Source organism: Papaver somniferum, unplaced genomic scaffold (assembly GCF_003573695.1).
Source record: "Papaver somniferum cultivar HN1 unplaced genomic scaffold, ASM357369v1 unplaced-scaffold_125, whole genome shotgun sequence".
In the NCBI taxonomy this organism is placed as follows: domain Eukaryota; kingdom Viridiplantae; phylum Streptophyta; class Magnoliopsida; order Ranunculales; family Papaveraceae; genus Papaver; species Papaver somniferum.
The window spans coordinates 3,540,872-3,612,960 of NW_020621603.1; the positions used below are offsets into that span (position 1 = coordinate 3,540,872).

The window sequence follows — 72,089 nt, forward strand, 5'->3', positions numbered from 1 at the left end:
TCAAGAGTGAAAATAAAACAAAACAAATTTACAACCAAAAATTACAGTTTAGCTAAATCTGTAATAAGGAATGTCAGGAGATTCCAATTTGATAAAATTTGGCTGACTATTATAACTTCTCTTCTCTCCCCTTGTCAGTCCATAGCCTCTCTTTGCCAGAGCATCAGCTGAAGAGTTTATTTCTCTAAAGTTATGAGTAAAATACCATTCAGTGATGTATTCAGTAATTTTGTTCCATCTTGTGATGATCCACCAAGGTACTTTTCTTGACTGAAAAGCTGATATCACTGCTTTTGAATCAGTTCTAAAGCATATCTTGTGAATGAAATGTTGAACTGCCCACTCACCTTCACAAATTACAGCCAAGACTTCTTCCATGAAATTTGTTGCCAGACCTATACCTCCTGACATAGCAAATTCAAATGCACCATCTCCCTTCCTGCAAATAAAACTATAACCATCTGCTCATGGATTGCCTCTTGAAGCACCATCACAACATATGAGGCAAAAAGATGGGTCAGGAAGAGTGAAGAATATTTCAGTTACTTTGTAGTTTTCACTCTTCTGCATTTTAGGCCAAAGAATTTTAATATCTGCAAGTCATATGTTGAGTTCCACATACTGCCTGACATTATCACTTCACTGTCTTTTATTAACTGAGTTATTCTTATTTTCAAAGCTTTCAGGTTCAAGCTACCCTCATCATAAACCAAGTGATTCCTCAAGAACCATAGTTCCTATAAAGTGACTAAAGCTGCAATCTTCCAAATTTCCTTAACTGAAGGACTTTTATGCTTTGCAAATGAAGTAATGTCTTCAAAAGATTTAGGATTAATGAAAGAGAAAATACCTCCAAGCCAGCTCCAAATGATTTCACCAAAGTTGCAGTACCAGAGAATGTGGTCTCGATTTTCCTCAGCTCTTTTACAGAAAGGACACCTTGAAGCTAGCTGAAATTTCCTCTTCTTTATTTTATCATCAGCTGGGACTACTCCTCTTACCAGTTTCCATACATACTGGAGATGCTAGGATGCAAGCTTTTGTGCCAAACTGTTTTAGTCCAATGTTGTACTGGAAATTTTTTTCTTACACAATTATAAGCTGAAACTACTGAGAATTCACCAGTAGTAGTACCTGTCCAAATTCTTTTGTCTTTCTTATTATCAAAAACTGACAAATCAGTTATATCAATGAATTCCAGGAAATTCTGAGGTATTATCTACTCTCTATTTCTTATCAGTTCAACCATTTTCATGTCTGGATTCTGTGCTATAATTGTATTATCAGGATGAGTTTCTCTCAAAGGATTGTCTTTAATCCAATAATTATTCCAAACTGAAATTTTAGTACCATCACCTATCAGCCACCTTGAATGTTCAAAAACTTCAGTATTTACCCATTTAATTCCCGGCCAAATTGAAGATTTTTTATAGTATTCAACCCATTTACCATTTTTGTCTTGAATTTTAGCATGGAAGAATCTTGACCATTCATCAGTACCATTTTGTATCCTCAAGCTAAGCTTCATTAACATGGACTCATTGATATATTCTAAATGCTTAATACCCAAACCACCTTCAGCTAGAGATGAACATACTTTCTCCCACCTTAGTGTAATTGTTTTCCTTACAGAAGGATCCCCAGACCAAAGGAAATTTCTAATGATCTTTTCACACTCTTTAAGGACTTTTCTTGGCCATTTATAAACTGACATATTATAGATGGGAATACTGCATAGAACAAATTTCACTAGGGTAAGCCTTTCCTAGAATAAAAACATCTTCGCTTTCCATCCTGCTAAGTAATCTTGTAACGTTTCTACACACACCCAAATATGATTAGATCTTATACTTCCTGGAGTTGGCATTACTCGTAGATACTTGTCAGGGAAATCTGATAAAGACATATTAAAATCCTCAGCCAACTGATTCTTTCTTGAAATGCTAGTGCCTCCAACAAATAGTTTACTTTTTGTTAAACTCACCATTTGACCTGATGCTTTTTGGTAATCTTCTAAAAGTAATAGTAATTTGTTAACATTTATTCTATCACCATTACAAAAAAGGAATATGTCATCAGCAAAAAAGATATGAGTTGGGTGAACACATTTTCTATTAACCATTGGAGTTAGCTGACCTTGAATTACCATAGATCTTAGCTTTCTGCTTAGGACATATTCTGCAATGACAAAAAGTAAAGGGGAGAGGGGATCACCCTGTCTCAATCCTCTACTAACTCTAAAATAGCCAGCTGGTCCACCATTAACAAGTATAGATATCATTGCTGATTTCAGAAGAATATGTATCCAGTTTATAAACTTTTCTGAGAATCCAAAGCATTTTAAAGTTTGAAACAAAAAATCCCAGCTGAGTGAATCATAGGCTTGAGATATATCCAACTTAAGACCTACATTTACCCCTATTCTCTTTGTTTCTAATTCATTAACCATTTTAGAGGATAAGACAATTTGTTCTTGAATGTTCCTTCCTTTAATAAATTCCCCTTGCTGAGGAGAAACAACTTTATCAACTACTATACTCAATCTTGAAGTTATAATCTTAGTAATAATTTTGAAACTGAAATTCATCAGACCAATGGGTCTAAACTGATTTGCTTTTCTTGCATTTTTCACTTTTGGGAGAAGCATAAGGAAATTTGAATTCATACCAGCTGGAATAAATTCTTTAGCCCAACAGAATTGAATTGCTCTAACAAAGTATGCACCAATGATGTCCCATTCCATTCTGTAAAACCAACCTCCAAAACCATCTGGCCCAGGTGAGCTGTCTGGATTGAGTTCAAAAACTAGTTTCTTGATTTCCTCAGCACTAAGAGTAGATTCCATACTATCATTATCTTCTTCAGTTATCACTCTTAGAACAACATCAAAAATATCTTCAGAAATTTGAAGTTCTTTAGCTCTGAACTCGTCTTCAAAGTAATGAACTAAAATGTCAGATATCCCCTGTTGAGAAGTTATTATTTCACCATTGACATTCTCCAGTTCAATTATAGCATTATGAATCTATCTTATTCTCATATTTACATGAAAATTTTTTAGTATTTGCTGCACCATCTTTTAACCACTTTACTCTTGCTTTTTGTTTTTCAATTTCATGATTCTGTTGAGTAATAACTTCTTGTCTACCTCTTGTAGTAATTAACTGATTTAACATGACATTGTCACAAGGATACCTGTCTGAAATTAGAGAAGCCTTCATTACTTCTTCATCTGCTTGTTGTAGTTTTTTCTTAACATCACCAAATACATTCCAGTTCCACTCTTTTATTATCTTTATCAGATTTTTTAGCTTACTGATGAAAATAAAACCAGGATTACCCCTCACTTCCAAGTTCCAAGCATCTTCCATAACTTTCCTGAATCCATCATGAGTCATCCAAACCTTCAAAGCCCTAAAAGGGATGTTAGAAGGTTTAGGAATATTAACATTTGCACCAAAGAGATGACTATGATCCGAGGTACCTCTTGTACCAATTTTATATACCCAACTAGGATAGGCTTCAATCCACTTAACATTATATAATGCTCTATCAAGAAGACACATAATTCTTTTAACACCAACTCTGTTGTTACACCAAGAAAAATCCAAACCAGTTTTTGGTGCTTGTAGCAGCTCACAATTCTGAAAATACAGTTATTAAAATCCAACATTGCAAAAGTTAAAGGATTTCTACCTCCATTTTTTTCCTCCATACTAAGAAATGAATTGAAATCCCCTATAATCATCCAGGGTTTGTTTAAACATGAAATGTTAACTAATTCCTCCCACAAATCTCTTCTATGAATAGTCAAAGAATCAGCATGAACACATGCTATTAAATGACCCCCAACATCCACTATAATTGATTGTTGAGTACTTGAAATTACCACATGATCATTAATTGAAGCACTCCACATAAGCCAGATATTACCCTTTTTTGAATCACTAGAGTTATGAATAATATTTTTGTTCATTCCTGGAGGCCTTAATCTTGTACAAGAATCAGAATTCACTCTTATTTTAGGTTCAGAAATCCAAACTAAAGTAGGACTAAAAGATTTAACTAAACTATAACGTTTGTCTTTGGCTTTAGATCTTCTTAAGCTTCTGACATTCCAATATAGGACTCTCATTTTGAAGAAAGTTGTGAAGAATTAGGACTTCTCACTTATGTTAAATTCTTACTTCCATTACCTCTCTCTTATGTTGAATTCGACTGAGCATCTTGCTTTCTTGTAATGACATTTCTAATTGGCTTCTGAGGTTTTGTTTTATTTTTTAAATCAACCTTCAAGACTTCCTCTAGCACTTTAGAAATTTCTTGTGGAACTTTTGAACCTTTTAATTCTTTAACAGCTGAATGAAGAATATTAACCATATTGTTAAATTGATGGTGCATTAGAACTTACACTGAGAATGTTTTGTACTGGAAGAGAAAGGAAATCTTTAAGCGATTCTATCACACAAGGGAACTCCTCAGCATTATCCTGTAACATGTGAAAACTGCCATAAGATGATTCTCCTGATGCAAGTAAATTAGGAGGAACTATAGCATCTAATACAGCTTCTTCCCTAAAAATTTCTTCAACCTGGCAGACAGATTAGGAGTTTCTACTAGCTTTTTCACCAAGAGTAAAACAAATGTCAAAACCAACAGGATTGGGAACTTGTAACGGTTTGACCTTGTGTCTCCATACTTTTCTCAGCTGCATTGTTGGATCTTGTGGCTGGTCTTTTCTTTTAAGTTTACATTCATACATGATGACCAATATTCTTGCAATAAATACAAAACTTGGGAAGCTTTAGAATTTGAATTGCTTGCTCAAACTTGCCATATTCTGATTTAACCAAAGTTTTGCTAGGAACGAAGTTTGCTAAGTCTATTTCAACTAAGACACTTGCATAGTATCCACTGACTCTGTTCAAAGTAGTAGAATCAACCTTGATTGCTCTTCCAACTTTATTACCCATTTGTAAAAGAATACCTTCCTTCCAATATTCAATACTCAAACCAGGAAATTAAACCTAAACAACAGTTGTAGAAGATTTTTGTTTCTCCGGATTAAAATTTGGTTCCCAGGCTCTAATTTTCAAATCATGTTTTTCAACTATCCAGTGACCCTTCCAAATATGATTTCTATCTTCTAGGTTTGTGTTTATGGGTGAAAAATATTTCTACTGGTTTTGGTAAATTTGGGTGTGTGTGGATGAGAAACGAATCTAAACCCTAAACAAATGCACTGCACGGGAGTGCTTTTGATTCGAGAGATCAATCTATACAATTCTGGCCTAAACCAAGAAATGTCCGTTCCAGACTTGCTTCGATCACAAAGTGAAGGAGATGGGGTTGATCTTAGGGAGGTAAGCGAAGAAGGTGTTGAGATTGTGGAGGTGTTGGCTGTTTATGACTTGTATCAGAATGATGAACTGGCTTGCACAATGAAAGCTATCAGTTCTGGATGTTTTCTGAATACTATGACAACACTTGGTCTTTTTTTTGTGTCTCTTTTGAAAATAGGTGAAGGACCTATTTATACAAGTCATTGAGCGCAAACCTTCATCTCGTAGGAAGTGGGGGAAGTTGAGTGATGGAGTAGTGGGGTCGTGTAGGTGGTTACACGATCACGTCTTGGCCCACTTTCCTCATCACCTTAACCGTCCATGCCTCCTGACACATTATTGTAAATGGGCGTGTTGCACGCCTCACGCTGTAAACAGCCAAACCAATACCCCAGTAAGTATCCCCCAGTTTGTGACATGCTTGATGTCTCGAATGAGTGGATCGTGGGACCCACAGGAAGTAGCTTACGGTGCTAGGTTAAATAACTGAGTTATTTAATAAATCGATATTCATGAAATATCGTGTATACTTTATGCATGTAATGCATCGAATACAATCAATATGTATGAAGCATCGCTGTTTTAAAGATTAACGGAGTAAGTCGCGGATCAAGTGTCTTAAAATAGCTGCATGCACAATCATCTTCGAGTGATTGTTTGAAGGCCGCATGGGCGGGCCATCCCTTGACCGATCACTCCTTGTGATAGAGTGACAGACGGTGATCACCAAGGTGCCTCATTGGTCGTTTAAATCTTAGCCTAGTCTGTCCGACCAAGCTGACAAAGTTGGACGGACGAGATGATCTGCGGCACATGTTTGCGACCGTTGATGGATTTTAGGGTTTTAAAGAGGTGCGTAAGCATCACTCTTTAGATTGACCGAAATCAAGCATGGACAAAGTTCTGGTGGGACCGACCGAGCATGTGTGTAGACGGATTTCCGGTGTACAAGTTCATGCCACTATGTCTCGCGGAGGTGCGATCTAGGCCACTCAATTTGTCTGGAAAAGGTTAGTGGTCGTGGTCGATTTGCAACAGAATTCCTTTGCCGCAAAGTGTTTTAGGGGCCACGACATGCCATTTTTGGGCGCGTGTTTCGAGGTGCCTGGCTATAGTCCACCTTGTCCGGCCGGTTACATGCGCAGGTGGGACCACGGTGATCATGTTGATGCTCTCTGGACCTCCTCAGTCTATATCTATACCCTCCATCCGAGCTGGCGAAGATGGATGGTCATGATCAAACTGCGACATATATGTAATGCCGCGAACCCTAATTAGGGTTTTGTATCAGTCACGCGTGCGCAACTTTGGCCAAACGGTTTGGCAGGCTATGCTCCTCCTTTGGGGAGACCGACCATGTGGGGCCCATGTTGGGCCGATGATGAACTTATGTGTTCCTTCCCGATGGTCCTAGGCGTGATCTAAGCCATACAAACATGCTGGCGAAGTTGGATGGTTGTGATCGATTTAAGATGCTAGTGGGATTTCTGCGACCCTTTAAGCATAACGTCAGCCACACTTCGAGAAAGCGTTCATTGCTCTAGGGCTAGCTCTTGAGAAAACCGATCATGTGGCTGAGGAGTGGGCCCGCTAATGTGTGCATTAGCGCTTCACTAATCAATTGTGGGATGATCTAATCCGTCCAACCAGGATGGTGAAGTTGGACGGTCATGATGATTTTAAGATTGCTTTGAGCGGTCTTGCTCGTTTGAGCCTTCTCCAAAGCAATGCAGCCATCCCTCTTTGGGACCGGCATTTGACATGCGCTAGGGGTATAACGTGGTGTTCGACCGGCTAGGGCCTAGGCGGGCCCACCGGTGAAAATCACGGTGATTGCCTGCTCCTGTTAGGGTTCATCTTGGCTAGTTAAATTATGCGGCCAACTTGCGTGGCCGTGATCATTTCTGATACTGACATGGACAGTCCAGATTTCCCTTAGGAAATTAAACATGCTCGATCGGGCTAATATAAGTGCACCGACACAGGGTTCTCTTGGTTAGAGAATGGTATGGCCTGCGGGTATTTCGTGCATACCTTACTATTGACACTTGGAGATTCGTGTTACTCTGCTGAGAGTAAACACTCAGTCGTCATGCCGCACCAATAATGAGAGTCCTGCTGAGAACAACACAGGAAATACAAGGCAACTCGTGCATTAATTAATAATGCTATAAATACACAGAATATTTGGGAGTGTTGCTACATGCACTATTCTGAGTGAATTTTGTATATCTATTGAATTGCTAGAAATAAATAGAACGAGAGGATTTCTGCGCTCATCGTTTGTCAAATTGCCTTACTCTTTGCAGGATGTCGGCTCACTAAATATGGTTTTACAATTTTAGCCCTGAACTAAAATCCACCATCAACATTAAGTCCCCTGCCTAACACATCATGGTTGCATTGTTGTGGGGTAGGCATGAGATGGTGACGTATACAACGTAAAAGACAAGATAAAGGAAGTTTACCTAGAGGGACTCTGGCCAGTCATGTTGCAATCATCCGCGCGAGTACATTGAGCGTAACCACGGGCCTTGGTGGGACCGGTTTCCTCCTTTGAGTGTTTGAACCAAGAAGGGAATCCTTCTCCTATTAGAATTCCCCACTAACTTGTGTATAAGAGGAGTGCTAACCCTTGTATTTTCCTTATCTCTTTTTTTTTTTTTTTGTGTGTGTTCGCCTAGTTTCTCCCGTCCGTGACCTTGCTTCCACTCCCACCGACGCCGCCAGATTTGCTGCTTCGCCGCCGCCCGTTGACGCCGCCAGATTTGCTGCCGCCGCCGCCGTCCGTCGACAAGGTAAGTGCTTCACGGTTTTCTCATTGCTTTGTCTTTTTTTCGGTACAAACCCTAATTCTTAGGTAAACCCTTCTGTTCTTTGAGAAAAGCCATCCCGTTGTACGTGAGGCTTTTTTGCAAAATATACCATGATTAATTCCACTAACAAAATTGATAGCAAAGCCGTCGATATTTCTAGGGTTGCTTAGTAAAACGAGTTACGAACCCTATGAATATACTGTTCTTTTTTTCATTGTTGCATGCAAAACCTAGTCCTAGGTTGTAGCTTGATAAAACCCCTAGCTTAGACTTCGTATACATGATCCCATGGATAGAACTCGTCTGCTCCTTCGCCCATATAAACTCGTGCCACGACGCGGGCAAACCTGAATGAATGTGGGCCCCACCGTGTATGCTTCGATCGAACGTCGGCCCTGTTGTGCCTGCTTCAATCAAATGTCGGCCTTGCTGTGCCTTCTTCGCTCGAACGTGGGCCTGTCGTGTGCCTGGTTCGTTCGAAAGACCCCACTGTGATCATGCTATTCCACGGCCGGGGGATTATGCTTCACGATTTTTTTTATATCGGCTTTGACCATCAACACTGTTAGAGCATACCTCGGTCGACCTCGCATGCGTTGCTATCTCAAGCATGTTTGTCAATGTTAGTGATCAAAAATATGAGTCTTGATTTCTAGCCTACATAGCTAAGTCTCGGACTAGGATAGAAAAATGTAGTTGAGCTCAAGGACTTCATGGAGATTCATCATACAACGACGAAAATCTACTCAAGGAACCGTGGAACTTCATCAACAAAAAGGTTTATGGAGACTTGAACTTATCTATCACTCAAAAGTCTATCTCTTCTATCTCCTACTTCTTATGAGACAAAAGTCGTATGCTATATAGATTGGATCATACACATTTGATATTTCGAGCCGAGTATATCTCACCTATCTATATCTCGAAATCATGTGTTGGTAAAGCGTTTTGCTTTGATCAAGTTTATCTTCACCTAGTGACGAAAGTCATGAAAAGTTTCAATTACTTTGAGAATTGCTCTGACGCGAAACGGTCTGTGAATAACGGCTATATAACGTCCTCTGAGAATGTCTCAATGATTGGAATGAGAGTTTAGATTACATAACCATGTATTCCTTAATCCGAAGTTTTCGAACTTTGTTGATTGAGAGAAACCGGAGGAATTGGCTTTGCCAAGTCCGCGAACTGACGGAAGTTCTTGTACCGAGAATTTTTGCTGGGATTTTCCCAAAACTCGCTTGCGTGTAAGTCTGCAAACTGGCTAAAGTATCTTTGCCGAGATTTTTTGCTGAGTTTGGAAAACTCCACCGGTTGTCTTAAGTCCGCGAACTTGTTTGTGAGCTTAAGAGGTTATGATCTAAAGATGTGCTCTGAACATGAAACTTAAATTACTAAGGAATGCTTTATGCAAACCGTGGCTATAAATTTCATGAGGCGATTCAATCGAATCGAATCATCTTTGTTTCAACTGTGTCTTGTGTAGTTACATAAGATCTCATAGCAATTGAACAACTCTCTAACTATTTCATTTGAGTCAACTGAACTAGTTATGGTGAAGAAGAACAAGGTTAATATGAAATGCTCATATGGTTAACCTTTTGGGTTACTATGTTGAACCAACATACACGTACACGTTTGGGCATGGTTTTTACAAACCCAGTAAACGTCTACCCAAGTGTGTGTGACAAGCTAAGTTTTCGATCTAACGGTTGAGAAATATTAGCTTGAATCTAAATAAGGTTTTCATCTAACGATGAATATGGATTTCTTTGTAACTAAGGAAAAACCCTGATTTGAAGACTATATAAAGGAGACATCTAGCATTGTGCAAAACTAATACCCACACGTCTGTGTGATACTAGTGCGCTCGCTAGAGTCGATTCTCCTTTAACCTTTGGTTTTCTTCTCTAAAACCAGGTTAACGACTTAAAGACTTCATTGGGATTGTGAAGCCAGACCGATACTATTTTTATCGTAGTTGTGTGATCTGATCTTGCATCTTCTATCGTACGAGTACAATCTTTGATTGGCTTGAGATCGTGAGAGTTCTCCGATAGGCAAGAAAAAGAAGTCACAAACATCTTCGTCTCACTGTTTGTGATTCCTCGACAAACCGCCTGTGTAGTCAGGAAGGATTGTAGAGAGGTGATTGATTAATCTAGGTTGTTCTTCGGGAATATAAGACCGGATTATCAATTGGTTCATGTTCACCTTGATTTCGTATCATAAGACGGAACAAAACCTAGGGTTTATCTGTGGGAGACAGTTTATCCTTTAGTAGACTTTTATGTGTGAGACAGATTTGTTTATTATCAAGTCCACGATTTTGGGTTGCAGCAACTCTTGGTTGTGGGTGAGATCAGCTAAGGGAATCAAGTGCGCAGTATCCTACTGGAATCAGAGGCGTAGGAGTACAACTGTACCTTGGATCGGTGAGAGACTGATTGGGGTTCAACTATAGTCCAGTCTGAAGTTAGCTTGGAGTAAGCTAGTGTCTGTAGCGGCTTAATACAGTGTGTATTCAATCTGTACTAGGTCCCAGGGTTTTTCTGCATTTGCGGTTTTCTCGTTAACAAAATTTCTGGGGTCTGTGTTATTTCTTTTCCGCATTATATTTTTTATATAATTGAAATAATACAGGTTGTGCGTTAAGATCATCAATTGGAAATCCAACCTTTGGTTGTTGATTGATATTGGTTGATCCTTGGATATTGGTCTTTGGTACCGTCCAAGTTATTCCTTGTGTTTGATTAAAGACTCTATATTGTTTTAGCTTGAGTAAATCAAAACAAGTGAGAGATATTGACTCATTAAGATACTTTAATCTAGATTGAATCTGAATGTCTAGTTGATTCTCTAGCAAAGTATTTCGGAGTTAGTCTATACAGATTGCTAACCGAAATATTGGGTGGTGTTGTTAGACCCCCGTTTTTCCAATTGGTATCAGAGCAGGCAAACACATTAAAGACCTTATAAGTCCGTGTTTATAAGCGATCTGACTCTATGGACAGTAGTGTTATCTCAATAAATGCACCACCAGATCCAGGGATTTCAGAATTCTCTTCCATGAATGATTTAATTAAATCTGTAGAAGAAATTCTATCTAAACTTCCACCAAGTTTAAAATCCCTTGAAGTGTTTTTAGGGCTTGAAAAGAAGCTTGAGAGCTTATCTCTTGATGTTGAGTTATACCTCGAGAAAGAGCAAGAATCTCTTGACAGGCTAAATCAAGTTATGATGAATAATATTTATGTTGAGGTTGATATTTATTTACTAATCAGTGAGAGCAATGTTCCTCCTCTGCGTAATCCAATTAGTTGTAACAAACTAAACGAATTACAAGAGGAGTTTAAATCTCAGTCATCTGAGTATATCACCTCAAAGCATGAATTGATTCGTTGCTCAATTCCTGATACTTCATATCAAGATAGTAGTATTGCTTTCATTTATGAAGAAGCTAGGATGTCTCTGTTTATCAAAAGAGTTTCCCCTCGCAGTACTAAAAACTATCTGCAAAAACTGTTTTTTATAAGTTGGAAAACAAGAAATCAGAAACACAAATCCTTTTGGGTTCTCTTGAAGTTCTTTGATAGACTTATAAAAATAGTTCCTTGGGTGTTTCTCAACACTACAAGATGTAAGAGTTGCTGGAAAGAAACTCTCTCTTGGTGCCATGGTGAGCAAGTCAATGTTCATCTCAACACAACTTGTTTGTGTTGAAAGTGCATCCTCACCAAGGAATGCCCTATTACGGTAAAGGAAGCACGAGAACTGGGGTACACAGATTGTGTTCAGTAAGGTTGTAGAATTCGATTGAATTCTTATAAAAAGGTATGTCTATAAACTTGAGCAATATTTGTGTTTTTACTTGCTTAAGTACTTATTATGATCCATGTACCTTGCTTATCGTTCATTTCTACCTAACTTGATCCGTGTTTAAGGTTCTTATATGTTTAGGTTTGAAAATAGCTGATCGGGATGTTTGGACTTCATGGTACACACTCCAGGGATGCATACCGTCATTTAAAATCAAAATCCAGGGGTTTAAGTTCGCAAACCCAGTCTGCAAACTTTTTTTGTCATGAAATTCGTTTGGAAACCCGTATGCATACTTGACGTTGATATTCGGTAAACTTGTCTTGGCCGTAACTTCTTCGTCCGAACTCGGAATGAACCCATTCTTTTTGCATTCTCTTCCTATTTGAATTATCTTCAAAATGGAGATGAGAATTAGTGATTTTGGATGAGTTAAGATTGGTATTTGTCTTGTCTCTTGTTTTTGAGTGTTTTGCTCCATTTCGTCGCACTTGTTCCACTTCTCTTAGACTTGGGCACTTGGATTCTTGGAGTAATACTCTTCTAAGCTAATTTGTAGCTTTTACTATAATGTTGTTGGTGAATCACGAAGAAGGAAGTTCAAGAATGGAAATTAGTACGCATTGCTATGGGATTCTTGAATGTTCACAATCATCCTTTGTGAACTATGGTGCATGGTCGTTCGTGACTTTGTATGTTCTTCTTTGTGAAAATCTTTTTATACGTTTTTGGTAGCTATTCTTGGTGTAAATCCGGGCGGAAAATATTGATTCTACCCTCTAAAGACAAATCATCTTATATGTGCATTACGAGTTTGTCTTAATGCCTAGGAAACTTCTTATGAGAATTTATTCTTGTTTTTGAGAAGGATTACTAGAGTTTGGAATAGCCATTATTGTGATTACACATAGCTATTCCAAACTTTTTCATCTTCATGTTTTTTAGGTTTATAGGTATTAAATTCTAAAAATATTTGGAGGATGATGTTATTGCAGTATTGGTCGTTATGATTTTGTGATATTGCAATTTGATTATGGGATATGTATTGTTTACATCTGTGAAATTGAAGGTCCCATATGCTGTCAAAAGTAAAGTCGTTCATGAATTGGTATTCGTATTAATGAAAGGACGAATGGACTTTTGACAATTACAAAAGTTATGCCTATGCAGTCATGAATTTGATGGAAAATAGGATAAATCTTTTGTTTGACAAGGATAAAGTCTATTATGTCATTATGATGGAAAATAGAATAGATCCTTGTATGTTATCCACGGTATTGATCTTCATTGATCCATTTTGTTATGTTTTACCGTGAAGGCTCCATTGTGTGTCTTATGTTGAGCACGATACAACTAAGTAGTTTATTCTTATTGGCTTTGTTGGTTGTTCCATAAGATGCTATATGTTGAGTATTATAAACTAAATTAATCATCTTGGTTGGTTATTTAGTTATTTGCTCCGATAGTCTTCTTTTGTCGAGAAAATCCTTTGACAATTAAGTTGATTACTTTTGTGATTAGTTTGGGTGTTTGTATTCCAATTAGATTAATTATAAGTTCTCTTGTAATTAGTCTAGTTGAGTTTTCATATATTCCACAAGTTCTTGTGTTGAGTATATGAACGGCTATAATAATCATGTTCTATTGGTTGATATAGTCGTATATTCCGTAAGGTTTTTCCTTATGTTGAGTATGTGAACGATTAAGTTAGTCGTCTCCGTATGATTACCTTAGTCGTAGCTCCGTAAGTTTACTTATATTGAGCACCTTCAATTAAATTGATCACTTTTGTGGTTTGATTTAGTTGCGTATTCCAATTAAATTAATCACTTTTCTTGTGATTAATTTGGTTGAGTGTTGGATATAGAAAATCATTTCTATGGTTTTTGGTGTCCAATTTAAAAATCCTTCTTTTCATTCGAAATTAAGGTCGCTCTTGTTGTTCTTTCGGGAATGACATCAAATGGGGGAGAGTTCTTTTGAACTTGTGCTTAATGGTAATATCTTGCGGGGTGTGCGGCTGTGGAATTTTATAGGGGTTATCTTGTATCTTAAAACTCCTTGATGAATGCATTTAGCTTCGGCTTTATGATTGCATCTAAATTAAGTTGGTATGTATTTTTCTTTTAGTCTATGAAATGTCTCTTGTGGAAATTTCATTATGATCCCGTTCTTTTACCTTTGCCAATTTTATTGACAAAAAGGGGGAGAAATAATGTAATTCACACTACAAATACATATGGTTTTCGGATCATTGTGTAAGGGGGAGTGGTTTCCATGATCGAGATGGAGTATTGACTAAGGGGGAGTGATACATATCACCATAGTATTATTGTTAAAGTCGTGATACAATTGGACTTTGATGTTACATAATAATACTATGACACTGTATAATAATGATCGAGAATCTCGATTTCTCTCATTGTTATAGCTACGGATCTTCAACAACGGTGATGCTAAACTGACAACCTTGGGGATCATTGGAGTACTTGGAAGGACGAAGATTTCAGGGAACGTTAAAGATTAGACTATGGAATAGGAGCGACTAAAGTTTATCTTTTTTGTATTCCATATGTATTAATAGTTTTGTCACTAAAATTGACAAAGGGGGAGATTGTTAGATCATAGCTCGGTCGACCTCGCATGCGTTGCTATCTCAAACATGTTTGTCAATGTTAGTGATCAAAACTATGAGTCTTGATTTCTAGCCTACATAGCTAAGTCTCGAACTAGGATAGAAAAGTGTAGTTGAGCTCAAGGACTTCATGGCGATTTATCATACAACTACGAAGATCTACTCAAGGAACCGTGGAACTTCATCAACAAAAAGGTATGTGGATACTTGAACTTATCTATCACTCAAAAGTCTATCTCTTCTATCTCCTACTTCTTATGAGACAAAAGTCGTGTGCTATATATACTGGATCATACATATTTAATATTTCGAGCCGAGTATATCTTGCCTATCTATATCTCAAAATCATGTGTTGGTAAAGCGTTTCGCTTTGATCAAGTTTATCTTCACCTAGTGACGAAAGTCATGAAAAGTTTCAATTACTTTGAGAATTGCTCTGACGCAAAACGGTCTGTGAATAACGGCTATATAACGTCCTCTGAGAATGTCTCAATGATTGGAATGAGAGTTTAGATTACATAACCATGTATTCCTTAATCCGAAGTTTTCGAACTTTGTTGATTGCGAGAAACCGGAGGAATTGGCTTTGCCAAGTCCGCGACTGACGGAAGTTCTTGTACCGAGAATTTCTGCTGGGATTTTCCAAAAAATCGTTTGCGTGTAAGTCCGCGAACCTAGTCCGCGAACTGGCGAAAGTTTCTTTGCCGAGATTTTCTGCTGAGTTTGGAAAACTCCACCGGTTATCTTAAGTCCGCGAACTTGTTTGTGAGCTTAATAGGTTATGATCTAAAGATGTGCTCTGAACATGAAACTTAAATTACTAAGGAATGCTTTATGCAAACCGTGGCTATAAAGTGCATGAACCGATTCAATTGAATCGAATCATCTTTGTTTCAATTGTGTCTTGTGTAATTACATAAGATCTCATAGCAATTGAACAACTCTCTAACTAGTTCGTTTGAGTCAATTGAACTAGTTATGGTGAAGAAGAACAAGGTTAATATGAAATGCTCATATGGTTAACCTTTTGGGTTACTATGTTGAACCAACATACACGTACACATTTGGGCATGGTTTTCACAAACCCAGTAAACTTCTACCCAAGTGTGTGTAACAATCTAAGTTTTCGATCTAACGGTTGTGAAATATTAGCTTGAATCTAAATCAGGTTTTCATCTAACGGTGAGTATGGATTGGTTTGTAACTAAGGCAAAACCCTGATTTGAAGACTATATAAAGGAGACATCTAGCATTGTGCAAAACTAATCCCCACACGTCTGTGTGATACTAGTGCGCTCACTAGAGTCGATTCTCCTTTAAACTTTGGTTTTCTTCTCTAAAACCAGGTTAACGACTTAAAGACTTCATTGGGATTATGAAGCCAGACCGATATTACTATTATCGTAGTTGTGTGATCTGATCTTGCATCTTCTATCGTACGAGTACAATCTTTGATTGGCTTGAGATCGTGAGAGTTCTCAGATAGGCAAGATAAAGAAGTCACAAACATCTTCGTCTCACTTTTTGTGATTCCTTAACAAACCGACTGTGTAGTCAGGAAGGATTGTAGAGAGGTGATTGATTAATCTAGGCTGTTCTTCGGGAATATAAGACCGGATTATCAATTGGTTCATGTTCACCTTGATTTCATATCTTAAGACGGAATAAAACCTAGGGTTTATCTGTGGGAGACAGATTTATCCTTTGATAGACTTTTCTATGTGAGACAGATTTGTTTATTATCAAGTCTGCGATTTTGGGTTGCAGCAACTCTTGGTTGTGGGTGAGTTCAGCTAAGGGAATCAAGTGCGCAGTATCCTGCTGCAATCAGAGGCGTAGGAATACAACTGTACCTTGGATCGGTGGGAGACTGATTGGGGTTCAATTATAGTCCAGTCCGAAGTTAGATTGGAGTAGGTTAGTGTCTGTAGCGGCTTAATACAGTGTGTATTCAATCTGGACTAGGTCCAGGGTTTTTTCTGCATTTGCGGTTTCCTCTTTAACAAAATTTCTAGTGTCTGTGTTATTTCTTTTCCGCATTATATTTTTTATATAATTGAAATAATACATGTTGTGCGTTAAGATCATCAATTGGAAATCCAACATTTGGTTGTTGGTTGATATTGATTGATCCTTGGATATTGGTCTTTGGTACCGTCCAAGTTATTCCTTGTGTTTGATTAAAGACTCGCTATTGTTTTATCTTGAGTAAATCAAAACAAGTGAAAGATATTGACTCCTTGAGATACTTTAATCTAGATTGAGTCTGACTGTCTAGTTGATTCTCTAGCAAAGTATTTAGGAGTTAGTCCATATAGATTGCTAAGCGAAATATTGGGTGGTGTTGTTAGACCCCCCGCTTTTTCAAACACCCATATTGCGTGATTTCTCCCTTAGTGCGAAGTAGTGACTCTTTTCCCATTGCGCTTCATTGCAGTTGCTTGCAAAATGAACAAAGAGGCTCTTGTTAAGATGTCACCTGAGTATAATGTTGTTGTCAAGTCCGGAAGTGTCAACAACTCCAAAGACATGCCGAATATAGATGATGAGTTGTTTACTACGCCTTTTCCAAACATTAGAACTCATCCAGGCCATAAGTGGACCCTGCTCACTGGCTCGGTAAATGAAAAGGCTACTTCGTCCGCTTCTCTAGCATACGTGATGAGATTCTGTCTTAGGAAGAATGAATATCCACCTTCTCCTATTCAAGTTTTGTCATACTACACTGAGCTCTTATGAAGGATGGATGAGGCGTCTGTTGGGCAATGAGCATATCAAAGATAACTTGACCAAAGCGCGGATCATCGAGGCTGTTATGGCGTCTGCAACTCTTCACATTAAGAAAGACGCTGCTGGTTTGATTACTTTCATTTCTCGATGGTGCCCTTCCACGCACACGGCCGAATGCAAATGGGGAGAAATGACTATTACCTTGGAAAGCGTGGCCGCGTTGATGAATCTTCCTATTGATGGAAGTTTCCATTATAAGCTATCTGCTGCAGAAAGCGTCATCCTTGATGCTATACTTCAGAAGGCAGGAGAGTATGAACAACATAAAAAGGACGCGAAATGTTTTTACACTTGGTGGGTATCTGAGTGGTCTCCCGCAAAACCAAAGTCGGGTCAAGCACTGGATGATGAACTCAGCGTAGTTGCGTTTCTGTCTTTGTGGCTGTCTAGGGACATCTTTGATGACGGTTCTGGGAAGAAGACTATAAGAGAAGATCTCGTCATGTTTTCTATAAAGTTGGCGAAAGGTGTGGTCCTCCCTTTGGGCGCCTTATTCCTTGGATCACTGTATTCTCATCTGGATGCTTTGGCGGTAGACATGCATGCTTCCAACGGGTACAAGAAAGTGGAATCTCATATCCATGTTGCTTTACTTCAGGCGTGCCTGTGGGAATATTTCAAAGGTTACGCCCCTGTCCCTGCAACTTCGTTTTCTGGTTTGTATGGCGGCTCAAGGATACTCCGTTGGCAGAACAGACGTCCAAAACCAGGGTTGAGACTTGTGGATTTTATCGATAACGTATACGCCATAGATTTACGTCAATGGGAACCGGTTCATTCTTCTGTGGTTCAACCGTAAAATTTCACTACTGCCCCTGACATTGTGTTACACACTGAGGGAAAACCATGAATCCTGGAGAAATCATTTTCCTGCGAAGCTGCATGTCAGGATATATTCCATCTTTCTTTGATGAACTCCTTACTGTGTTTCCTTATAATATTGACAGGGACGCTCGCCAGATAGGATTTGACCAGGGCATTCCATTCCTTCGTCCGCCAATGCCTTCAAAGGATCTCGTTCCATCTGTTCTCAATGCTGACATCTTCACACCAGAGGAGTCTTCCATTCTAGCCTATTGGAAGAAGGCCAGCTGCGACTGGTGAGTATAAGCGTTTTTGGAAAGGAGAGCTGTTAGATTTTCAAAAGTTTTCGCAAGAAGTTGCGACAGTTCGCTGCGGCGAACCATCCTCCGAAATTTTGAAGCAGCACAAACGATTGAAGTCGCTTCCGGGTAAACGAACCAGGGATAACACTACTGATGACTGCAGTCCCCAGGATGCGGGAGCGGGGTCTAAGAGGCAGGCGTGTGGTCCCGTGGTCTTCAATTCCTCTCATATGCAGGTATTTTGAACTTCTTCCTTTCGATCATCCCATTTCATTTATCTTGAGCAATCTCCACCAAAAGTAATTCTTTATTCGAAATCAGGGGCTACCGAAAGTGAACGCTTTCACAAGGTTGGCACGTATTCATAATGAGAAATCCGGCGACACTGATCCTCTTGAGGGTTATGACAAGGATGGTGCAAGCTCGGTCGACGAAGGAAGCGTCTTCCAGAGCGGCAAGGAGTCTGATCGTTTCAGTGAGCTTGTGGATGAAACCGTGGCAGAAATAAAACTTCAGGGTGAAGCGAATGACGCGGGGAATGCCGGAGAGGCTACATCCATGATTCCAGAGGTGCTTCCTTCTAAAGAATCTTCTGTGGCTGACAAAGCGTTGGTGATGCATCCTGTCCCTGGAGCTGTCTTCGATCCTCCTTTCGATATTCCTTACACAAATCATGTGCTGGTTGGAGGATTCAGCGTGCCGGCTAAGTATGAGGAGTTATACACCAAAATATGGAGAAAACATGGTCATATTGCCACTTCCAAAAAACTTAAAAGTCATTTCGCATTGGCCAAACATGTTGAAGAAGCTTTATCCACCATCTACAGCATGAGCGTCGTGACTGGGCGTACGGTTTCTGAAGAGATAATTTCAAACTGGGAGTTCCACCGGGACATGTTCATGCAATACGAGTGCAATACTTCTTGGTTCTACGAAGGGTTCTCTGAAATCGAAAAGCTTCAGAAGCTGCAAGGTGAGATTCGTGAAGTTCCCTCCGCATACTGCATTGCTCGCCAGGAAGAAGAGATCGAAAAGTTGTCTAAGGATCTGAAGCTGAAGCAGGCCGCCCTCCAGAATATGAAAGCTGCTTTCTACCAGAAGAAAAAGTTGCTGCTGAAGGACTTCCCTTGAATGCTTTATATCTTTTAGTCATGTTTTTCCCTTCTTAGGTGGTTTGAGTGATGTGAGGAAATCCTTTCGCATCTTGATTTTGGGTCTTGAATTAATAGGTGGCTGAATCTCGAATTGGTTTATTTTGAGATAGTTTTGTGAATGATTTTTCTGAAAGAGATCTTTTTAGAAGGAATTTTCATTTTGATTATGAATAATGTGGTTATTCTAACGATATTGTACATGTCTTATAGAATTGCAAATATCGTGTGAAAAGGGAAAACATAAAAAGGGGAAAGATGAGCGCGATGTCTAAGGTGATTTGCATCATTGAACCTATTTCTCAATATGGGACGCCAAGCCCCCAGTAGATTCTAAAACTATCTTTTTCGTAAAATTGTTTAACAGAACTTACTTGCTCTTCGACATTCCATTTGCATGAAACTAGATCTTCCCAAGTATCCACTTCAATAAAACCGTACGCACTAATCTTCGGAGAGAGGATACAACTCTTCTGAATTGAGCTTCTTATGGACAATGCGTTTCAGAGCGTTGCATTCACTGGTAGGATGATGAAGAAACCGGTGATAATGACAATATATCGGATCTATTATTTCTTGATCAGTCGGTTTACGCCACATAGGAGGCAGCTGCACCTCTCCGTATCACACCCATACCTCCAACAACTCCTAGATTCTCTTCATCGAGAACGGGAAATGCGGGTATCTTGAGTTTGGATTTTCTTGCGCTAACGGATGTCGTGACGTTTCCCGTTGACTTTGATGTGAAGCACGCTTCGGAGATGGAGTTGGAAAACCAGCGTGTGTTAGCATACCTGCGGCCCGTTTAGCTGGGCGGCTTTGTCGGAACGCAGAAGGCATCGTATTGGCGATAACATCACTGCTGAGTGAATGAGTTGAACGCTCCCAGCCCCTGTATTCATGTGCTCCTTGATTGATTTCTCCTTTCTCGAGCGTTTCTTCACTTGGCTGAAGAGTTGCTGCGGATTGGGCAGCCTTCTGAACTTCGACAAGGGTTTTGAGATATAAATCTTTCAGCAAGGCTTCGTAAGACGCATGTTCCTTTTCTTTATCCAACAAATGTTGTGGCATCTCCGATAAGTCTTTTCCTCTGTGGAATTGTCTTGAGTCTCCGTTGCCAGCTGGATCATGTTGTTCATCTCTCCTTAGTCCCATGTGGCTTCTTCTGCATCTCTGCTGGTAAATTCATGGATTCCAGATAAGTATCCAACGTTTTTTACATCAGCGTTTGCGATACTCCCTGGGTAAACGATTGCCGAGCCTTCTTGTAATTGAACTGCTATATTGTCTAAAAGACGGAATGTCTCGCTCTGCCTTCTAGCAATACCGGCCTGATTTTCCAGGATATCCTCCTGCATCCTAGCCACATTTTCCATGATGTATGAATTATCTATGGCTTCCTAAGAATCTAGCGGGCGAGGATACATCGTGAAATGAAAGCTGGGATTGGTGGAAAATGAATAGGTTAATGATTGAATTGGACCTAAGATCTATCCCTTCAAAATTGAAAAGGCTAGAATGAAAATTGAGAATCTAATTTTGCAACCGAGAGATTAATCTCCCACTGTGGTCGCCAATTGTTTATGGGTGAAAACTGTTTCTACTGGTTTTGGTAAATTTGGATGCGTGTGGATGAGAAATGAATCTAAACCCTAAACAAATGCACTGCACGGGAGTGCTTTTATTTCGATAGATCAATCTATACAATTCTGGCATAAACCAAGAAATGGTCGTTCCAGACTTTCTTCGGTCACAAAGTGAAGGAGATGGGGTAGATCCTAGGGAGGGAAGCGAAGAAGGTGTTGAGATTGTGAAGGTGTTGGATGTTTATGACTTGCATCAGAATGATGAACTGGCTTGCACAATGGAAGCTATCAGTTCTGGGTATTTTCTGAATACTATGACAACACCTGGTCTTTTTTCTGTGTCTCTTTTGAAAATAGGTGAAGGACTTATTTATACAAGTCCTTGAGCGCAAACCTTCATCTCGTAGGAAGTGGAGGAAGTTGAGTGATGGAGTAATGGGGTCGTGTAGGTGGTTACACGATCACGTCTTGGCCCACTTTCCTCATCACCTTAACCGTCCATGCCTCCTGACACATTCTTGTAAATGGGTGCGTTACACGCCGCACGTTGTAAACCTCCATACCAATACCCCAGTAAGTATCCCCCAGTTTGTGACATGCTTGATGTCTCGAATGAGTGGATCGTGGGACTCACAGGAAGTAGCATACGGAGCTAGGTTAAATAATTGAGTTATTTAAGAAATTGATATTCATGAAATATCGTGTATACTTTATGCATGTAATGCATCGAATACAATCAATATGTATGAAGCATCGCTGTTTTAAAGCTTAATGGAGTAAGTCGCGGATCAAGCGTCTTAAAATAGTTGCATGCACAATCATCTTCGAGTGATCGTTCGAAGGCCGCATGGGAGGGCCATCCCTTGACCGATCACTCCTTGTGGTAGAGTGACGGACGGTGATCACCAAGGTGCCTCATTGGCCGTTTAACTCTTAGCGTAGGCTGTCCGACCAAGCTGGCAAAGTTGGACAGACGAGATGATCTGCGACACATGTTTGCGACCGTTGATGGATTTTAGGGTTTTAAAGAGGTGTGTAAGCATCACTCTTTATCTTGACCGAAATCAAGCATGGACAAAGTTTCTGGTGGGACCGACCGAGCATGCGTGTAGACTGCTTGCCGATATACAAGTTCATGCTACTCTGTCTCGTGGAGGTGCGATCTAGGCCACTCAATTTGTCTGGCAAAGGTGAGTGGGTGTGATCGATTTGCAACAGAAATCCTTTTCTGCAAAGGATTTTAGGAGGCCACGGCATGCCATCTTTGGGCGCGCGTTTCGAGGCACCTGCATATGTCCACCTTGGATGACCGGTTACATGCGTAGGTGGGCCCACGGTGATCATGTTGATGCTCTCTGTACCTCCTCAGTCTATATTTATACCCACCATCCGAGCTGGCGAAGATGGATGGTCATGATCAAACTGCGACATATATGTAATTCCGCAAACCCTAATTAGGGTTTTGGATCAGTCACGCGTGTGCAACTTTGGCCAAACGGTTTGGTAGGTTATGCTCCTCCTTTGGGGAGACCGACCATGTGGGGACCATGTTGGGCCGATAGTGAACTTATGTGTTCATGCCTGATGTTCCTAGGCATGATCTAAGCCATCCAAAGATGCTGGCGAAGTTGGATGGTTGTGATCGATTTAAGACGCTAGTGGGATTTCCGTGACCCTTTAAGCATCACGTCAGCCACACTTCGAGCAAGCGTTCATTGCTCTAGGGCTAGGTCGTGAGAAAACCGATCAGGTGGCTGAGGAGTGGGCCCGCTAATGTGTGCATTAGCGCTTCAATGATCAATTGTGGGATGATCTAATCCGTCCAACCAGGATGGTGAAGTTGGACGGTCATGATGATTTTAAGACTGCTTTGAGCGGTCTTGCTCGTTTGAGCCTTCTCCAAAGCAACGCAGCCATCCCTCTTTGGGACCGGCATTTGACATGCGTTAGGGGTATAACGTGGTGTTCGACCGGCTAGGGCCTAGGCGGGCCCACCGGTGAACATCACGGTGATTGCCTGCTCCTGTTAGGGTTCGTCTTGGCTAGTTAAATTATGCGGCCAACTTGCGTGGCCGTGATCATTTCTGATACTGACATGGACAGTCCAGATTTCCCTTAGGAAATTAAACATGCTCGATCGGGCTAATATAAGCGCACCGACACAGGGTTCTCTTGGTTAGAGAATGGTATGGCCTGCGGGTATTTCGTGCATACCTTACTATTGACACTTGGAGATTCGTGTTACTCTGCTGAGAGTAAACACTCAGTCGTCATGCCGCACCAATAATGAGAGTCCTGCTGAGAACAACACAGGAAATACAAGGCAACTCATGCATTAATTAATAATGCTATAAATACACAAAATATTTGGGAGTGTTGCTACATGCACTATTCTGAGTGAATTTTGTATATCTATTGAATTGCTTCAAATAAATAGAACGAAAGGATTTCTGCTCTCATCGTTTGTCAAATGGCCTTACCCTTTGCAGGATGTCGTCACACTAAATCTGGTTTTATAATTTTAGCCCTGAATTAAAATCCACCATCAACAGTTTGCTAATTTGATAGTAAAAAAACCTTTTGCCAAAGGAATGAGCTGAAGATTACCTTTAATACTCCATTGTTTTCTCAGAGAAGCTTCTGCAACTTCCAATTTCAATTTAACTAAATCCAGTCTTCCAATCAAACTAAGCTTCCATTCATCCAAGCAGTCATCAATGTTGTCATCCGGAATGAAAAGAGATGGAGAATCAGAATTATTATCCATATTTACTGCATTTTTAACTAAATTATCCTCCAGATTTAATCCAAAATATTACTCAAACGTGCACCAGAAAATACCAAAACTCTCAGGACTGAGACACGGGCATGCCACCTTGACCGACCAAGGTCGGCCCTTAGGCCTGCAAGGAGCCAGTCCCACACTCTTTCACAATTTTGACCTAATTATCTCTCAACTATTCATATTGGGTCCAAACTCTCTCCAACCAACTTGGGACTCTCTCAACCGACCGTCATCCGGTCCCACGACCACCAAAGACCGGTCCCATGACTCCTTGGTCATTCCCTCATCTCTCCATAACTAGGTTTTACCACGTAACACTCACACGAGCACTATTTTAATAAATGATTGAACCAACATTTGATTATCCTTTCACCAACTGGTCAACAAAGGACTTTGGGCATGCTCAGTCGAGAATTTGGGGCTACATGGTCGATCATCATCCCGTGTATCCGGTCCCTCCTTCACTCAGTGACTTATTTTCAGTAAATCATCAATTGATATCAAAATTAGGGTTTCGAAACGAATGCTCTGCAAATTATATTTCTGAGCGAGTTTAGACACTAGTAATTTTATGTTGATCCAGCAATCAACGCCCAGATTAATTATATAATATTCGGTCCAGCTACCAATATTTTAATTAATATTTTATTTTGGTCATTCTATCAATAATTTATCGAATGGGTAATACTTTCTCAGATGCTCGAATAATGATTCAACTATCAATATTCAGTAATTTATCGAATGAGCAATACTTGCTCAGATGCTCGAATATTGATTCAACTATCAATATTCAGTAATTTATCGAATGAACAATACTTGTTCAGATGCTCGAATATTGATTCAACTATCAATATTCAGTAATTTCTTGAATGAGCAATACTTGCTCAGATGCTCGAATATTGATTCAACTATCAATATTCAGTAATTTATCGAATGAGCAATACTTTCTCAGATGCTCGAATATTGATCCAACTATCAATATTCAATAATTCATCATACGAACAATATTTGCTCAAACAAGCAATATTCATTATGTTGACTCAACTATCAACATCATTCATTCGAGAACTATACGTCCCAGTAGACATGTTCAATTCATGAATCCTGGAGCATTCAGCAATCATGCTCGACTGAACAATACTTAGACTCATCGTCTAATCAAGTCAACGACTGACTAATCAAATACACGTCTGCTTTGCAGACTCCACGTACGTGAGACATCAATCACGTCACATGGGGGATATTAATTAGAGTTTTGGTTTAGAGGCCTACGGCACGTGTGTTCATCCGATGAGAAATGTGAGTAAGTCGTGCAAGAAGTTGAGGGAGTTAGCAAAGTAGTGGGTGCACAATCAACCAAGTCTCTGCACGACCTGGAACTGGTTAAACCACGATTTACCACTTTCCCACTCTTTCACTCGAGCAACCGTCACACTTACTGGAGATCAATGTGTCTACTATTATGGCAATATAAATAAGTCTCTGAATCCATGATTGAACAACAAAAGAATTATGATCTGAGCAATCGCTCTCAAGAATTCAATCAATCGACCAGAACTTATTCGAACTCAACATTTCATAGAAACTTGTAGAAACCTTAAACAAATTCACAATCCTTGATCATCATTGATCTCGCACACTTCTCAGCTTCCCTCCTACAGATCAACCCTCTTCCCTCTTTGTGACCGAATTGACTCTGGAACGGCCATTTTCTTGGTTTAAACCGGAGTCCTACAGATTGATCTCTCGAACTTAAAGTACTCCCGTGCAGTGCATCTGTTTGAGGATAGGCAGTTTTCTCGGTTGAGGAGCTTCTGTCCACGAGGTCGTCTCTCCATTCCCTAAAAAATTAGCAAATCGTTTTTCCCCATCAACATCGAGTTAAACTCATCTCGAAATATCAAATGTGTATAATCGAAGTCTATATAGCTATACAACTTTTGTCTCAAATAGGAGATAGAGTAGATAAACTTTTGAGTGATTGATGAGTTCAAGTCTCCACATACCTTTTGTTGATGAAGTTCCACAAGCTCCCCTTAGTAGTTCTTCGTCTTAAATTGATGAACGCCGTGAAGTCTAAAGCTCAACTACACTTTCTATCCTAATCCGAGACTTAGCTATAAGTAGACTAGAAATCAGGATTTATAGTTTTCGCAACTAAACTTGACAAACAAGCTTGAGATAGCAACGCTTGCGAGTTCAACTGAGCAGTGCTCTAACACTTTGTATAGTAATCCACATATAGTTACATTCACTAAGCGCTCTCCACGCCATCTTGTCTAAGATGCATAGTTTATAATTTTAGGCCTCCTAATGCCTAGACCACCTAAAGTCTTAGGCTTAATAACCCTTTTGCATCCTCTACCATTTTGGTTTTCATTCAACAAGAAATTTCTTTATATGTTATCTAATTTGTCAGTCAACACCTTGGGCATTGAGGAAACTGCTAAATGACGAGAAGCATGGTTTTTAAACTCGTACGATTCACGAGTTAAATCGTACGAGTTGACTCAGAAATTTGGATTTTGAGTTGAGGCGTGTGTCTGAAGCGTTAGCCCATGAATCGGACTAGTCAACGTTGGTCTACACTTCAAAGTGCAGTCAAACCGAATCTCTTGATGTCTTTCATTTTTTGATTAGTAATGCATTTGCTTATTATTTATAAAAACATTAGAAAATATATGTAATATTTGTTGAACTTTTCACCTAGCTCACTATTTTTTATAGATAAATATACGATTCAAAAATTGACCATGAATCTACGATTCACGATTTAATATACGATTCGATTCACGATTTAGAAACCTTGGCGAGAAGCAAGGAATCCTATAACAGTTTGGGTTAGGACTCTCCTTTTCGGCTAAGTAAGGTACTTACTCTTCCAAAGAGTAAGCTTACTGATGAATTTCTCTCGAAAGTGAACAAATGTCTCCATCTCATTTCTCTGTGTAAGCTATGAGACTCATAAATACTACCTCCATATCTTGAAGAAAGGTAGTATCACTTTTTCATTTTAGCCTAAAATAAGCAAACATATAAGAGTGATGGTACTCTTTCTATAAACGGAAGGAGTACTTATCTAAGAAGACCATTTTCCAAATATTTATGATACTAGCAATCTGGTTTTTCATTATCAGTTTTACAGCTCAAAACAATAGATGGATTAATATTTCAAAATTCTTATCATGCGCCATAGTTGTTTTAGTGAAGATTAGACAGTCATCAGTAAACAAACAAAAAAAACATGATTGAACTACTTTTTTTTCTGAACATATTAGAAAGCACCCAAACCGTATGCAGGCGAGTACAATTAAAAGTGACGAACATGCCAAAACAAAAAGCCAAAGTACAATGGAAAAACTAAAGGAATAGCGAGTTTAAGAACTAAAAACGTCCGAAAAATAACAAGAGAAGAATCAACCTTTTTGGTTTTTGGTTTGTTTTTGTGAAACACTATTTATACACAACCTTAGTAACAAAAAGTCTTTACAGACCGAGCTGTAAAAATCAGGTGAAAATCGCCACACACAAACCCACCCTTGCACGTCTTTCGAGGGATTCGGTCCACTGGGACCCACAAATAAAAAATAAAAAAACTGTGAGAGGCAGTTTTTACCTGATTTGATTTTCTGGGTCTGTAGAGAAGGACTGCCTTAGCTTTTCTGAAACAGTCAATTCCACTTATACACACAACCTTTGCTCTAAAGACCAATCCGGCAATCCCCATTCCCATCTTACAAAATTGTTCACACTCTCGTCGTCGGAGAAAAATAATGAAAATAAATAGTGTTCACACTTTCGGATTCGAGGTTATCATAAACGGACAAACATATACTTTTGTTTCCATCGCTAAATCTCATTTCTAAAAATTGCCATGGTGTTTCTATGTGTACGGGTAAGGTGGGGGAGACTTCAGCAGGACGCGGTTGTCAAGATGACCCTCTAACTTATACGTGTTGTTTGGGAAATTGAGTGAGTCTTGCTCCCCAATACTTGTCAAAAACAGCTTCTGTTTTAGCACTACTATCACCATCCGACGAAATTAATCTGACATTTTGCCACTTTCCACACGGAAGAGGACCGCATCCGCTGTATCCCCCAGCCCCACAGGCCACCCTCTGCTATTCACACTAACCACAGTGACACTGAAACAGGATACTCATAAGTTAGCCAACTGTTGGCCATTATGCCTAACTAGCAGTCATTGTGTGTCCTCTGGCTACGGAAACAGTCCGAACCGAACCCTTTCACACAAAAGGTTCTTCTTTAAAAACAAGTCATCAGGCACACTCATCGTGTCATTGACGCCCAACATTGACTGCCATGTGGTGGGGCTTGAGACCCACCGTTTTGTTTTGCCTAATTCTCCACCAAACTCGTTTCTCGGTTCTCACTTGAATGATTCATAGAAATTCTACGCCCGTCGTCATAATCATAATAATTAGGCCCACCGAGCGAAGCGAGTGAGGATTCTATTTATGGTGATTTTGTGTCATTGTGGCCCCTAACCTTTTTTTTCCAATTTTACAAAAAGGATTGGATTTGGTTCACCATGAAAAGACCTCACTGTCCCTCCTTGGTTTTTTTCCTTCTTTAAACAGAAGTAAATAATTACAATGCTGAGGACATTTTTGTAAAACGAAAAAACAAAAACACGGGTGATAAATTAAAATGGTTATACTCGAGTTAGAGGACGTGGGTTCGAATCCCGGCGAGCTCCAAAATTTTCAATTTTAATTCTTATTTTCCTTCTTTTTTCTTTTTCCTCCTCTCGATTTCTCTGTAATTTCTTCACCATCTCTGCTACGATATTCCTTCACCACCACCTTCGTTGTAACCAGCAGCACCACCTAAACATCATACACTACACCACAGCAAGGAACCAACACCCCCACCACCAATACATTCTCAACATTTAGGTTCATCTTCTTCACTTGTCACCACCACCGGCCTCTTCCTTCACCTCCGTCAATTCCAGGAGCACCATTACCACCATTAGAAACCGCAACCAATACCAGAACCAACAAATTTTAAAAACCACCTATCTTTTCATTCGTTCTCTTTTCACCAGCAACGCCATCACCCCCACGGCCAAATTTCATGATAATTAAAATTATAAGAATTCGAGATTAAATACATCGAAAGGCAAACAAAAATCTCAAATTACTGGATCTCATAGAACTGCATCAATTTCATTTCGATTTATTCAATGTTCGAAAAAAATTGAACCCACAAATATTCACCAAATCATAAAATTGATTCGATTAAAACAGTTCCAGGGGGTTAGTCGTGGGAGAGTTCGAGAGATTTTAATGTATTTAGGTTTTCTCCTGTTAGTCCTGAGGGAGTTTGAGGGAGTCTCTCCAAATCTCCGTTAGTCGTGGGGGAGTTTAGAGGAGTCTCCTAAACTCTCTAGAAAACACCTGTTAGTCGCAGAGGAGTTTAAAAAAAGCTCTTGAACTCCCTGTTAGTCATAAAACCCTACAATACTAGGGAGTTGGTTGCTTTGGGGAGTTCGAAGGAGTTTTTAGTGTATTTTGGTCTCACAACAAATCTCTTAAAAGAGTAGAGATTTGGGAAGGAGTTTGGTGCGTAGAAAACCATAGGAGAAAGAAAAGGAGACGTTTTTTTTCCAAGTATGTTTTTTTTCTTCTTTGATCTCCATGATTGTTTATAATAGTTTGATTTGTGTACTATTTTGATTGTTTTTCATATCTTTGATCTCCATGATTGTTTATTTTGATTGTGTGTATAGTTTTTTTTGTGGGTACTCTCTCTCTGTCAAAACCCTAATTTGTGGTTCAAAAGATCTTGGTAAGAAATTGCATGATTTGATTATAATGATATCTTTAAATTCAACCGTTGGAATATGATGAAATTTGAGTATGTCGTAGTTTACCTTGTTATAGAAGTACATTAAAATTTTCACGCGGATCAGGTCACGTTTGCTACTGCAAAGCTTGCACAATATATGACTATGGTCTGCTGAGTTTAAATCCCGAATAGGGGACTGATTCCTATTTATCTCATTCTCCGCTAATCGGACAAAGCTGAAATTTTAGTATGATGTTTGTATATATGAAGGTTACCTACTGTAGAAATTTCATGAAATTATGATCACTTTAGGTACACCAAAGTGTGAGAAATCCGGAACTGAATTCTGTATGCACGTATTGAAAGTAGTCGGGTTCTGAGTAATGTATCTTTTTAATGAACCGTTGGAATGCTATGATTTTTGAGTGTGTTGTGGAATATTGAGTTGTAAGTGTACCTTAAAAACTTCAAGAGGATCAGGTAAGTATTAGTACTGCAAAGATTGGACAATCTGAAACTGTGTTTCGGTGAAACAGAATTCCTTTACAGCTATCTTCATAATTTGTTATGTCATCATGCATTAATTGGCTTGCTACTTTGCATGGGTGTCATTGAGAATCACTATAAATTGTTAAGTCCTCTTATTTAGACACATACTTCTCTTCTATTCTATATGCCAAAGTTCAATACAATGGCGTACTTCATTCCGTATTGGCGTGTTTTAGCCAATTCATACGGTGCTTTTGTTGCAAGAAGTTGCTAAGGGATTTTATTTGATTAACAATTTGGCTAAGTAGCTCTGCGTGTTAGTACTGTGTAATCTAGTATCACATTTTTTTATCATGTTTACATTAGACTGTTTGGTGTTATTACTATCCTTGCTTTGTTAAGTTCTAGTATTAGTCTAAGTACTAATGTAGCTAACATGTCACACCATAGAATGGAAAAATCCAGCCAACCTGCTGAAAACAACAAGAAGAAAAAGAATGTTAGGAAGAATAAGAATACGGAACCGGAAACGGAAGTGACTACGAATTACAAACAATGGACAACTCGAGAGACTGAGAAATTATTGGAACTGTTGGTAGAAGCTACACTTGAGAAGAAGAAAGACACTAGTGGATGTTTTACTAAGAGAATAGTGGAAGAGGAGATACTTCCAAAACTTAACCAAGCATGAGGTTGTGACAAATATTTTGAGAACTATAAAGGGAAACATAGATGGTTGAAGACTAGATTTGGTCAATACCAGGATTTGTTTAAATCTTGTACTTCTGGATTCGGTTGGGATGATGCTAACAAGATGATTACTGGATCCGACGAGATGTGGAACAATTACTTTGAGGTATGTGTGTGTTACTTACTGAAAACTAAATTTGATATTTTTTTCTTCTATTTTGTGCAGAGTTCTAATTCATGCTTTATCCTTTATTTATTTTTTGTATGTTAACAGAGCCATCCAAACCAAACTAACTTAAGGGAAGATAATGGTAAGACTATGGTGACTTGCTTATTGTTTTTGGGAATAAATGTGCTTCTGGAAAAGTTATAGTTGATCTTACCCATGAGGGTACAAGTGCTAGAACCTGTGGTAAGGAAGATGAACAAGATGATTACTTCGATGTTGATTATACTCAACGAGAGCAATATGATAATGCTTTTAACGTATCATACGTGGGATATGACTTAGAGGAAAGTGATGAACAAGATAAAGATGAAACTCAAGATATGAACACAAAGAAAATTCCTGTCAGAAAAACGGCACCAAAGAAAAGACCAAGGTGTGACATTGGTGACTCTTCTACATAAAGTAATCCTACTGGGCAGTCTGATTATCTAGAGAAATTGATTGCCAACAGTTCATCGATTGCTTCTTCTATTGATTCAATGCATGCTTTTATTGCGAAAGAGAAAGAAGACCGCAAAATTGAAAAAGAAATGCGCAGAATTGATAAGGATAAGAAAGATAACCAAGTATGGGATCTTGTTTATGGCATGAATGAAATTTCTTTGGAAGATAAGCTGAAAGTAATTGAAATGCTGGACAACAATCACAAGAAGAACTTATTCATACGTTTTACTCCTGAAGAGAGAAAGTTGTGGATTGGTTCAAAGTTAAAATCATAAACCTGTCATCTTTGCAAGTTTCTATTAGGTTTAATGGGACTTTAGAGTTACAACATTTGATCGTTTTTCTTCATAACTATTAGTATTTAATTTTTCTTTTCTCCTAGTTGATAACTTATTGTTATGGATTGATTGCTACTAATTTTTATGGGTTGACATCTTTATGGTTATTATGATTGAATTTATGACCTTTATATTCTATATGCTTATTTTCTATATACATATACTTTTATGCTTTTGAAATAATGATGATTCTAATAAAAAAAAGTACTTTTATCATCTTTTTAGGTGAACATGTCTGATTTGGATTTATCTACTGATAGTGAAGATGAAGCCTTTGATACAGAAGAAGAAAGAAGTGATGATGAAGAGGTAAGCAGCAATAATGAATTTGAACTATCCATATTTTTGAATATACTTTCAGCGGTGCATTCATGGTTGATGGATATAATCAAGCAATTGCAATACATACAAAGTCAGCGTATTGAAAGACCAATGAGACGCCCAGTTACTTTGTTTGGATATAACTATATAAGGAGAGTTTTGCGTCAAGACCCAGAAGACTTTCGAAGAAGTTATAGGATGTACCATGATATTTTTCTAAAACTATGTTGTATCATTAGAGAAACTACATCATTATGTGATACAAGATGTATTTCTATTGAAGAAATGCTTGGTACATTTTTACTCGTTGTTGGCCAAAGTTCACGATATTGCACAATACGTGACACATTTGGTCGCTCTCGGTGGAAAGTTAGTAAAAACTTCAACAGAATGTTGCGAGCTTTAAATTCTATAGCTCCGAGGATGATGGCTAAGCCAACAAGTGCAACTCCATTTAAAATTCGTGAGAGTACACGATTTTATCCTTACTTTAAGGATCGCATTGGAGCTATGGACGGTACACATATCCCAGCAATGGTAGAGAAAAGAAATGCAGCCGTTTATCGGAATCGACATGGAATTACATCTCAAAATGTGTTAGCGGTTTGCAACTTCGACTTGGAGTTCATATACGTGCTCAGTGGATGGGAAGGGTCTGCTCATGATTCGAAAATACTTAACGACGCAATGACAAAAAGAAATGGACTGAAAATACCGCAAGGTAATTTTACTTTTATCTAATGTGAATTTTTGAATTTTTTGGTTAAGTTATATTAGGGTTCTACTTGACGAAGTTTTCTTTTTGTGTTTTATTCAGGTAAATATTACTTGGGGGATGGTGGGTTTGCAAACCGACGATATTGTTTAACACCATTTCGTGGACAACGTTATCATCTGAAATAATTTTCTGGTACAGGTAATCATGCGAAAAAGGCTGAAGAATTATTTAACATGCGTCATGCTTCTTTGAGGAATGTAGTTGAAAGATTTTTCGGTGTTGTGAAGTCTCGTTTCTTGATCTTTAAGTCTTAACCTCCATTCCCGTATCAGGTGCAAGCGGAGATAATGACAGCTTGTGCAGGCCTACACAACTTCTTACGAAAAGAATGCCGTTCAGATGAGTTTCCGGTCGAGGAAGAGGAAGATATCCATCCATCAACGCTTGTAAATGACGATGAAATTTTGACACAAAAAACTCAAGAAAAACAACGTCAAGAAGCTAATACATGGAGAAAGAGTACAGCGGATGATATGTGGGAAAATGTTCGTGAACAAAGGGAGTTAGAATTGTATGGAGATCGTTAAATTGAAGGGAAAAAAAATTATCTCGTTGCACAAAATAACTTACTATTGATACAGAGATATGATCATTTTCATTTATTTTTTTTCTTTTGATTAAAGATCAATGTTATTTGCAAATAAGGGTTTATTGTTTCTTAAAAGAGAATGAGTTAGGAGTGAACTCTCTCAAACTCCCCCAAACTCCCTCTAATAAACTCTCTCAAACTCCCTACACTCCCCCAAACTCCATGAGCTCAAAAACACAAAACTCTCTCAAACTCCCTACACTCTCTCAAACTCTCTGAGATTTAAAATACACTCAACTCCCCCGAAATCACTCAAGGACTAACCCCCTGTTCATACCTCAATTTGACATAAGAGGAACAATACAGAGTACAAATTGCAGAAATGGTACCTCTTAATTTAGTTAATTTGAAGAAATTCAGATCTGTAAAAAAAAATAGAGCTAGCAGAGGTTTCTTAAGCTTTTATCGAATCAGTGAGTCATACTCGAGTTCTCGAATCCTCTCAATCTATGCGTCTTCATTTCTGCATTCGTTGGATTTGGTTAGATTTTGATTTTGATTTTAAGTTCATTAAACAAACACAGACGGAGAGGTGGTGGTGCATCCATGGAGCTGAAATAGAAAAAGAGATAGGTAGTTTGTAGCCGCAGTAAAATTTAAGAGGTTTTAGGTTTCTAGAAACAACTAGGAAAGTATAAGTACCATATTACCCTTCGGGGAACAGAGAAGTTTTGTTGTTCCGTGAAAGTAGGATACTTGGTAATTCAACATTATGACACGCATGTAGGATAGCTACACTTTAAAGAAAATGTCATCTCTACACTCCATGGCTTGTTGTCGTTAATTTGGGCTCCCCCGTGCTGGTGGCCGTGTTTTTTTTTCTTTTTGGTTGAAAGAAAGATCATGTTTGGAGTATCAAAATGGTTAATGTCATGTCTAAACTAAAGCTACCGCCGTGAAAAATGATATCAAAACAAAAAGCTTTAAAGTTAACCAAAAAGCTTTAGTTTAGACATGACATTAACCATTTTTAGCATCTCTATAAAATGGTATCAAAACAAGACATGACATTAACCAAAAAGCTACAACGGAATGTATCAGAAAAAAAAATGTTTGGACATGACATTAACCATTGTTAGCATCTCTATAATTGTTAGAATTTTGTTTACAAATTTACAAATCCGACTCTGAGCCATTATTGCCGAACTAAATTATGAGTACAAGATTTTGTGTCAATTTTTCCGGTCGGCCGTCCCACCGTGGCAGCAGTCATCTAGTAATAAGTTGTATTCTCATTTCTTCTTAGGCGTGTGTAAAAGTCTCGGGATGATATCTTTTTCATCCATAAATTGTGTTTACATCCGGTTAATGTGACAATGAAATCATACACATCGTACATTCGTACCAGGTTACATTCTCAGAGACGTGGTTTTCTCTTCTTCGCTTGCTGGTAGCATAATTCTATACATGTGTTTCTCAGACCAAGCCTTGTGATGTTTTGTTTTTAGATGATAATGAAAAAACTAATAACGAAATAAGCATGAAACTCAACGTATTCTAAACGTCAATAATCTAGGATTCTATTATCCTGCATATTTTAGTTAAAATTATATTAAATGACTTTATGGATAAAATCTATTTTCGTGTGATAATATCTCAACAAGGCTCATTTCACATTGATCAATAAGGGATAGGTTGGAAAACAAAATTGATATCTCAAGTGGGAAGGACAGTTTTAATACAAGCTACCTTTCAATCTTACCCCACTTATCAAATGCAAATATTAGCTCTTCCAAAAGAAACTTTGGATAAACTAGACAGAGTTCAGAGAGATTTTTGGTGGAAAAAAAATGATTCCAAGAAAAAAGGAGGATATATAAGGGCGTGGAATAATATGTGTAGACCTAAATTGCAGGGAGGTTTAGGCATCAAAAACCCACATAAATTCAATATAGCTCTGCTAAAGAGTAATAATTGAAAAGGAACAACTATGGGTAAAACTTCTAGAAGCCAAATATTTTGATAAAGGAAACCCAATGGAACCAACTAGAAACTGTGAGCTATCTTGGATTTGTACAAGCATTCAAAAGGGTCTGAACATCATAAAAGGAAACTACACTTGGCAGGTGAAAAATGGTAATCAGGTGAAGATTTGGGAAGACCATTGGATACCTAATGAAGACATTTTGAAGCAACCAACGGATACAGAAGAACCCTTACCACAGAAAATAAATGAGTTATTAAATACAAACAGAGAGTGGAATTATGATCTAGTTACTAGCTTATTCACTCCTGAAATAAAGAAAAAGATTCTGACAATTCAGCCTAGAGTGGAAGATTCGGATAAAATTAGATGGAAACACTATAATTCGGGAGTCTTCTCAGCAAAAAATATTTACAACTTTTTGATTAATCAAAACCAGGAAATTGAGAAAAATAATAAATTTCCTGGAAATCTTTATGGAAAAGTCAGATTATCCCAAGAATTAGACTATTCATATGGAAGCTAGTTTAAAAGGCCTTACCTACAAAAAATAGACTGGCAGCACACAACTCGGAAATATCGTCAAACTGCCCCATGTGCCATTCTCAAGAGGCGGAAACGGAAATACATCTGTTAAAAAATTGTCATTTCGCGAGAGCCATATGGTTTGGGTGCTCCCTAGATGCAGCAAACACACAAATTTTCACAGATTCAATAAAGGAGTGGGTAAAAACTTGGATTGAAGATCCAAATTTCGCAATTTTCAAGGAAAAAATTGCTACAATTTCGTGGTTTATTTGGAAATACAGGTGTGAGGTAGTTTTTCAACAAACAAACCCAAATCACATAAGACTGATTGAACAAATCAACAGTTTCATGAAAGAGGCAAACACAAAGGACAATATTTTGACTAAAAAAGGAACTAAATATATTAATCCCTCTTGGTCGGACTTCAATTCGGATTGGATAATATTTGTTGATGCTGCTTTTAAAAAGGAAGACTCTTCAATGGGATACGCTTTCATCCTTTACTCGACAGACCAAGAAGCGTTCATGCATATTTCAGTGGGGTCGGAGTTGGCATTCACAGCTGTTCATGCAGAAGCTAAAGCGCTCCTAAGAGCCTTGAATTGGTTAGAAGACAATCTTCTCTCAAGTGTCACAATAGCCACAGATTACAAAATTTTAGTCGATTATTTCAACAATGCTGGTGAGATCACCTCTTGGGTAACTGAGAACACTGTTAAAGACATTATGCAAAGTCTAAAAAGACTTCCCCAAGCAACAATTAGACACATAATTAGAGATCACAATGCAGCGGCAGACTCAATAGCTAAAGAAGCAAGGAAATCAAGATTCCAACACAGGAATAGACACATCCACCAGAAGATCAAAAAGGAGAATATCATCTCCAATATTATTGAAAAAAATGAGATTGTAAAGTTATTGTACTGTATTTCTTAGGCTTAATATAATTTCGTCTTTCATCAAAAAAATAAAATAAGGGATATGTTGATTTTTTATCGAAGTCAATGTCCCTGTAGTACAATGATAAAATAATTGGGTGATGATACAAGTGATCTGTGTTCGAAACTGAGAATAAAATTTCGTTGTCAATGTAATTTCGTTTGCACATTTAGTAAATAGAAATAGAGGGAGAGTGAGAATAAAATTTCTTATAATGTAGGGGAAATCAAAACCGGTAGAAATGATAAAACTCCTCACAATACACGAAAATCCAAAACTTCTAGAAATACTACAGATGAGTTTAGAATGAATATGATTCACGGAATAAAATTCTCCTTCCCACTATCCAACCACGACTTAACGGAAAATCCATGTAAATTAAACTTACTTATAGTTTAGTGACAGTGTCTTGCCACCAATTCCAGTAAGAAGGAAATCAGGCGTTCAATTCCATCCATCTAAAAGGTTGTACTTGTATTGGGTCTGAAGTGGTGTCAGTTCGACTGGTTGGGTTCAGATAGGACCTACTAGATTTGGATTTCACATTAGAAAAAAAAAAAAGAAAAACAAAGGGTATTTTGAGCACTTCATCTTAGTCTAAAGGAAAATGTATAAATAAGTTGGGTAACCACTTTCTTGGTCAAAATGTATAAAATATAACAACTATAGCTGCTAAGTGCACACGCTATCTTAGGATTGGTTTCCCACCTAGAGTTTCCGAGTGTTTTTATATTATCTTGGTCTGTTGTGAATTTTTAGTTATTATACTTTCAGAAGAACTGAAGAAGAAGATATCATCAACAAGGAACAGATTTTGAGTTCAGAGTATCACCGTATTCCATGGGTAACTGTTTTGGTAGTTCAGGCAAAGTGGATAATGTTCAATCCTCAACAACAAATACTTCTACCAACAATTCAGGTGACCTTCTTGAAACACAGTGTTCTCTGATGAAGGTTGATTTTCATTTTTATGAATTCTTTTTGTCTTAGAATTTACTAAATTCTTGATTTATATTTATAGGTGGCTCAAAAATCTCTAGTGCAACGAGTACATCCCCGCCTTCTACTACTCTTCCTACGCCAAGATCTGAAGGTGAGATTCTGTCATGCCCAAATTTGAAGGCATTCACTTTCAGTGAACTGAAGAGTGCAACTAGAAACTTCCGTCCCGATAGTCTTATCGGAGAAGGAGGATTCGGTTGTGTTTACAAAGGATGGATTGATCATCAAACTCTAACACCTTCAAGGCCTGGTTCTGGCATGGTTGTTGCTGTCAAGAAGCTTAAACCTGAAGGTTTTCAAGGTCACAAGGAGTGGTTGGTAGGTTATCTGATCTCTTTTCCTTGATTCCTTTCGCTTCTTGGATTTTTATGCTTTGCTAATAATATTATAGTGTCCTTAATAATAGACGGAAGTTAACTATCTCGGCATGCTTCATCATCAACATGTTGTTAAACTCATTGGATATTGCATGGATGGCGAGAATCGGCTTTTGGTCTATGAGTTCATGCCCAAGGGCAGTCTGGAAAACCATTTATACAGAAGTAAGTGACGGAATCTCAAAACGAAAAACTCCTATTCGTTTTAATTTTCTGCAAGAATCACTGAAATAACTGTAATTGGTGTTTCCTGTTGCAGGAGGTGTTCAACCACTTTCTTGGGGAATTAGGATGAAAGTTGCCACTGGAGCTGCTCGGGGGCTTTGTTTCTTGCATGATGCAGAATCACAAGTTATATACCGTGACTTCAAAGCTTCTAATATCCTTTTAGACGTGGTATGTTCCCAAAGGAAATGAAAATTGAAAACTAAGACATTGTAAAATATCTCCAGTGTTTTTCCGCATAAACTAAAATTGGCTTGAATTTTTATGGTGTATATGATTTTATTGCAGGAATTCAATGCAAAGCTTTCCGACTTCGGCTTGGCTAAGGCCGGCCCTACTGGTGACAGGACTCACGTTTCAACCGAAGTCATGGGTACTCAAGGCTATGCTGCACCAGAATATGTTGCCACAGGTTTGTGTATGAATTTGCTTTACTTTCCTTTTCTTTCTTCATTTTAACAGTTTCACCTGGTTAACCAAGCAAATTATTTACCACTGGATAATAGAAACCAATCTGAGTTTGAAGAAATTGATCACCAAAAATGTATTACTTGAGCAGGTCGATTATCAGCAAGGAGTGATGTTTACAGCTTTGGGGTTGTATTGCTAGAACTCCTGTCAGGACTGCGTGCTGTAGATAAGAGTAAGTCTGGTGTGGAACAGAATCTAGTTGACTGGGCAAGGCCATATTTGAGCGACAAGCGTAAGCTATTCCGAATTATGGACACAAAGATGGAAGGGCAGTATCCGCAGAAAGGAGCATTTATGGCTGCAACCCTTGCCTTACAGTGTCTCAGCACTGACCCTAAAGTTCGACCACAAATGGCTGAGGTCTTACAAAAACTAGAAGAAATCCAAGCACCAAGGAACTTGGTTAGAAACTCCCCATCAGAGCACTCCAGTCCCTTAAACAGATCCCCATTGAGACATAGTCATCAACATTCTACGCCTTCGAATCTTACTCCTCGTGGCTCCCCTCTGCCGTCTCGGTCCCCCTTGCCCTCTCGGTCACCATTGCCTACCTGCAAGCAGTCACCTCAAGTTCGCCAAGGAAGTGGATAAATATACTCGTCAAACCCAGCTTCTCCATTGTATATTACATTCCTTCCTTAGAATCAGCTGTCTCTGGGTTCTTACCCAATTTTTTGAATTCGAGGCACTTCGGCCGGTTCTTTCTTACTAGTGTAGTTATTCCCATATACTCTACGAAGTGTTGTTGTGCTTAGACAATTATAATATGTTTGTATTCATGGATTGTTTCATTTTCCTGAAACAAATCCAATCTATAGTCTTAAAGCAGTATGGATGAATGTACAAGGTTTTTGTATCTCTGATAAAAAGAAACTGAAGGTAAACATAATGTTCTTCTTTCACTTTTATTTGCACCGTACTTTATCGAAGATTAGAAGTCTTTCTCGAACATTTGTCAGCTTCTTTTGTGTGTTCCAAACTTCGTTTGATCACGGCACTGACGGCAGGGTAAGTATAATATCACTGAAGACATTTCCCCAACATTTTCCTTATTCAGACCAGCATGAACTCGAGAATTGCAATACTGACAGTTGCATATCAGAAACATAGAGTAGTATTGAAATACTTAAAAACTGTTATTTATTTTATGTTATATGGTTTCATACAAGTTTATTATAGGAGACCCATGATCCCATGTAAATAGCTGCTGCCTGCTGCCATATCCTGACGACAGTTGCACCATGTAAGTCTTCAGAAGATAAATGGCTCCACAGCAACCTTTCAGGTTCTGATATCATCAAGATCTTTTTCTCGCAAAATCGAACTGATATACATGTAGCCCAACTAATCCCAACTGTCTAAACTGTGAAATACTCGTATATTGATCGCCGACCTTTCTCAGACAAATGCAAAAATAATAGAAACCTCTTTTATCCTCAGGAACTTGATTGCCCCAAATATGTGACACAATTATACCTCGTTAAAGCCTGCATCAATGGAATGGCTCTTGTATTCAAAACTCCAATTAGAAATCTGCGTCCAGAAACATTCTCTGAGCTGCATAAAGCCGCTAAGATATCTGCTACTTCGGCGCCTGCACTTGTCTGAAAGATCCAAATCTTTTAAACAAGATAGTGGCAGAAACTGGACTACCTGCTCTTATTTGAGATTTTCAAGATGGAAGCAAAAGATTTCCAACTGGTTACATTTGTTTTCAGCATGGAGCCATTAAGTGCCCTCTGTCCATGGTAGAGCAACATGACACTGGATGCATGGTGGATTTTCTATGTCGAGCAGGACTGGTTATTGAGTCATGTGAAGTATGCCAATGAACCGTGATTATATAGCAGCTTGGATCATGTAAAAGTCCAGAAATATAAAACTGGCTAATCAAATCAAGAATCACCCGCTTGAGTAGGAGCCTGAAGACATCAGGGTTGCTTGTAACACATATACATACCACTATAGGTGAATGGGATAACGTCCGAAGGATAAGAACAGAAACAAGGACAAGGGGGGCATGTAAAAAGGATTCTGGTTCGAGATTTATACTAGTCATTTAACGACTCAATGTGCTATTAGCACTTAACCATAAGTTAATGACTAACCATGTATTGCCCTCTGCTTACATTTAACATGCAGTTGGTTTTTTCTTCACAGTACATGTTTGAATTAAAGCTGCTAGTAATGTTGGCTGTAAACTAGAACTAATGAATAACTCTTACTTGCTATTTGTTGCATACTCACTTCTCGAGAATAAATTCTTGAATTTCAATTCCTGTATGCCGGGCAACACCCTGAATTCTCACCATAATGTCGTCTCCAACTTTGAGTGAAGTCACAGGAATTGCAGTTTTGGTTGGCTTAGTACCTGTCTAACATTAGGGATATTTATAAAAAAATCTGCCAAATTCCATCAACACAAAGAAGAAAGAGCCAGGATTGCAGGAAACTTTTGTAGAGAGTCAGAATGGACCTTGACAGGGACAAACTAATCCAACCGTTTCTGCATTCTGTAAAAGGATGCTATAGAATGTTTGGTTTTCAGGTTCTTGTTGCAACTGCCAGGAATTAACAAAAGTGATCCATGATTAGCATCAGCAACAGCTCAGAACTAGAAGATGTAACGAAAAAGGTTCCAGATTTCGTTTTGAAAGATTATGCCAAAAGTTCTGTAAAGGCACTCATGCAACTATGTAAAATAATTTATAAACAAAATCCTTACTGAGAGCTTTACTTACGGAATATCGAGTAAGATTTTAACGTGAACAAACCTTTGCCTCCACAAGAATGAGTGGTCTCTTTTCTATTTTTACGCGCCCTACAACTGCTGTCCTTTGCTGCCCACGTTGATCAACTACAATAACCTCTTTTCCTGTTTGCAACTCTGACAGATACGAAGTTTTCCCTCCTGGAACAGCAACATAGGAATGTACTGGTCCCTGCAAGCAACAGATACAACGAAGTAGCCAATCTCATTCAGCACATTTGGAAGAAAAATAAAACAATTGAGGCTGGATAAGTGTCAGATGAAGCTTTTTTAGCTCTACTTCAAACAGAGTCAAACTTTTGAGTAAAGTGATCTATTCCACTAGGGTCAAACTTCTATCAGCTATAATATCAACTACAGGCGCTCAAAAACTAACACTCACTGCATTGACTCGAAAAGGTCTGCTAGCAATATAATTTGATTCCATGCATTCTGAGTGAACAAGGAAAAGGCCTCTTGCAAAAGATCCAACCTATATAACAGTTAAAGGTTAGACTCGCATAGAAAAAATATATTTATTCTCAAAATACATAAACATAGCCAGCGGAGGATAGAAACAACGCAGGAACGAACCAGAAGTCCTTCGCCAGGCCTCATTAAGCTACAAAGATCCACGCATGCACGGTCACCCATTCCAGCTATTTCAACTCGTGTTACAGTAGCTTTGGACAGACATAACAAGTTCCTTGCTTCATTTCTTCTGTCAAGATAGTTCTGAGTATATTAACCATGATGAGAGAAGAAAGGACGGATGAGTTTATGTAGTAATCTTCCAGACAAGCCCTATTACCGATGATGAAAAGAAAAATGAGCTTTAAGCATTCTAGACCTTCGATGCTAGAAATTACCTTCAATTCAAGAACAGCTTCGATGTCTTCAACTTTCAAAACAACTCCACCAAGACCGAGCTCCAATGCCTAACATAATGTAAACATTCACAGGTGTTTAAAGGGTGCACCTCTTATAAATATTACAGACTTAGCTAGTTTTCTACACATTCAGGCCAAAATTTCTTAATTCAATAGATTCAAGATGACTGCAACATACCTCAAGGAAAAGCTGTGCTTCTGAGGGAGTTTTTGAGATGGCGAAGACTGTTTTCTGGCTTCCTTGGAAGGTTGCGATTATATTCTCTGCAGGTATCACCTAAAAAATTCATAACCATGAAGTCTGTGCTGAGCAACAAGATTAATTGTGAATAAAGAAAAGAAAAGAAAAGAAAAGAAAAGAAAAGAAAAGAAAAGACAAGGTTGTTCTTGATCCGAATGCAGACCTGCCAATTTGGCAAACTTATAACAACATTTTTCGCCTCATAATCATCTGGTTGAAGTTGTTGCAACTGTTCGGGAGTAGATAATTCAGAAAATGAGGCAACTTTTTTGTTCTGGCTATCTAAAATCGCTCCATCCCCAATAAATAGAGGATTTATCAAAGCAATCGCTACAAGACCCGAAAACATTTTGAAATTAGAAAACTTTTTAAGCAGAACATTGTAACTCTTTCGTTGGGTGCAATCACAATACAGGAATAAAAGTTGCAAGTCCCGAAATAACACAAAAATCTAGCGCCGAGGAAATGATAATGCATAAAAAGATAAGTCATCGAGTAGTAGCTTACATGACCACTCATCTGCAAGGTCTTTATTGTCAGATGTAAAAATGAGTGTGTTCCATCCTCTTTCAACGGCAGTAGTCATTACTTGCTTGTTCTCAGTCCATATCCATACTTGCTTTGGTTGCTCATAACTCTCCATATTCACAGCTGAACACATTGTTGAGCGTGACTTAGTTCGAGATCGAGCTCCCTTAGAATTCAGTACGGCAGAGATGTAAATCCACCCGCCGTTGGTCCCTAAACAAAAAACATATTACGCCCATGAATCTGATTGCATTCAAATGCAAGGCAAACCCTCATATGAGTTTCAATCAATCATCTCTTTTGTTGAATTTCCTATCAAAATTGGTGAAATGCAAATGAACTCTACACTGGGTTATCAAAATCGGTAAACAAAACCTAGGGTTCGTAGTTAATTTCTAAATGTAGAGTCTTGATCGAAAATGTTAGCATATACTCACTGAAAATTTAAAAATTGAAACAAAGATCGTAAAAAGAAAAAGATGAAAACCTGTTTGTGTTTGTATCTGGGATGTAACCCTAGAAACCAACTGTTTTTGGTAATTCCCAACTGAAACTGAAATAACAGAAGATGTCAATAAAGCCATCTTTCTATCTTTTTTTCTTCACTCATTTTGGGGTTTTATAAAGTTCTGTTTTATTATCTAGGTTCTGTTGGCAATGGACGTTGGATTATCAAGACCACAAGGAGTCAATGACTCAATGATGTGTAGTGGTATGAACCCTGAACGGAGGTAAAAATTGACACTACATTTGTTCCCCGGGAATGACTTCGAAAGAAAAAGATTAGAGTGTCGACAAATTTAGAATTTCAGGCATAGACCCAGCAATACGACTGTTTTACCAAAAAGGGATTGGATGAACTTCCGCGACAGTGTAAGTGATTAATAACCTGGTTTGATCGGGGTATACCCAAACTAATTGGGGTATACCCAAATAAGATAAAATCTGGTCATTATGAAGTAAAACCAAACCACCCCTTAACCTTATATTTTATAAATGACTAAAATGCTCCCACAATGATTAACACTAATTTAATTAAAGTGAAAAATACTAGAACCACCCTACTATATGGGTTCAATATTTACAAGCCCCACAAAATGGATCCTCCACTATCAACTCCATATTTTCATATTTTGATATTTCGAGGCCCAATACTTTCATTTTTAGGGCTTCATAACGAAAATGTTTTTTTCGCTATGACAACTTTACCCTTTTCTATTTAAACAAGAATAAAATCAGTAGATATTTTCATTTCTAAATTTTCTTTCTCTCTCTTTCCTCTCTCTCGTCTGTGGAGAAACCATTTCTAGGGTTTTCTGAGATTCATTTTCCACCTTGCGAATTGATTTGATTCAATGGAGATTTCGTAAAAATCATTCATCGTTGATGGAGAAGATATCAGAGAAGATTCATTCACATGATTAATCATCATCGTCTTCATCTGATTTTGATAATGAAAAGGAAGTTAAACATCAGTCAGTACCTAAATCTTCATCAGCAAAAGGTGTTCATTCTGCTATTAATCGCCTCTTGGGAAGGAAGAAACCTGTTAATCATGTCTTTGGTGGTGGAAAGCGTAAGAATCTCACTACTGATTTTTTGTGATTTTTTGTAGATTTGTTTGGTAGTTTGGTGGTTGATCTAGGTTTTTTGAGGTTGAATTTTGAGCTTGAAGTTCTAGATGTGGTTTGATTTTGTTTGGATTTGAAATAATTTCTGATCTGGTTTTAGTGGACTTAGTTGCATGTTATTGGAGGTGGATAATGATTTGTTTTACTGTTAATTTCATGATCGATGCACTTGATTGGGGTTTGTATGTAAAGTTGATGTCAATTCCTAGATGTTTAGTTTGTTTTGCTTGTCTGTGATCTTATCGAGGTTTGAGTGGCTGTGATTTCTGTGTTTTTGTATACTTAGATTAGGATGTATGAATCAATTAAATATTAAACATGTGAAAATTGAAGCTATATTGATCGGTATCTCACTTTGTAGCTGAACTGATTGATTTCGTGGATCTGATTAGATTTACGAAGGTGGAATTTGGGTATTACCAAGCTTGTTATAGCTGTATTTATAATAACTTGCAATATATATAACATAAACTTTATATCCCAGGATGTGTAACTAGAAGTTACACATCCTGGTAGTTACTGCTAGATCCTCATCCAAACTGAATGATGGTCCTTTACTGAGAACAAGCTGGCCATAAAGCAACTGCCGAACAATGTTATCTAGTCATTCTAATATGCATGATATACGTTTTCATAAGAACTTGCAATATACATAACATAAACTTTATATCCCAGAATGTGTAACTGCTAGTTACACATCCTGTTAGTTATAGGTTTCGGATAACTAGCAGTTAGACATCCATATGCCAACATATATAGATACCTAGAAATGTGGCAATCACAATCAAATTTTATGGAGTCATGTTTACCTGAAGCTCACTAGACAACACCATCCTCATCTGCTTAACCACTTTTTTGGTATCATTATCAAAACCACCACTCCCTGCAATCCACACATACACGTAAACAATGTATATAGTTATTAAAAGCCTTATTTTTCTGAAAATTCATTTGGTCAATGTTGTCCTAGTAATTGAAAACAGAAACACTAAAGATATACTTTGCTTCATGTCTTAGCAATTGAAAATCAGAAACTTGCATTCATGGACAAGCATTATAAGATTATATTGAATTAAACTATCTTTTGCGAAGGTACAGAAGTATAGATTGACTTAAAGTAATGAGAATCACAGAACATGTAGCTTATTTGTTTGAGCAAGATTGTTACTGAAATTTGAAACAGTCGAGTTTGTTGAAGGTAAACTTCAAGATATGCATCTGTGTATTCCTTTTCAATCATCGTAAGAGAATAGAATTACCGCAATAGCTAACAAAACATAACATGTAGCTTATCCAACAAACACATTTCCGATGCCAGTGAACTTCCCTCTGCAAATAATTGATAAGACAAGTTAAAGATCACCATTACTTCATATATCAATTTGTTTACTTTACAGTCCACCTACATGTCTTTTTGAATTTGAGAGTTGAGAAATTATTTTGTTACGATCTGGCCCAAAATTATTTTAGTAAAATTGATTGGTTGATTTGTGAATGCTTAGATTTTTCGTTATGATTAATGTGTTGTGAATTTTATGCTGCTGCAGCTGCTGATGTTTTCTTATGGAGGAACAAGAAGATTTCAGCTAGTGTTCTTGGTGGAGCTGCTGTTACATGGGTTCTATTTGAATTGTTGGAATACCACTTGCTCACTTTGGTCTGCCACTGTTCTATATTGACTTTGGTTGTTCTGTTCTTGTGGTCGAATGCATCTACCTTCATCCAAAAGTGAGTCGATTAATTGAGCGTTTGCAAGTTTTCCAATGGATTATTTTCTTTTGGAGTTGTTTCCTATGAATTTGTTATTGTTCTTTTCAGGTCTCGCCCAAATATTCCTGAAGTCCATCTTCCTGAGGTAAAGAAGATCGATAAAGTCATCAGCAGTGAAAGATCGAGAAGACTTCATCACCAAAAATTATTGAACAGGTAAATTTCTTCTGTTGCAATCATTTTAATTCGATCAAAATAATTAAGTGATAGATCTCAATATGGAATTCAAAAAGTATTTTCATAAATCTCAAAAACTGAAAACTTCAATTTCATTTCGAGAAGATAGAGAAGACTATGAAGTAAACAAATTGATAGGTAGAATGATGGTGATCTTTAACTTGTCTTGTCCCTTATTTGCAGATAGAAGTTCACTGACATCGGTAAATCTAAGAGGAAACGCCTGGAAACAAGATCCCTTGGTAACCACAATTCTACTGAAATACCCATATTGTTGCTACCTTCTAGTTACACAAGTTAAGTGGATGTGTAACTTCAAGTTACACAGACTAAATAAATGTGTAGTTTCTAGTTACACATGCTAATTAGATGTGTAACTTTTACTTACACATATTGTTTGAATGTGTAACTTCTGTTTACATAGATTTTACTTACGTATAGTAATGATTGTTACTACTAATAATTTATGTGTAAAATTATTTTGTTACATTGTTAACCAGTGAGTTGTGTATTTTTTCTCAGCCGATAGTCAGAATCTCTTTGTTCGACTTTTTACTTGAAAATGTTGCATTCTTTCCATTAAGGTTGCATTCTTTTCATTCTGGTTCGATTTTAGTTTGCTTATCTTGAATCTTGGACTACAAATATGCAGTTTGATTAAAGAATTTGTGGTGGTGTTGATGGTGGAGGTGCAGGTTTTGGAAGAGGATGCGGAGGCAGTGGTGGTGGTGGATCAGGTTTTGAGGATAATTTGGATTTGGAGTTAGTGGTGGTGTTTTGATATGAAGCTGAGAAGTTTGGTATGGATGTTGGAGCCGTACTGTACACTGTAAGTTGGAGATACTTTACATGATCTTGCTAGAGCATTTTGAACAATCAAAAGTTGATACTGGTTCTTCAGGTGACTATTTATTGGTTTCAAATGGTATTTTGTTGGTTTTTATCTGGTACTGAAAGGAAATCAAGGTTGAGACGAGAATTACAGACACTATAAGTCCACCAATGTGACGAGAACTATAGTCACTATATCTGTGTCATTCCCTTCTAGCTTCTCATACAAGTCTTTCTCAATTCGCTTGTTTGAACATGACTGTATATTATTTTCTCAGACGTCTTTACCTTTTTATTGTCAGCATAACTTGTCAACTAAAATGCGTTGCATTGTTAACTTCCTAGGGATACTCAGGATATGATACGGTCGGGAAACCTTAAACTTCGTTGTTCGGTTGGTGAAAGTTTAATGTTTACAAACAATCACTGGCACATTATTCAGTGTATCGAGATTCTGATAGAAATGTCTTTCTCCCCCTTTTGTTTTGTTTTGTTTTGGGATATAATGTACTTGACTATGCAATGGTTTGCCTATATTTAATATATTAGTATTGTATGAATTTTGTTCTGGATAAGATATATATATTTGAGTGGCTATAAAATCGGTATTGTACGTTTTATGGTTGAGAAAAATAGTACTAAAATGTATTCGGTAATCTTAGGCTCAAGGTTATGTGACCGTTGAAGAAGTAGAGAGGCGTTTTTCCTGGTCATCCGGCCGTGCTACAGATGCTTTAATTTGGAAACTTTACTCGAAGTAAGTTTTCCATTTTAGTTTTCGTTTGATTTCCGTTTTAGTTGCCTCCTTGGTTTTCATTTCAAACCAATCAATCTGTTAAAATTTGCAGGAAGGTCTAGCTGTGATTGATGATGGTGCAGAGACTGTAAGCGCAGGTATTGGTTTGCTTGTGTATCAGTTTGTGCCTCTGCATAGGCACGTTTTTGTTCATGTCCGAGGATATACTAACTGAATGTGTAACTGCTAGTTACACTATCTGATTGGATGTGTAACTTCCGATTACACGTGCCTTATGCATGTGTAACTTCCGGTTACACAAGTCGTATTACACATCTATTTAAGTTCTTATTCAACTGATCTCTTAATTGTAATTTATTCACTTAGTTCCTGCAAATAGTAAAGCAGTTTATTTGCCAGTTGTGCATTTTTTTCCTTTTTAAGTTGCATTGTTATTGTGATCGACCATAAAAACAACTTTTTCGTAGTGTGATTGCAATTCAAGAGATTTCATTTAACAAGAAGAGCAGATACTTCATTTTAATCTGATATTATGGTACCTTTTTGTCTTATTACTTTGCAAGACAACTATATGCAGAACAAACTTGTGAAACTTGTATGCGTCTTTCTTTAGGTCCTGATTCGGTATAACATAATTAATGGTGAGTTACCTTATGTACTTAAAACTTTTTTTTAGCTCTGACATGTATGATTTATTGCGCTGGGAATCTAGGATCAACTATTGTTCTTATAATATCAGATAACGTGTCTTTGAACCTTGTTAGTATGATGCTTTGATGGAATTTTTTGCTAGTAAGATGCATTTTTAACTCTTGTGGTTCCAGGTATATGAAACCCATGGACGTTTAGCTCTGGAAGCGGAGGACTTTCCGGAGTTTAATCAGGTTGGCTACTGATTTGCTGTAAGTTATCTGACCTTTATTGGATGTGTAACTATTAGTTACACATGCTAATTAGATGTGTAACTTCTAGGTACGCAAGCTAAATGGATGTGTAGCTACCAGTTACACATGCTAATTAGATGTGTAGATTATAGATACACATCGCTAGGTACACAGTCCCATGAAATAGTGCATATTTTTGTTGTTTTTTTCCAGATTGACACGTTTTGGTGGTAGAGGTGGTGGTATAGGAACAGGTTTGTATGAGGATTTGAAACCAGTGGTGGTGTTCTGGTGGAATAGGTATTGGAACATGTATTCAACTTTCTCTTGCAAGCAAGTCATTATATATACAAATCAGGCAGTCATTGAGTGATAAAATAAATGACTTCATGTATTGTAACTTATATACACATGCTAAATGGATGTGCAGGTACTAGTTACACATGATAATAAATAGATGTGTATCTACTAGTTACACAAGCTAATTATATGTGTAACTTCTAGGTACACATGCTGATTGGATAGGATATAAAGTTTATGTTTCGTCGTACAGATGCAATTTAAATTTTTGTTGAGTTGCTTTCTTCTTTTGAACTTGCCACATTGAAGTGCGTCAGTTTGCTATGAATTGCTAGTTTGAACTGTTCATTCACTATGAATTATAAATTGCTGATCCAAATGTGAATTATGGTTTTCTTAACAGGATTTGTAGTGAGGACAAGCTTATGTCTTGGAGTCATTTCAAAGCTGAAGGTGATGTTGAGTTCAAGGTTGTTCTTTTTGTTCCTCCAAAGGCTCCTCATGATCTGTGTGGGAGTTACTACACTTCCCAGGTACCTTAACTTTTTGATGGGTTTGATGTTTATATTTAGTGTTTTAATGAAGTCCGTTGTATTTAATTAGCTTGTATGCTTTCCGTAGTAACTAGGAAACATTTATAGCTCGTATTAAATTTAGATGTTTCGTAGTAGAACATGTGATATACACAAGTTATTTATATGTATAACTTCTAGTTACACATGTTATATGCTTGTGTAACTTCTAATTACACAAGTAGGATGCATGCGTAACTCTGAATTACACTAGACATATGCATAAGTAACTTCTAATTACACATGCTAAAATGAACAAACTTTGTAACCAAAAATTACACATGCCAGTTACACAATCTAGTTGGATGTGTAACCGCTAGCTACACATGCTAGTTGGATGTGTAACTGCCAATTACACATGCTATTTCAGTGTGTTAAATTTGAAAATATATTTGTCTCGTTTTCTGAAAAGTAGTATTGCTCTCTTACTGACAAGTTTAATGAGACTAATATTTTGGGTAAGGGTGGGTTTGGATGTGTTTATAGAGCTCATATTGATGATGACAATCTCATTGCATCTGTCAAGAGATTGAATTGCGAAAGACAAGATGCAGAAACTGAATTTAAGGTTTACTCAACTTCATTTATAGAGATCATTGTAAAGTTTTCTTTTTCATATTTTGGTCATTCTGATGTTAGACTGAGTTCGAATTACAGAATGAAGTATATTCGTTGAGTAGTATTTGACATTCGACTATAATTTCCCTACTGGGTTATTGTATTTATGGCGAGACAAAGTTCATATTTTACCAATTGATGCGTAATGGATCTATAGAAACTCAATTACACGGCATAACTATTACTTTTTGAACGTTTTATGTCAGACGTTACTGAAACTTGCAAAGGTTGACACTATTTTGATTGACATTCAGGACCTTCTCATGGATCGACTCTCACGTGGCACATGCGAATGAAAATTTCTCTTGATACTGCAAGGTTAGTCCAGCATGCCTCGGTTTATATGTTGTTTCTTATTCTTCGGTTGCCCCGAAATGTTGAACCCTTAACTCGTATTTTTACCGCAGAAATCAGTGTTTTGAAAATTATAACATTTGGTAATCATGCTTATGTTCTTGCCTTAATTTATTGAATTCCAATATGAATGTGTAACTGTTAGTTAAACTAGTCAGATGTATGTGAAAGTGAATATGTTGTTCATTTAATCTTATAAAAACTGATTGCTTGTTGTTATATTTCAGGATTCTGATAACTTCATAAAAGCTAATTGATCATATGTGATATCGGTCTCGCTGGAATTGGAGTTGATGTTGAATACACAAGTCAAATGCATGTGTCACTCTCAGTTACACTAGATAGATGCCTATGTAACTCTCAATTACACTAGACATATGCGTGTGTAACTTCTAGTTACACATGCTAAAAAATTGTTGTAAATAAATATTAAATTAATACATATATTTGTAATAATTTTGGGCTTAGTTTTAAATTTTATTTAATTAGGGGCTTAGTTTTAAATTTTATTTAATTATGGGCTTGACAATAAATAAAAGGGTATGAATGTCCTTTAATAACTCGGGGCCTAGATTTAAATTTCTTTTAATTAAGGGCCTCATATTATGGGATATCCATGGGTTGGGCCTGAGTCTAATTTCCCCTTAATTAAAATGATTAGATTAGTTAAATTAGTTAGTTGATTTATAAGTTGGGTTTTAGAAATAATTTAGAGAGAAAAGTAGAATGAAGTAGTAGAGGAAGTTTGTTTTTTTTTTTTGGGGGGGGGGGGGGAGTAAGGGTTTTGAGAAATTTGTGATATGAGTGATTCAAATCCAGATTTTGAAGTGGGGGAGTCTTCTAACTTTTCTCCTACATATGAGTACTTGTATGATGATCTACCAGACCATGATCAAATGGATTACATGCATGACCCTCACTTTTATTTTCCTCAAACTCATGATGGGTATGGAAGTGATGAATATCTTGAGCCAAACGTAGAATCCAATGACCAAGAAGAAGAGAATGGAGCTACAAGTAATCAGGTAGACAACATACGTGGTGAAGATTGTGATTTTTCCATGCAAATGATGTATTTTGGTTTTGTATTTTCACTTTTGCTGCACAGGGTCGGCATGGTTGACGCTTGTCGATCATGCCGACCAAACACGCCGGTGTGGTTTATATTTGAACAACATGCCGACTTTTCATGATCAGTACCCGTGTCGGCAAGGTAGAAAATTTGAACCCTGTCGACTTCCAGTTTTACAACACAGGAGTTGTTACTTGAAATTGCATAAGCCGGCATTTTCAATTTTTCGAACCTTTCCGACTCTAGTCTGGTCGGCACTGTTAAATTTTTCTTACGTCCCGGCTGTTTTGTAGTCGGCAGGGTTTTATATGTCGACTTTGCCGACCTTGGTAATACATATCAAGTAACTTTTGATGTTTTGTAGATTATTGCATTGGTACCGATGACGGATCAGCCTCAAGCTCAGAAAATTAGGGGTCCTGATACTTCCGCACATTACGCTAATGATTTGGAATGGGAGGATAAAAATGATGCGGTCAATTGGACTGTTGAGAAAGCCAAAGAGAATACGTGCGTTCTAGTGAAAAACACCCAACAAAAATCTACGCGGTTTGAAATGGTATGCGAGTGTTATGGGTCGCCGGACGAAAGTCACAAGAGAAAGGGTTATGTGTATGATAAGAAGACGACTAGGGTGTACAAGACCAAGTCAAAGAAGTGTGGATGCCCATTCAAGATTATTTTTGGGAGAAATAAGGAAACCGATAACGTGTGGAGAATGAGTAGAGTTGTTGTTGGTTGGCATAACCATAAAGATCCGAAAACTCTTGTTGGGCATTGTCAAGTTGCCAAGTTGAAACCGCATGAGTTCTAACAAGTAAGAACAAGTTCAGAAATTAAACCAAGCAAGCTCCTTAGTAAGTTCAAGAGGGATGACAAGAATAACCTCTCTTCATTGTCTACAATTTATGCGGCCAAGGCAAATATTAAAAGAATTGAATGGGATGGAAGAAAGGTGATGAAAGTATCACAATGGTTAATACACAAATACAACTACACTGTGAGACACCATGGGTTACCGGAGGGGAAGGTGGATCGTATTTTTCTTGCGCATCCCGATATGATTCAATTGGCGTGTTGTTTTTACCAAGTTTTGTTCATGGATTGTACTTATAAGACGAATAGGTACAACATGCCTTTATTGAATATTGTTGGACAAACCTCGGATAAGCAATCGTTCATGGTGGCATGGTGTTTTATGGATCGTGAGAATGATGATATCTATATTTGGGCATTGGAAACTTTGAAGCTTCTCTACCATGAAGAGGAGACTCCCGGGGTTATAGTCACCAACAATGAGCAAGCAATAATGAACCTCGTGAGGATAGTCTTTCCCAATGCACAAAATTTCCTTTGCACTTGGCATATACAATGCAATCTTAGAAAGAATTGTAGAAGTCATATCCAAAAACCGAAGGCAAATAAAGGAACTAAACGTGAAAAAGAGGAAGATGAACGTCTTAGCAAACTAACTAAAGAGGAGCGAGAGAAGGAGAAAGAGAAAGAAGACGAAGAATGGAAAGAAGGTGAGAAATTTGTGATATGAGTGATTCAAATCCTGATTTTAAAGTGGGGGGGTCTTCTAACTTTCCTCCTACATATGAGTACTTGTATGATGATCTACCAGACCATGATCAAATGGATTACATGCATGACCCTCACTTTTATTTTCCTCAAACTCATGATGGGTATGAAAGTGATGAATATCTTGAGCCAAACGTAGAATCCAATGACCAAGAAGAAGAGAATGGAGCTATAAGTAATCAGGTAGACAACATACGTGGTGAAGATTGTGATTTTTCCATGCAAATGATGTATTTTGGTTTTGTTTTTTCACTTTTGCTGCACCTGGTCGCCATGGTTGACGCTTGTCGATCATGCCGACAAAATACACCGGCGTGGTTTATATTTGAACAACATGCCGACTTTTCATGAGCAGTACCCGTGTCGGCAAGGTAGAAAATTTGAACCCTGTCGACTTCCAGTTTTATAACACAGGAGTTGTTACTTGAAAATGCTTAAGCCGGCATTTTCAAGTTTTCGAACCTTGCCGACTCTAGTCTGGTCGGCACTGTTAATTTTTTCTTACGTCCCGGCTGTTTCGTAGTCGGCAGGGTTTTATATGTCGACTTTGCCGACCTTGGTAATACATATCAAGTAACTTTTGATGTTTTATAGATTGTTGCATTGGTACCGATGACGGATCATCCTCAAGCTCAGAAAATTAGGGGTCCTGATACTTCCGCACATTAAGCTAATGATTTGGAATAGGAGGATAAAAATGATGCGGTCAATTGGATTGTTGAGAAAGCCAAAGAGAAGATGTGTGTTCTAGTGAAAAACACCCAACAAAAATCTACGCAGTTTGAAATGGTATGCGAGTGTTATGGGTCGCCGGACGAAAGTCACAATAGAAAGGGTTATGTGTATGATAAGAAGACGACTAGGGTGTACAAGACCAAGTCAAAGAAGTGTGGATCCCCATTCAAGATTATTTTTGGGAGAAATAAGGAAACCGATAACGTGTGGAGAATGAGTAGAGTTTTTGTTGGTTGGCATAACCATAAAGATCCGAAAACTCTTGTTGGGCATTGTCAAGTTGCCAAGTTGAAACCGCACGAGTTCGAAAAAGTAAGAACAAGTTGGGGAATTAAACCAAGCAAGCTCCTTAGTAAGTTCAAGAGGGATGACAAGAATAACCTCTCTTCATTGTCTACAATTTATGCGGCCAAGGCAAATATTAAAAGAATTGAATGGGATGGAAGAAAGGTGATGGAAGTATCACAATGGTTAATACACAAATACAACTACACGGTGAGACACCATGAGTTACCGTAGGGGAAGGTGGATCGTATTTTTCTTGCGCATCCCGATATGATTCAATTGGCGTGTTGTTTTTACCAAGTTTTGTTCATGGATTGTACTTATAAGACGTTATGGTGGCATGGTGTTTTATGGATCGTGAGAAGGATGATAGATATATTTGGGCATTGAAAACTTTGAAGCTTCTCTACCACGAAGACGAGACTCTCGGGGTTATAGTCACCGAAAATGAGCAAGCAATAATGAACGTCGTGAGGATAGTCTTTCCCAATGCACAAAATTTTCTTTGCACTTGGAATATACAATGCAATCTTAGAAAGAATTGTAGAAGTCATATCCAAAAACCGAAGGCAAAGAAAGGAACTAAACGTGAAAAAGAGGAAGATGAACGTCTTAGCAAACTAACTAAAGAGGAGCGAGAGAAGGAGAAAGAGAAAGAAGACGAAGAATGGAAAGAAGGTGAGATCAAGTTTGGGTTATTCATGAAAGCGTGGGATAAGGTGGTTTGGTCGATGAGTGTTACAAGATATGAGATAAACTTGAAGGAGTTCGAGGAAGATTAGGGGACTAATTACCCCAAAGTAGTGGAATATTGCAAGAAACAATGGTTTAGGCCACACAAAGAGAGGTTTGTGTATGCTTTTACTTACGACTATAAATATTTCAAACTTGAATCCACAAGTATGGTAGAGCAATCTCATGGGAGACTAAAAGGTCTACTTTTAACAAGTCAAAATGGGATTGTGACGGTGCAACATGTTATCCATGAGTACACTAATAATGATATCAACAAGATAAAAAAGCAATTCCAAGAAAGTAGCTTCCGGAAGTTGAGGGAGTTTAAGGAGGATAATTGGATGCTTGTTGGTATACATAGCGACGTCTCGCATTGGGCAATACGTTTTATGATGAAACATCTCGCTTTGTTTAAAAAGTATAAAAAATATGACGACCCGAGCACTCCTTGTAAGTGTAGGATAATGAAGGTTATCGGACTTCCATGTCGTCATATGCTTGGTAGGTATAAAACTCCCATTCCTCTTGATGATATCGATCCTTATTGGAAGCAATTATCTTTCAAACCGGCTTCAAGAGAAGATCTCGGTGAAGAGTTTGGCGACATGGAACTTGGGAGAATAATCCTTGAAAAGTACCCCAAGTTGAATAGGTTGGAAAAACAAACTATGAAGCACAAGTTGATGCCGATTGTTTACCCTTTTATGGAAAAACTTCAAGAACCGGAGAAACAAGATCCAACGGGTAGACCACCTACCACAAAGACGAGGACGGAATAAAGGGAACGAATTAAAGAGTATTTGAGTACAAAGTGTGATCAATCCGAAAGGGAACAAATTAAAGAGTGTTTGAGTATAAAGTGTGATCAATCCGAAAGGGAACAAGTTAAAGAGCATTTGAGTACAAAGTGCGATCCATCCGGACATGTTTATACCGAGGCGCAATACAAGGAGGAGCCGGCTAAAAAGAATAAAGGTCGTCCGCGGAAAGAAACAACTACACCAACGGTTTCAAACTTGAATCCAAATAGCACTCCACTTCTTGAGAGTCAAGCAAGTGTGGAATTTGTTGGAAAGAAAAGGGGTCGGACAAGGAAGGATTCAACTACACCAACGGTCTCAAACTTGAATCCAAATGGCACTCTACCTCTTGAGAGTCAAGCAAGCCAAGGAGATGTTGCGAAGAAAAGAGGTCGTCCAAGGAAGGTAGTACAACCGGTGTTGCAAGAGTATCGCGTACAACTCCCTCCAATTATTCAAGAGTTCGTTATTGGTACCGACGACGTCCCAAAAGATGGAAACTGTGGGTTTCACGTTGTCTCGCAACAATTGGGACACCTAAGTGGAGCAGTTGAGGAGAATCTCATCCAATGCCAATACATAGAGCTGCACAAGACCCGGTCCATTTTACATGTACCGGTCCGAAATCGGAAAAACCGGAATCGTACCGAACCGGAACCGGAGTAGCCGCGACAAGTACCGGTTCCTAAAATTGAGAACCGGTGTAGGCCGGTACTGGTTCTGAGGTGAGTCCCGGCCTGTCCCGGCCCATAAGTCCCGGTTAGTTATAGCCTTAGATTTTTCTAGGAATCTTACATCATGACCGTCCCATTTTAGGTTAACATACACTTTCACTTATTCTCTCCTTCTTCTTTTCACGGCCGAAGAGAAAACAAATACCCATTCTTTCCTTCTTCTTCTTCTTCTTCTTCTTCTTCTTCTTCTCCTTCTTCTTCTTCTTCCTCACTGACCGAGCATAAACAGAGCCATTAAAATCCATAAACAGATATTACGTACTCCCTAATTGAAGATTAAAACAGACTTCTTTGGTTCACATCATCTAGGATCAGAAACTAGAGGAGTACAATCGTACCTAACATGTATATCTTTGATCTCTTTCTTTTGTTGTTCCATCAACTAATCTTAATGGATTGACGAATAACATAGATCTGTGAAGTATAGCCACCATCACGTAATTGATTTTGGGTACAACAACTCATGTTCAATCGATTTTGGAAATGACATGCAGTTCTGTTTTTAAAAATTTAGGGTTCATGTTTTATTAATTTGTTAAATTTATGTTACATTGTATTTAATTGAATGTTTAATTTATGTAATGTTTGAGATTGAGTTGGAATGGTATACCATGATTTCGATGGTTGTTTCAAATGGGTTTCTGGAATTGAATGTTGGGGTTTTGAAGGAAGTTGCAGCTAATGGAAAATTTATGAAATTGAAGATAACAGAGGGATGAAGATTGGGTTTGAATTGATGAAGAATTAGTGGTTCAATTTGAGAATGAGAAGATTCGGTTGAAGATTAGAAGATTTGGAAGAAATGATTTGTTTTAATGATATTAAATTTTGTAATTTGGATCTTGGCAGTGATGAATGACTCCAATCCTTGAAATAGATCAGAACCTTTCTATCTGTTTAATCTTAGCAGTTGTATGTATATGATCTTGATGTGTTCAGTGTAATTGATCCTGATTTGCAGGTAAAAACCCGGTACCGGATAGAACCGGACCGGTATCACCAGTACAGGTACGAGTACAGGTAATGAGATATGGGAACCAGTCAACACCAGGTATAGGTACCGGGTTCACAAGAAACCCGGACTGTACCGGCCCATGTGCAGCCCTACCAATACATAAGAAAGAAGATGGCCGCCCGACTAGAAAACGACAAGGAATTTCATATCTCAATGATGCTAGAAGGTTCCATGGAGGACAAGGAAGCAACTTTTAAAGATTTTCTAACTAGTGTTAAAGGCCCAGAGGGAAATGCACCGGTCAAATGGGAGCATTGGATGAGAATGTCGGAGTGTGACCATCTATTGGTGGATACGTGGAATTGTGTAGTACATTTTTTCAGTAAGGGACTATCTATAGCATTTGCACCGAAACATGCGGTTTGCGTGGACCAACTCAAGTATAGAAGAATTTTCATGGCTTTGGTGGATAAAAATCATTTTATTGGTCTACAACTTAACAAGGAATGTCCATTACCTCCTCTTTGTAGGTTTAGTTTTTGGGAGAAGTTCACAAACAACAAGAGTAAGGAACGGATGAAACTTTATGAGTACAACATGGACGTTTGGAATGTATTAGATGAGTCTAAGGAATGTCCCATAGATTTGACTAAAGGAGGTTTAGTAGATTTGAATGAACTCCCTCCAATAGATTTGAGTGATGATTGATTATGGTAGGAACTAAAGAATCTTTTTGGAGTACTTTTGTAACCGCATTCGTGTTTTGTGTAATGTACTTTGGCGTACTACAAATAAATGAAATGGATGTGGTTTTTTTTGTGTATACTCCTTTGGTCGGCATTGTAATTGTCACAAGACCCTGGTGACCGTCCTTTGGTCGGCATGTTATAAATTCATCAGGCTGCCGGCTGCACTGCATGAAAGCACGGGAAAATAGGTCTGGGACGGTCGGCAGGGTGTTGGTTTCGTCAGCTTTCCGACGTTTATGTGGTCGGAATGGTTTTATAGGATAACCATGCCGATCAAAACAGGAAAAAAACTTGTTTCTGGATGTTTTCATACATTATAGTCGACATGGTTTATAAGGATAATCAGGCCGATCAAAACAGGAAAAAGAAACTTGTTTCTAGATGTTCTCATACATTATAGTCGGCAGGGTTTATCAGGATAACACTGTCGGCTTTGCGATCACCGACATGGTTTGTAAACTGTTAAGTGTTGGCTGTTAAGCAGCCGACACCCTTGTAATTTAGTACTATACCGACTTTACATCGAATACAAACCTTAATTAAAGCATACAAACGTTAAAAACTTAACCTTAACACATTTGGGACATAGATAATATCTTTTTCCGGTACACAATTTCTTAGGAGAGGTAATTAGCTTCATCTTACCGTCGCAACATGGATATGTGCATGGTAGAAGGTTGATTTTAGCATCTTCATCTTCATACGGAGCTAGACACTCATCTATTCAATAGAAAAACCCACAACAAGTGCGTTTTGAAGCATACGGCTGATATACATCTTCTACTGCAGCTTTCATGAGAAATAAGAATCCCTTACAACCTTCAATAGTGCATTTGCTTCCTTCAAAAGGACAATCGTTTGCAAAATGACCACTTAGTGTACAAAGACTATAAATATTTGGTTGTGTTGCACTTGACACTTCCATTGAGAATGCTTTTATAATAACAACACACCTAATATCTTGATTTTGAAATTTCTAATCGTTGAGCATTCAATGGGTTGTACTTTGTACCTAAAAAGTACAACTAACATATAAGTCGGCAAGGTCGAGATTTAAAACTATGCCGACCACCACTCCATGACAGCATTGTGGCTTATAAAGCCTAGTATGGTCGGCAGGGTATAGTTTACACACCATGCCGACTCAGTAAAACATGAAAATTTGTCTAAAACTGCACAAAAAAGAATAACTTCTAAAGCAACTGAAACTGAAAATTAACATAAGTTTAACAAGTCTAAAACCATAATCTAAGAGTTCAAAACATTAGGTAATAGTTCAAACCACAAACTAAGTTTTGGAAGAGCTAGTAAAACATAATAAAGTTTAAAATTTTCATGGATCCTTCTCATTGTTGTTATCTTCCTCCCCATCACTAGCTTTTTCACCGTCACTAGCTTTTTCACCAGCATCAGCTTTTGCTTTTCCCTTATCTGGACCTATGTAGTCACCGACCTCATTGTAATAGGGGTTCACCCCAGAAAAGTCACATGCCCTGAAAAAAGTTCTTGGATCAACCTCTTATTCTTCCTCCTCTGATGATGTGCATTCAACATAGTTGAGGGGACTGCTAGGACTGTGCATAAACCTTAGGAATTCTTCAGGAGCTTTCTTACCCATCAGAAGTAACTTCCTAACAGGGAAATTCTCTTCAGTTTCATCTTTAGGATCTTCTACATTGGGATAAATTCCGTCAATAAATTCTAATAGCTCCTCTGCAGTAACCGAACAAGGTAGATCTTCTTTTTTTTTCCTATCGGAACCTAAACAATGCAAAAATAAGAGATATGAAAACAAACAACACAGTTGAACATACGATATCGTTCGGTACATGAATTTGGATACCAATTTTCTTCTCCCTTCCACTTTACGTGTATGGGGAAATGGCGAAGAATTAATTACCGTTCTTCTTGTTTCTCAGAGAAAATAATCAATTCCTGACCACTTACTCATACACATAAAGCGGGAGAGAGATGAAAATTGTTACACATTTTCATATGGTTTTGGTCGGCAAGGGCGATAAACTAAACCGTGCCGACTACCAACTGGTCGGCATGGTTGAATTCATCTATAATGCCGACTAATAAACAGTCGGAATGGTCCTATTTAAGAAAGATGCCGACTATTAACTAAGGAAAATTAAGTTTCTGTGACCTAAGATCGGCATGTTACAAGTCAAAGACAATGTCGACCAGATGTAAGTCGGCATGGTTTGTTATTATACCATGTCGTACCTGGTAATTGCACAACAGTCTCCATGGCTGCTATGAAAAGTCGGCAGGTTATTCATCCTAATACCATGCAGGACTTACAAAATATCAATTTTCGGCATGGTTTTAAACTATCGACCTTGCCAACCAAAAATCCTGAAAATCAAAATTTTCGATTTCTAACCTAATAGAATAATCATATAACACATCAGAATAATGGGTTGAGTTTAAAAATCACTTACAGTCTTCTTTTCACCGGTGGAAGGTTTTTTTCAACATTCTCAGGGATTGGATTTTCAGGTTTGCTAGTTCCAACTTTTTCCTTACCTTTTCCATCTGATTTGGATCTTCCCATGTTACCTGTTGAATCTCTCTTGCTACTGGATCGAACCTTTTTTGGTAGAATATCAAAATTGAAATTTTTGGTTGATTTTTGGTTGATGGAATAAGATGAAGGAAGGAGAAGAGGAGAGGGATTAGAGAAGATAGATTAGAAGAAGATTAAACGTTTTCTAGTTTTTAAGATTAGGTTTTAATTTTAGGTTAATTAGTGCAGGGGTACTAAAGTAACTTCATTCGGTTTTGACCTCCCCTTAGTAAGGGCACATGTCCATTTAAATTTAGGTATACCCCAATCTCGCAAGGATTAATAACGTTGTACAACAAAAATATCAGTATGACAATAATGATATTTATTATTGGATCCATTAGGCTAAGGCTAACCCCTATGGTCTTATAATCTAGCAGCTAGATTGGTCATCCACGTCAGCTAGGGCAACCTCCTAAATCCTATGGTATTTCTAATCTAGCAGCGAAACGCTGAATCAAACAGCGCTGAAAGCTGAACCAAACAACGTCACATGATTTTATTTTCCAAACAACTAATCATTACCATTTCTCTCTCCTTCTTTTTCCTCTCTCTCTCTCTCACTTTTTTTCCTCTCTCTCCATCACGTTCTCCCTCTTTTTCCTCTCTCTCTCCCTTTTTTTTCCTTTCTCTCCATCGCATTCTCTCTAAACATTTAATAAAAAACTATAGAGTGGTGAATGGTTCAGCGTTAAACTTACTTTTTGAGCACAGAACAGTTCAGCGTTTCAATCTCGCTGCTAGTCGAACTGCGAGCAAATGTTAGGAGAGAGAAGTAGACAGAAGTAGTGTTAACTTTTTCTCCACACTTTTTTCTTGATTTGAAACACTTTTTGGCCAATCTAGCAGTTTAATCTAGCCCATAGGGGTTAGCCTAAGTCCTATGGGCTAGATTGAGCTGCTAGATTGGCAGTTAAGTGTTGCAATTCTAGTTTTTCTATATTTAGCAATCAAAATATGAAGATTCTTGCCTGGAATATTCAAGGATTAGCAAAAAAAATTTACAAAAAACTAAATCTTTGTTTTAGTCAAAAATACAAGACCCTGCTTTTTTGTTTTTAACAGAAACAAAGATAGATAAAGCTAGAATGTTTGAATTTGCTAAATCTCTGAACTATTGCAATTATACTTGGATAGATAGAGTAGGACTAGCTGGTGGTTTACTTTTGATATGGAAAAATAGAATTAAATGTGATATTCAGGATTCATCTAATAATATTATTCATGTTGTTTCCAACCTTCACCGTGCTAAACAAGATGTGATGATCTCTTTCATGTATGGGTCCACTTATTCTGATATTAAAAGGCTTCAATGGGAAGATATGAATAGAATTAATGACAATATGATGCAGCCTTGGCTAGTTGGTGATTTAAATGTGCACCTGCATAGTTTAGATGTCACTACTTCTATCTCTCAAGATGATAAATTTGTCCAACATCAAATTAATAATTGTGGCCTTATGGATTTAGGTTATATTGGTAGAGACTTTACTTGGTCTAGTAACAATATGGGCACATGCACTAGGAAATCTAGAATTGTTATGGCTTTAGGGAATCAACAGTGGTGTAATGAATTCCCTAATGCTAAACTTTATCATCTTGTCCAAGTTGGCTCTGATCATTGTCCTATCATGTTAAACACAGAACAACAGAATCAAAATTTGTGGAAACCTTTTAAATTCTTTGTTATGTGGTTGAAGCATGCTGGTTTTAAGAATCAACTTGAAATTGCCTGGAATTCCAATATTCCAGGATCTCCTGCTCATCAATTGTCTGAAAAGCATAAGATAACTAGGACAAGACTTTCTAAATGGAATAAGATAGAATTTGGTGATATAGAAAGTAATATAAATTCTTTGCAGGACCTGTTACTCTCCATTCATAATGAACCTATATCTAATTTTCAGAATGATAGGCTCATAGAGATAAACAAAAATCTTGAATTCTGGTTTGAAATCAAAACTGATTTCTATAAGCAAAAGTCTGGTGACAGGTTTATCATTGATGTAGACAACAATTCTAGGTACTTTCATACTCTTGCAAACAAAAGAATGCATAGGAAAAATATTGATTGTTTGTATGATATGAATGGTAACTGGTATGACAAGAGAGATGATATGTCTAATATTCTTATTCAGCATTTTAGCTCTAACCTTTAGCATATTTATGATGATACTTTTGGCATTATTCCAACAATCATCACTAATGATTTGACTGAGAATTTTACTAGAATACCACCTGCTGAGGATATTTTTGTTGTGGTTAAAGACGTGGACTGTTGGAGTTCTCCAGGGCCTGATGGCTTTCAAGCTGGGTTTTACAAAGCCAATTGGAGCGTTGTTGGTAACACTGTTGTCAAGCTGTTCAAAATTTCTTTATATCTGGTAACATGCGTAGGGAATTTAATAAAACCTTCCTTACTTTGATTCCCAAAGTTGATATTGCTAAATATCCTGTAGATTTTAGACCCATAAGTTTGTGTAATACAATCTATAAAATAATATCTAGGATTTTAGCAAATATGATTAAACCTTTTCTAAAGAAAATTGTTTCTCCTTATCAATCAGCTTTTGTTCGTGGTAGAGCAATTCAGGATAACATAATAATTTCCCATGAAACGATCCATACCATGAAGCATAAAGAAGGTTTTAGTGGTATTATGGCCCTAAAATTAGATCTTTCTAAGGCCTTTGATAGACTTGAGTGGCCATTTTCATTAGGCATGCTGGAAAAAATAGGTTTCCCTGAGAAATTTTGTAAATACATTGAACAATGTATCTTCACCACAAAAATCTTTATCCTTCTCAATGGTTCTCCAACTAATGAGTATAGTCCTACTAGAGGATTAAGACAAGGGGATCCTTTATCCACTTATCTTTTTATAATTGCCATGGACTATTTATCTAGACTCTTAGTTAATGCTTCTAATAATCATATCATTGCTGGTGTCAAAGCTGCTAGAAATGCACCTGCGATCACTCATCTTTTGTTTGCAGATGACATCCTCATATTTACTAAAGCTGATATGCACAATGTAACAGGTATCCTGGACACGATCAATCATTTTGGTAAGTACTCTGGTCAAATGCTTAATTTTAACAAGTCTAGTGTTTATTTTAGTAATAACATTAGTCTTACTGCTAGAATTGATCTTTGTGCTGCTCTTGATATGGTTGAAATGCAAGATACTGATAAATACCTATGTGTTACTTTGTTGATGGGTAGAGACAAATCCAAATCCTTAAATCCCATTTTACAGAGTTTTAATTCCAGACTTATACCTTGGAAAGGAAAAGGCATGAATTATGCAGCTAGATCAACAATGGTAAAGCATGTTCTCAATGCTCTGCTTACTCATCAAATGGGGGTTTTTAGAATCCCTAAAAATATAATAAATCAATTAGATACAAGTCATAGAAAGTTTTGGTGGGGAAAAGAAAGTAATTCTAAGGGTATATACTTTATAGGGTGAGATAAACTTCAGGTTCCTAAAGATCTAGGTGGTATAGGATTTAGAAACCTTGAAAATTTTAATACTGCCCTATTGACTAAATTAGCTTGGAAAGCCTGTAATGATGATAATTCCCTTTGTTATCAAGTCCTTAAAGCTAAATATTCAAGAAATGAGAATTTTCTTCATTTAGATAAGCTAAAAGATGCGCGTTCTTGGTTATGGAGAAGCTTTTATTCTGGCCTGGAGATTTTGCAACAAAATACAATGTGGTTAGTTAGAAGTGATACCAAAATTAATATATGGCTAGATTTTTGGGTTATATGATTAAATAACCCACATGTTCCTGTTGTAGGTGCATCTATCTTTGAGAATTACAATATGGTCTGTGATTTGTTTTTAACAGGTACTAGACAATGGAATATTGATGTGGTTAATACTCTCTTTTCTCCTAATCGTGCTAATCTAATTCTAGGTACGAGAATTTCAACCACAGGTGAAGATACTTTGATCTGGAAACCAGATAGACAAGGTAAGTTTTCTGTGAAAAGTGCTTACAACACTATAAGCACAAGGGAAGTTAATTCTATTGTTGCCAATAGTAACATTCCAAGTGATGTCTGGAAAAATCTGTGGAAATTCAAAGTTCCACATAGAGTTCAGATTTTTATCTGGAAACGTATTAAGAAGATTGTCCTAGTTAGAGCCACCATCTTAAAATATAAACATGATATTGATACTAAGTGTTGTTTTTGTAAAACCAATGATGAAACCATGACTCATCTGTTTCTGGATTGCAGTTTTGTTAGAGCCATTTGGTTTGCAATGAACATTAATATTGATGTAGTTATAAATGAGTTTATAGATTTTGACATTTAGATTATAAATTGTTTTCATTCCCCAGCAACTAACACTACTGCTTTGTGTCTTAATGAAGTGGATTTAATCTGCAGGTTTATGTGTGTAGTCTGGTAGATTTGGAAAGAAAGATGTTCAGTTATATTTCAAAATAAAAATCCTAATCTGCAGACTACCATTGCTAGAATAAATCATTTATATACTCAATGTGCTCATCTTTCTAATACTCATAATAGTTCTGTCACCAATATCATGCAAACCAAAATCTGGTTACCTCCAGATAAAGAGTTTGTGAAAGTTAATTTAGATGGCTCTTATATTACTCAGATTAAAAGAGGAAGTATAGGACTAATACTTCGTGATTTTGCAGGGAATTGCTTAGGGGTGAAAGGAATATGCTTCAATGAGGAGGTGGAAGAATATTATGGGGCCGAGTACTTTGAGTGCAAGGCATTAGAGGTAGCCGCAGACTGGATGGAAGATATTGGAGCAACAAAAGTGATTTTTGAAATGGATTGTGAAACAATGATGAATTACATAGCTAGGAAGGAACTACAGGTTCATTGGTTCAATCAAAATAAAACTCAATTTATTAAAAATAAGTTCAACAGTAGTAAACTTTGGTTTTGTAAGTCAATACCAAGACTATGTAATAATGCAGCTCATGGCATTGCAAAAAAATCCAAGGAACAGTCTTTTAGTTTCCATTTTACTGAAATTTTTCCAGATTATATCTCTACTCTAGTAGAGGAACACAAATGTAAAATTTTCGTTTAATCAATATATTCTCTTTATAAAAAAAAGTGCTCGCAGTTCAACTAGCAGCGAGATTGAAACGCTGAATGATTTAGCGCTGAACGGTTCAGCACTCACAAAAATCACACGGATCACAAAAATCACAAAATTCGATCTGAAGGCTGAAATTTAAAGCGCTGAACCAAACAACGCTGAAAAAGTGACCTTAGTGCTGAACGGTTCAGCGCTCACAAAAATCACACAGATCACTAAAATCACAAAATTCGATATGACTGCTGAAATTTAAAGCGTTGAACCAAACATCACTGGGCAGTGGTCCCATCTGACGTGGACTGCTAATCTAGATGCTAGGTTAGCAGTCATATAGGACTTAGGAGGTTGTCCTAGCTGACGTGGACTGCTAATCTAGCTTCTAGATTAGAAGATCATATGACTTAGCCTTAGCTACCCCAGGGTAAAGTATTGTTGATATTGATTAAAAATGCTTTCTCTATCTTTGTACGACTCATTCTCTCTCCTCTCATCTGAAAAATTCTTCTCCGGCGGTGCGGCCTTTCCTTCTATCCGTTACCTCGTCCTCTTGTGGTGTAACTACCATTTTTAGCCGATCGATTTCTAGTCGAAAAATTTCTTCATTCTCTCTTTCTTTCACCTCATGTTCTTAATCCTATGCCTAATCCCTTATACTGCTCTACCCTCTCTGGCTCATGAATTCTACCTAATTCTAGTGGTCTTCTTCGTCGTTGGTTCTTCTCGAATCACCTGGAATTTCAATGGATTACACTAATCAAATCATCATTGTTCATGTAACTGCATGAAAGCAACTCAAATGGATATCAAAGACAACATCATGGACAATCACATTCACAATTCTGGGATTTTCAACCATTTGGAAAACAAACTCACCTTTCTCAAACCTAACTTTGGAGATCTTAAGTTTTCTACCAATAACTCTAGCTACTTGAACAAATTAAATCCATGAGGTACCCCTTTTCCCTAAATTATAAATTTTTTTCTCACCAAATCTCTTTTACTTTCCCAAATTCTCCATATCTTCCTGTTTCTTATCATCTGAGACCCAATCAAAAGCAAGACAACCGATTTCAATTTCACGATCAATCTCAAACATCATTTCCAAACCCACGTACAAATCTAGATTACATTAACACCAAAATTTTAAACCATCCACACCCAAAAACCACATTAGTCCACACAAATTTAAACAAAAAATTAACACAAGAAGTCTTAAAAAAATACGAATCAGAAAAGATCTTATAACCCAAAAGAAACCCCCACTGGTGATCTCAGTTCTTTCCCCTAGATTGCTAACTATGGAGGATGAGAAAATAAAACTTCACTTACTTCTGATGACGACGAGTCTTCCTCTGAGTCCCCTGGCTGACAATGTGAGTTCGACTCCGAGTCATTCGAACAGATGGCTCATTCTTGCGATTCACCGGCACTTGTTGAGGCTCAGGGGAACTGAACAGATCCGACTCAGTTTGACTGGCATAACGAATATTCTCTGGCTCAGCAGATGTCGGAATTTCATCAACATGATCTGTATTTTGCTGAGTTGAATAGGAGGCTGGTTAATCTCTTCCTGCAAAAATAGCACGACCAATCCTACCAGTAACAGGACACAAAGCATCAAGCACAGGAAAATGTATAGGATCGTAGATACGTCATGGCCTTGCAGCCAATTTGCGAACCATCAACCTTCCTTCTGCAGGGAGGGTGGTGGACTGAAATCCAAATCTACTCATCCCGGAAACGAGAAATCGATCAACAACAACAACAACAACACCCTCATGCAGTTAAAAAGGACCATTGATGAGTGCTAAAAAGTGCATATTTCTATATATTTTTCTTGGCATTTAACTCATCTTTTGTGCATTAATTCTACATTTTATCCCATATTCTGTATTTTCTTTGTTTTCAAGAATAAATATTTTTATTAATTAATTTTGCATTTTTAGGTTGTAAATAAAGTTTGGATGAATTGCGGAGCGAAAAGAGAAGAAAAGTAATGAAAAGTCGGGAGGAATTACACAAGGAAGCCGCGAAGAATGTCGTGCACAAGACCAAAAGGCTAGAAGTGGGCTTGAAGAGGAAGAATTGTTCTTAAAGAAGATATGGGCTTGGCATACCCAAGTCCCAAAACCCTTACCCAAACCCATTTTCTATATCCAAGCCCGTCTCGGATTTCAGCCGTCAGATCGAAGCATTTCAGCATCCTACGGTCGCTCCATCATCGCACATCAAACTCCGAAGCCCCCGCTTTACATCGCAACGCCCATCTCCATCTTGGGTCGTCCGTTTTGCTACATCCCTTCATCCGACGGTCGCTCCACGCTTACCTCCGTATCGCCGTTGGATCCACCTACCATCTTCCCATCCATCGCTCCATGTCGCAGATCATCAAACCTCGCTGAACCCGCCTAACACCCAAGTATCGAACACCCTATACCCAACCAAACGCACCTTTCTTCCCAAAACCATCGACTCCATCTTCTCCATTCCTCTACAGACGCCATACCACCACCATCTCCACCACCTGCTCCTCCAACTGCTCTCCCAACTGCTCCGCCATCACCACATAATCACCACAGCGTCAAACAATGATAACCCATCATTGTTCCCCTCTCCTAGTCCCTCTACTTTACTTATTTCACACATTTTCAACCGAAACCCTAAAGTGTGAAATAGGTAAATTAGGTCGATCTAGAGGCAAATTAACGGTATGGGAAGCAAGAGAAGACTAATTCTAAGCATGGGTCGAAGTTTGATTGGAGTCAGAGATTAGGTAAATTTCTAATTTTAATTTCTAAAACCCTAATTTTTCTGATTTGGGAACTTTTGGGGGGAAATCAATTGTACGTCTAATTGAAGCATGGGTTGGTTGATTGGGTTGTTATCAGTGTGTTAGGTGAGTGAATTTTGGATTTTTGGGTACCCTAACTTCACTGATTTTTGGGGATTTTTCTGTATGTATAAATAGGGGATGTGTGTGTGTGTGGGTGGGGGGGGGGGGGGGGGGGTATCGGGGGATGATCTCTGGACTAGCCAGTAGACATTTGAAGAAATTTTAATTACAATTTCAAATTCAGTCCCTTTATCACAGTTGATTATTTTGAATGTTATGTCTGTGTTGTTTGAATTATCATGTATGATGTTTATTGTTGTTCACAAGTTTAGCATGAGCTAAACTGCATTAGGCTGAGGCTCAGATGAAGCCTAGTGCACTGTCAAATGGTGAATTGCTAGGATAGTTATCCTGATGTATGTTTTGATTGAGCATTGGGAAGAGATTAATGCTCATAGTGCCTGTGATTGATTGTTCTGTCAAAAGACAGTCAATGCTAGGGGCAAACTAGTGAGCAAATTAGTTTTCCTCCCATTCTAGATGTATGCATAGGATTTTCAACTCAACCTAGGATCACACTGCTTGGCTAGGACACAAAGGTGGATTCTAAGCCCTTAGCTTAGCCACAATCCCTTTTACAGTCACTTAATTTCAGTTCTATTTTGTTCCCTGCTAAATTTACCTTCCTTCACTGTTTTTTCTTGCATTTTGAAGTTGTTGTGCACTGAAATCAGCGCACAAACTCCCCCTGCCCTTGGCTTACAGCCTTGGTTCCCTGCTATTGTTATTTTATATCCTCTGCCATTTAATCTTTGTTGTGCTTCCATCTTGTGTTAATTGCTTTGCTTTGCTAACTGTTTTAGTGATATTCACTGCCTTCATCCATCACTGCTCACTGCCATAGTGCCTTGTCTCCATTGCTAGCTTAGGAAAACTTCTTGTATGCTCCCACTCCCTGTGGACTAACCCCTACTCATCCCTATACTATAAAACTTGGCCTTGTATACTTGCAAGTTTTGTGTGTAACCCCATTTCCACACCAACCATACTTGGGATGGTACGCATACAAGATCCAATCATCATCATCAAAACCTAGTCGCGTGAGGCTTAACTGCAGGAGCGGAGGAAACCCATACATCCTCATCCATCAGATCCATGCCTTCTTCTTCCATCGACGATTTTTCAGATACATCACTATCAACATCGTTCTATCGACTGCTTCCACCTTGCTTATAATTCTCTCCTCGAATTTCAAAAGGATTGCTCACATCCTGATTGATTGGTTGGGGCTTAGGCTGATTGAAGAATTGAATCAACCTTTACACAAGAGAATCAATCAAGAGTTCATGCACAACACCTGGAGGCTCTTCCTGCTGCAAACACTCTTCAACCTTAACATTAACATTGTGCTGCATGTCTTCCAAGTACCAAGCAAAACTCTCTTGGAATCCTGGAGATTCACATCCCTGAGGAAACAAAATCCCATATGGCAATAGATCAACATCATACTCACTTGGATACCAGTGAATTGGTGGTTCAATATCAATCTCCAGCATCACCTTCTTTCCCTTCTGCTTCTTGTCAATTTCATTCCTATATCATATTACCAACAAATCCTTCTCTATTACTCTAACTTCTATCTTTGCTTTTCTGTTGATAGATGTCATTGGGAATCCGACTAAGCCGCCAACTGTCACACGAGAATTTTCGGTGGAACAAGCTGACTGAATCACCGCACATTACCTTCGCACATTCACCATTCAGAAACATCTTAAGGTGACTGGAGATTCACATAAAAATGCTGACTGGCTAGCTGAATCAGTGCAGTCTCGAAATATACATAGGAAAAAGACTTATTTGGGTGACTATGAGACACAACAAATTTCAAACTGGTATGTCTCTTCTAACTATTTAACTTGGCCAAATCAGACCGCTACTACTAGTAATAATTTATCTAAACATGCTATCGTTATCATTACTTGCATCAATAACATATATCTCAGATTTTACTTGCTAATAAAAACTATACTCCTTTTTAATCCTAGGACTGAGTTTGGTGTTGCTAGAAAACCCATATTTTGGACTACAGGCTTATGCCAGGATAAGTTCAACAAAAACACACCACTTAGAATAGTTCACGGGTCTACTAATCATTGTATATTGTGTACTAGTCTTGCTCTTTTCTTTTGGCTTATGGACAGGTCGCTCTCACAAGCTATGCTAGTAGTCAAACTGTGCAAACAACTCAGCAATCAACAACCTAATCTACACTGGGTAGCTTCAGAGGACACATGGGAATTGTACTTCTTCTACACTTGGTTTTGGAGTTTAGACTCTAGACATCCACACCTGTCAAACAAAAAGTACCACATTCAAGCTAAAGCCTTTGGATCACAATCCAAAATAAAGTTGTAGATGGTGGATTTTCCATAAAGGCTAAAATCGTA

At 37.9% G+C, this 72,089-nt stretch overlaps 2 protein-coding genes across 2 annotated transcripts; one reads left to right on the plus strand and one right to left on the minus strand.

The window, feature by feature from the left end:
• Positions 1-37,774: 37,774 nt before the first annotated feature.
• Positions 37,775-40,087, plus strand: LOC113331238 (probable serine/threonine-protein kinase PBL3). The gene is made up of 6 exons (XM_026577978.1): positions 37,775-38,029; positions 38,132-38,430; positions 38,519-38,654; positions 38,749-38,885; positions 39,003-39,126; positions 39,274-40,087. The coding sequence occupies exons 1-6, from the start codon at positions 37,951-37,953 to the stop codon at positions 39,774-39,776; spliced, it is 1,278 nt and encodes a 425-aa protein (XP_026433763.1). The 5' UTR covers positions 37,775-37,950; the 3' UTR covers positions 39,777-40,087.
• Positions 40,088-40,283: 196 nt separating this feature from the next.
• LOC113331240 (3-dehydroquinate synthase homolog) lies at positions 40,284-44,327 on the minus strand. The gene is made up of 10 exons (XM_026577979.1): positions 44,081-44,327; positions 43,573-43,806; positions 43,229-43,395; positions 43,003-43,101; positions 42,804-42,872; positions 42,529-42,669; positions 42,338-42,427; positions 41,960-42,127; positions 41,662-41,746; positions 40,284-41,556 (listed from the first exon to the last, which is right to left on the minus strand). Exons 1-10 carry the CDS (start codon positions 44,175-44,177, stop codon positions 41,429-41,431), a joined length of 1,278 nt encoding a protein of 425 aa, XP_026433764.1. The 5' UTR covers positions 44,178-44,327; the 3' UTR covers positions 40,284-41,428.
• Between the last annotated feature and the right edge of the window lie 27,762 nt (positions 44,328-72,089).

Excerpts from the sequence above, each read along its gene's own strand:
- LOC113331238 (XM_026577978.1), top strand. The coding sequence starts at position 37,951 with ATGGGTAACTGTTTTGGTAGTTCAGGCAAAGTGGATAATGTTCAATCC. Across the intron at positions 38,030-38,131 it reads TACTTCTACCAACAATTCAG|GTGGCTCAAAAATCTCTAGT; the intron begins GTGACCTTCTTG and ends TTATATTTATAG. Across the intron at positions 38,886-39,002 it reads CTAATATCCTTTTAGACGTG|GAATTCAATGCAAAGCTTTC; the intron begins GTATGTTCCCAA and ends ATTTTATTGCAG.
- LOC113331240 (XM_026577979.1), bottom strand. The coding sequence starts at position 44,177 with ATGGCTTTATTGACATCTTCTGTTATTTCAGTTTCAGTTGGGAATTAC. Across the intron at positions 42,128-42,337 it reads GACCTTTTCGAGTCAATGCA|GGACCAGTACATTCCTATGT; the intron begins GTGAGTGTTAGT and ends TGTTGCTTGCAG. Across the intron at positions 41,557-41,661 it reads ATTAGTTTGTCCCTGTCAAG|GTACTAAGCCAACCAAAACT; the intron begins GTCCATTCTGAC and ends AATGTTAGACAG.